Source organism: Mus musculus, chromosome 5 (assembly GCF_000001635.26).
Source record: "Mus musculus strain C57BL/6J chromosome 5, GRCm38.p6 C57BL/6J".
NCBI lineage: Eukaryota > Metazoa > Chordata > Mammalia > Rodentia > Muridae > Mus > Mus musculus.
Window position 1 is genome coordinate 52,627,167 of NC_000071.6, and position 72,089 is coordinate 52,699,255.

Genomic DNA, 72,089 nt, shown 5'->3' on the forward strand with positions numbered 1-72,089 from the left:
CTTCAATATTATGCTAAGCATGAAGTGATTACCAAACTGAATTTTGATGAAATATTTCACCATTAGGGAGAAGATTTGAAGGAAAACAAAGAAGCAAATACAAACCTGCACTCCATTTGTTGTTAGCATTCGAATCTGTGAGTCCAACCAAGCCAGGACACTTCTCATTCAGAGGAGACTCGAAAGAGAATCCTGGAGTGTGTGTGTGTGTGTGTGTGTGTGTGTGTGTGTGTGTGTGTGTGTGTTTGTGTGTGTTGGGGGAAACAGGCTGGGGCTGCTGAGATGGCTCCAAATACCTTCTCCATCTGAAAATAATCCAACCTTCTTGCAACTTCTAAAGAGAAATCAGCCCACCGTGTGTGACCCCATTTCTCCTTCCTGTCTACTGTGAGGGTCTCGGACAAACTCCCACAAGGTCAAGGCTCACCAAGCCATGAGCATTTCCCAAATCCATATTGTACCAAGTCAAAAAAGGGATGTGGCAGATCAGGTGTGGCTTGGCTTGCTCCCAGAGAGTGACCCATGTATTTCCAGGGTGACTCTTCCCTTCTACACATGGGACTTCGTGGTTTAACAATTTGATAAGACGTTGTTATCGCACCAGGCTGCAGTTTCCACAATTCTCCCCCTTTTTATCCTCCAAAAAGAATCAGGAAAAAAAAAAAATCTCAGCACCCTTGGCTCTTTGCTACCACGCCAGCATCTCAGGCTTTCTTGAGAACGTAGGCTGTGGTTCTTGCTGAATCAGCAAGATTTTCAACCTCCTGGAGATGAACCTTGGGAATGGCATTAGTTTAAACTAGTCTGAAGGGTCAGTGAGCTTGATCCCTGAAGAAACCAGAAGCTTGGCTAGTGTGGTCCGGGGGTTATTCCAGGCTCCCACGCCTGCGCACACTCTACTCAATGACAGACACATTCTCTGAAACACACACTTAAGCCAGGGCTCAGTGAACCAGCTTTGGAGACAAACTCTCCTGTGCAAAGGAGTGCCCAGAAGCACAGGAGGGACAGGTAACTCCCCCAAAGCCACGCAGCTAATAAAGGCAGAGATTATTTGCACCCATATCCTAGACCATGACACCCACACAGAACTGTCCATTCTATGTCTGTTTTTCTGGGCTCAGGCTCTGTGATGGGGGGGGGGGTGGGATGAAGGGGAATGGCCGTCTCTTCTCAGTTGGCTGTGTCTGATGATTTAGTTGTCTTTAAAGCCTTCACAGATGCTGCTGACATGCAAGTCTCCATCTCTTAGCCTCAGCCTTACAACCCACCCTCGAACACACCCCTGATCCCTACAGAGACCATAGGCCCTGCCCAGAACAAGAGGATCGCTGTGGGGGTTGATGCCTCTTCAGGCCTCTGCAATGGACACACAGCCCTAAGCCTTACTTAGTACCTCAGAACGTGACCTTCCTCTAACAGACTGCAGGGGTAGTTAGCTAAGTTAAGGCTACACAAGGATGGCGGGCTCCATCCAACCTGACTAGTCTCCTTATAAAAAGGAACCTTTAGACCCAGAATCGCAGAAAACTGAAGGCAGATGTGGGGAGACCCAGCGGCAGGCCCAGGAGCCCTGAAGATGGCCAGTAACCTTGAAAATCAGAGCGGCCTGGAGGGGCCAGGCTGTAGGATCTTGTACTTATACTCCCAGAACTTCATGATAACATCCCTAGGCTCCACCCAGTCTGAGGCCTTACAGGACTACATGGTCAAGTAATAAAGGAAAGAGAGAAGGCTCAGCAAGGGACATTTGTCAACTGCTCCCTCTCTTTCTGGCACACCGCCCTGGCTCCTGACCAATATTCTTCTGTGCAAAGGGTCTGGTGGAGAGTGGAAGAGGGGCAAGGAGACACCCCATGTGCTTGTCGGTTCCAAACCTCTCCTGCCCAGCAGTTTCAACTCACAGTCATGGTCCCCAGAAGGGAATACTGAGAAGTCAGTCTCTGGCCAGATCGGTGAATCTCAGTCAGAAAGACAAGTGGTCCAGCAACCCCCACCTCCCAGTCTGCCCCAGGGTCCCATAGCACAGCAGATCACAGTTGACTGTGACAGGTCCTGACTTGGTTTTAGCAGAAAAAGAGCAATGTGCTTGAGAGTTCAAACGCTGCCCAAGGAAAGGAAGGAAAAGGGCCATGCAGGAAAAGCCACTCTCCATCCCAAAGCCAGTGCCAAAGGGAGCAGTCCGAGACCCACAGGGATGAATGGCAGATGAGGGTGTTGTCCAGTGAGGGGGACAGCTGGCACAGAGCTGTCATGATTGCCGGCTTTCCCATGTTTGCTTTTTGATGGCTTGTCACCATCTTACCCGCCCCCTCAACACACACACACCGCACCCCCATGAGATGCAGACTGTCACTTTGCAGCTATGGACAGTGAAGATGTCAGCAATCCTCGGGGAAGATGCAGGATCCTGCTGACCAGAAGAACTTCAGGCTGGGTGAGTGCTCACGAGGCTGCTTGGGTCCCATGAGGCTTGATCTAGCCTCCAGGTTCACAGACCCTGAAGTCTGAGGATGAAGAATCTCCTGAGACACCTGGGAACTGGAGGACACCAGAAGCAGGCGCCATATCACAGCTTCTACCTCTAAAGTGTGAACAAGAACAGGAGGCCAGCTAGGTCCCCATTTGCTGAGTGGATGGACCTGGGAATCTCCTGGGTCCCTGCACTGGCAGCCCCTTCTGCATACAGTCTGGGCCTGCAATCACGGTCTCTGAACTTGACCCTGGCCTGGGACTGAACTCTGTGGGAGCTGGGAGCAGAGATTTCTACAGTTCCCATCCTCTTCAGTCTTCAGGAATGGGAAGTGCGTGTGCGTGTGCGTGCACGTGTGCGTGTGCGTGTGTGTGTGTGCTCGCGTGCGTGCGTGTGTGAGCATTCATGTGCATGTATATGTGTGTGTGTGTGTATCCAAGTCAACTCCCACACCATCAGTTTGTCCAGAAGCTGAGATGTGGGCTAAGGAGGCACTGGGAGCATCACACCCGCTGTGGAAGCAGGCCACTGCACCCGATGCCCCTCAGCACTTCACTGTAGAAAACGTCAGCACGCCACATTACAGAGGAGGAAGTCGAAGTATAAAATTACTTTCTCATGAAGATGATACCTGCAGAGGAGAGGAAACACCTCAGGTTGGCCTGGCAAGAACAGTGCAGACGTGAACTCCATATGTCAGTAAGTTCCTTGGTACATGAGGCATCAGGGCTGGGTCATTCTTGGAGAGAACTCATGCCTAGATCTTGCTTCCATAGATGGGAAGAGTGAGATCAGAGTGTAGGCGTTCCTTCCATGTCAGCAGGTACAATGTGTCACTGGGGCCTCTCTTGTCCCTCGAGGTATCTTTAAAAGCTCATCTTTGGTAAGAAAAGGCAGTAATTTCTGAGCTGAGGGCATGCTGGGATGTCCCCCTTGCCTTTCCATAAGCACCAGAAGTGTGAAAGGCTGAGGTATCTAGAGGAGCCAGGAGGTCCCATCTGTGGATTTGGGGAGGACAAACAATTCAGATGAACTAAGTGTTGTCTAATCAGTTCCACCCATATCCTGGGGCTACATCTGAGTCACTGCTTTTGGTTTTCCTGTCCCAGAGGTCTGAAGCAATCTGGGCTGTGCTCAGTCTTGAAGCCAAGGACCTCAAGGCTAAATCATGGGACCTGCTTAAGATGACATGTTGGACAGATGACCGAACCAGCTTAGCCCACTGGCAAGATTCAGCAAGATACCTACTTTTAGATGGCCCATGAGCTGAGAATGGGCTTGATGCTTTTAAGTGACTGGAAAAAAAAATTGAGAAGTGTTGTGTGACTTCTGAGAACCATGAGAGAGCATGTTGTGGGACTAGCTTCTCTTGGGGAGATGCTACACTCTGATCTACTCAGCCTAGATAGAGAGTCATGACAGACAAAAGCATGGCTACCACCACAGTCCAGTTTAGTGAACCAGTGAGTTTTACTGAGGTTACAGGAATATAGGTGATGGGGTATTTACAGAAGCAGAGATGACTCAAAGACAGCTACCTCAACAAAGCCACCCTAGCATGGGTGACCACTCACAATAGCTAAATACCTGGACTACACTGTACAGACTATAGGCAGTTCAATAGATGTCGCTTCCTATTCCAACCAGCAGAAAAGAGCGATGACACTACGTTCTTCTCAAAGCAGTTCATTCAGGAACATTTCAACATGCAAGCAGGAATCTCTCTATCATGCAAACAGGAATCTCTCTTCAAGCAGGAATCTCTCTATCCTCCAATCGCAATCCCTTATACAACCCCTCAACCACACCCCATCAGCCCAGTCTGAGTAAATCTCAGTTCATTGGCTTCCGTCAAATGGCCTGATCTTGCATCATGGTGCGCCTGCGCAGCTCTCACGATGGACGTGGCTTATTTTCGGGTATATGAGGAAGTCAGGTGCAAGTCATAAGACTTGGCTGCAGTCTCGGGCGCCATCTTGGGACTACCGCCACACCTGCTCCCCACAAATAGACTGGAGAAAGTCCTTTCAGGCAGCTCAGTTGGTCAGTGCCCCTTCTGGTTCAGCTCAACTAGACCCTATCTCTTCCAGGTTGCTTGGCTAGTCTTTGCGATTGCGATCATTGCAGTCCACCCATGAGGGGCTAAGCATTCAAACATATGAGCAGGTGAAGGCCATTCTCATTTAAACCACCACAGGAAGTGACTTGAAGCAGTCTTTACTAATCTACTTTGAGGGAAACTAGTGAATCTGGTCAGTTTCAGGGACTTCCTGAAGCTATTTTTGGTGTTGTTTGCTTCCTATTTTACCAGAGCTTTCCTGCAGGATGGAGTGCTTCACTTTCCCCTCCTAGAATGTCGTGTTGTTTCACTTCCTTATAAATACCCTGTCCTAAAATAGCCTGTCATTTAACTTTCCCTTTATATCCTGTCTTAAGAAGTTTCCCTCCACAATGGAAGGTTTTTTAACGTTAGAGGAAACTGCTATAACGAGACTTCTTTCAGCATCAATGTCTAAAGTTTCACTGGGATGTCCTGGGTTCCTTCATCTCTAGATTGTGACTCTCTCAGATGGTTACAGCAGGGTGGCCTCAAATCTGCCACCACCACATCTTCAGACAATACTGCCCCAAAGCACCAGATCTTAACCCTGAATTCCAATATTTCTAAGAGAAACTCCAAGGCCAGAGTCAGCCTGAGACCAGGGCTCACTACTCACGGTATGAAAGGGGTTTGTGCCCATTGGGAATCACAGTAAAAACTCGTTAGCCTCTAGTAATGCTGGGATACAAGGTAGAAGTGGGTACCTTCAAGAGGAGCTGTTGCCTGGGAGTGTACTCTTTAGAGGTCTCTAGACCTGGGTGAGTGAACACAAATGCAAGCTACATGCTGCGTCTCTTGTACATGCTTTTCATCCTGGATAGAAGTGCCAAGTGATGCTGGTGCTATGCTTATTCTTAAGATATCCCCATCTTTAGTACTGGACCAAACTATTTCTAATGAATTACCCAGTCTTGGCTATTTCTTTATAGCAAGAGAAAACAGGATAGCACAGCCTCTACCCAACATCTCTGCAAAATTAAGGTGGTACTTGAAGCCCAGCCCACCACAGGTCACAAGATGTCAGGAGATGCCAGTGTGGGAGGCACCTTTATAATTGGAAAAGAAAGAAGCCAGTCGGAAGAGGTGAGGTGAGCGAGTGCTGCCCTGCTCTGTATGATATGTCAGTAAAACAGACTGTGGCAGAGGAGACTGTCAACGAGACAGGACAGAGAACCACCTAGGAGACAACCTTCTAAACATGACTATGAGGAAGTTTCGAGGTTAGGTTGAGATGGGAAGACCCTTCCTAATACATTCCATGGGCTGTGGGCCCCAAACGGAAGGAAAAGAAACAGCTAGCTAGCTGCATTAGTTACTTCCCTGTAGCTGTTACAAAACACCATGACCAGGGCGATTTATAGAAGGAAGAGTTTATTTGGGCTTCTAGTGCCACAGGGATAGAGTCCATGATGGCAGAGCAAAGGCCTGAAGCGGGGGAGGGGGTTGGGGTGGGGGTGGGAGCTCACTTCTGGCACCACAAGCAAAGGACAAACTAGAAATAGTACAAGTCTTTATGCTCTCAAAACCCATACCCAAGGACACACTTTTCCCTAGCAAGGTCACAGTCCTAAACCTATCTGAACTGTGCCACCAACTGGGGACCAACTGAACAGTGCCACCAATGGGGGACCAAGTATCCAAGCACTCTAGACAAAGGGAAACATCCCATTTAAACAACAGAGGGTGAGCGCCGGCACTCACCTCCATTCTCCCTCCACTAAGCACTGCTTCATCAACGCTGACTCTTGGGATCAATGTCCCAACCCAGAAGTGACCTGGAGTGTGTTCTCAACCTTGGCTCTCTTTCAGGGGATGGGCTTCCTCCCTCAGGTGATTTTTTAAATTTCTTAAAGCAGAGCTGGATTTATTAAGATATTTTAATACAGATTCAAGTATCAGGTTAACAGAGAGAGGGGTGCTGAGCAGGGAGTGAGGGGAGTATAAAACACCCCCCCCCAAGTATGGGTGTGGGTTTCTCAATGGAGACTTACTCCTGGGGTGACCTTAAGGGACTAGGAAGGGTCTCTGACTCGTCACCCTGCTCTTTCTGCTCAGATTCACAACATGTCATTCTGTTGTTTCAAACCTGGTGAAGGTGACTTCCAGAGTTAGCTTTGATGTCATAGCTTCTAGCGACAGTGGGGAGAATAGAACTGCTGAGATCCCACAAAATGGAGTGAAGGAGCGAACCACAAGAAGGCAGCAATCTGAGGAACAGGTGGGAGTGGGAGGTGGCAGCTGGTGTAGAGGGCGCTGCCATGCTTGAAGATGTTCGAGATGTGAAGCACACCCCACGTCCCCAGGTGTGTTTGGGGTGGGATCAGTTTGCAAGGAGTTAGGGGGAGGTATCTCCAAAACTTACAAGTCACATGTCATGGGGACAGGTTTGGATCCTGTGAGGGGGAAGTCACAGATGCTGCTGTGAACTCCCCTCCTCACAGGGGAGGCTGCGGTGGCACCTTCCCTCCTTGATATGTATGTAGTCTGAAGGACAGCGACAGAGGTGCTCTGCTCCCCTCCCCCACGCGCCCCCTGCTGGCATCACGGATGTCTGACACTCTGCTGATCTTTTAAAAGTGAAACAGACAAAGCTGTGTGCCCAATTGGATGTTTCTCCCCACCATCTGCGTGGCAATACAAGTTCAGGTTGTAATGGCATCCACTCTCCGTCAGTATTAGGGAACCATTTAAACATCCAGAGCCATTCACTGATTATAAACACAGTGGGAAAAAAAAAAAAAAAACAAAAAGAAAGCAGCAAGTGGCATGTGTCCCCACACCTGCTGCCTCCCTGCGTCAGTCAATTTCATGCCTAGGAAGCTCCGGACTCTGTGGGGATGCTCTATGCGCAGTGTGGTTGGTTATGAGTTCTACTTTATTTCCCTTTTTCTCCCCCGTAGGGACTGGCGCGGAAACCAACTTGGCCCCAAAACCCAGTGGCTGCAAATAGATGGAAATAAACAGAAAATAGACAATGATCATAAATGCACACCAAAAATGCTGATTTCCCAGTGTTAAAAGGTCCATTTGCTTTGCATTAGTAAATAAAAGCGGGCACATTTTCCACTGGGCTTCAACAACAGCAGAAGTCATTGTTCAAAAGGCTTCTGTCCTGTCCCCTTCCCCCCTCCCAGGGTATCCGGTCCCCTAGGAAGAGGTGAGTCTCCAGGCAAGTGGACGGTGATGGCATCGAGTGGGGACAGCAGAAGCTGAAGAACACATAGAAGGATGCAGTTCACAGGAAAGGAAAGGCCAAGGCCAGAAAGGTGTTCTGGGTTTCTGCGCCCTCTCAGGCCCCAGACATGACCCATGAGTAGCCCCAGCCTTCAGGACCAGCCTCTGTTCGAACCTCTCACATAGGCAGCTTTGAAGAGTTCTCTACATCTGGTTTCTTACCTGGGGAATTCCAGGAGGCTCACAGATACCCAAGGATCCTGAATTTTGTCCAGGCAAACTCTTCCAAAGGGAGGTTCTGATTGTGTTTGCTTCTGCTCTTATTCTTCCTCGCTCTGTGCATGTGTAGCTGGTGCATGTAGAAGTCAGAAGACAACTGTTGGGATCATTCCGACCTACCAGTCCACTTCCTTTGACATGGGGGTATCCCACTGCACCGGGGACTCAGCAAGTGGACTATAGTGGCTAGCCAGCAAGCCTCAGGGAGCCTCCTGTCTCTGGCTTCCCAGTGCTGGGTTACAAGCACGTGCTTCCACACTCAGCGTTTCCTGTGGATCCTAGAGACTGAACTCCAGTACTCTGGCTTCCGTCCCATAGGTCAGGTTATGAGCAAGTTGTTTGAAGAGAGTGGAGAATATCATCAGCTTTGGTCTGATCAGAAGCTACAAGCTCCTCTCTCTCTCTCTCTCTCTCTCTCTCTCTCTCTCTCTCTCTCTCTCTCTCGCTCTCTCTCTCTCTCTCCTATCTCTCTATTTGACCAGGAGACATCAGGAAGGGTTCTTTCCGCAGGCCAGCCCACTCCCTCCTCTCATGTTTCCCAGGCATAGCTTTTTGCCTCTCTTCCCCTCTGAACAACTAACTGTTAAGATATAGAGGTTCCACTGCCCGTGAAGCCTGACATAGCGCCATTCACCTTCCACACATTTCAGAACAAAGGTTATCTCTGTAGCTAGGACAACTGCTACCACACAACCCTACAGAGATCCTATTAGAACTGACATTGGAAGTCTACGATTATCCAAGAGCTTGGGGTCCAAGTTCATGGACCTGAACAGAATGGGGTGCAGAATGAATTCAAGTTTAGCCTGGGCAACTTAGCAGACCCTGTCTCAAAATCACAAGAGGGCTGGGGGGGGGGGGATATCTCAGTAATCGAGCATGTATTAAGTGCACACAAGACCTTAGGTTCAGCCTCTGGGGGTGGGGGCCCAGTATTCCCTCACCTGGGGGCCATGTCTGATTGGGTCTGAGCCCCACCCACAAATATCTCCAATGTACTCTGCAACCAGAGGTGTGGTTAGTGAGACCAGTGAAACAAGGTGGAACTTGGTAGGCGTCAATTACACAGGCAGGAAGTGCGGCTGGGCACTTGGAGCAGCAGGCACTAGATGGCTTTCTGGGAGATTTTGAAAGTTTCTATGCTAAAGTTTGGCTTTTTTTTTTTTAAGCCTATTCTTCAGGAACATCTGATAAACTCTCCCCAACTAAGACGTCCTTAACTGATAAGAATAAGCAGTTATCTGTTTCCGGAGGCATCTGTGTTTTTAACAGCACCAAAAGGAAAAAAAAAAAAAAAAGCCTTAAGACAAAGAAGAAAATCCATCGGTAGGAGGCAAGAAGCAGGAGGAAGGGCAGCTCCGAGACCGAGGCTCATCTCCCATAGCTGCAGTCTCGGTTTTTATTGCGATAGATAGGATGTGATAAATACCAAGCCAACACAGCTGCACTGCATAAAGCCCATTTCCGATGCTATTTCATTAAAGATCTTTTCCATTTTTGGTGTGTTGTGTTACCAACCATTCAGTGATAGCTCCTATCAGACCAGGGGCTACATATCCATCCTCCCTCCCCCAGCCACTTCCCACACATAAAATTTCACTGGATGTTTATCTCAGTCCCGGGAGGTCTTGTTATCCTTTCAGATGAGTCAAAAGTTAGCTTTCGGAAGGTCAGGTCGCTTAGTGATCTAGTTTGCTTTCCTGCTGTGGTGATAAAACCCTCTGACCTAAAGCAATCTACGGGAAGAGTTTATTTCATCTTAGGCTTCTAACCACAGTCTGTCATGGAGGACAGAAGGGGCAGGAATTCAAGCAGAAACCACAGAGGAATGGTGGTTGCTAGCTCACTCTCTGCTCACTTTCTAATATAGCCCAGGCCCACCCACCTACAAATGGTGCTACCCACAGTGGCCTGAGCCCCTCACCATCAAGACAGTCCCTCACAGACATGGCCACATGCCAATCTGATGGAGACAACTCTACAGTTAAAGTTCCCTCTTCCCGGGTGACTCGAGGTTGTATCAAGTTGACACTAAAACCCTAAGCGAGCCACTCTGGCACTCCGTGGCAGGTTAAGGGTGAAGGTGTCCTCTCACGTTGTAGTTATTATTTGACCATGACAGAAAGCCTTTGTAGAGATTCTCCGTTTGGATGATCTTGCTCTCATTCGGGGTCTATGGGTCACTTATTAAAAAAATGTGTTAAACCTCAAGTCTTGACACATGTTTGAAAATAGCAATTGGGATTTTAAAATCATAACTCACAAACTGATGCCAGACTAAGGGTTGGGAAATGGCTCATTGAGTAATGTGTTTGCTGTTCAGATCCTCAGAATCCACATAAAAGCTGCGCATGGTAGCACCAAGAGAGGAGACCAGGCGAGGATACCAAGAGCTAGCCGGCCAACCAGTCTAGTCAAAATAGCAAGCTACAGGTTCAGGGACAGGCCCTGTCTCAAACATAACGTGGAGTGTGATAGAGAAAGATAGCCAAAGACGACCTCTGACTTCCACACTTGCACACAAGTGAGTGCACCTGGTAGGAGGTATACACAGCGGGGGGGGATAGTCTTATAGCACAGCCATGTTCAGACACTACCCAATGACTTTGGCTTGACAGGCTATAGCTGCCCTTGAAGGTAAGAAAGAACAAGGGGCGGCCAGATGAGGCTGCTCCTTGCAGCTGGCAGGGAGGGGGCGTGTGAGGTTCCCTTTGCACAAGGAGAGCTGAGCAGGACCTCTGCATCTGCACCTCAAGGAAAGATTCGGGAATGTATTAGAGATGGAACTATTGGAGTTTCAATCAGACATGATGGGATTCACAGCTGCATAAATATTTAATCCCTCTTCAATCTTTCATACAATAAATAGCTGAGTGTCCTGTGGCAGCTGCTGCTTAGGTGCTTGGAATATGAGAGAGCAGTCACGTTTTGGTGGTACTGATGCCTACCCAGGGGCCTAGGGGAAAACACATTTTCACCAACCTGTACACTGCGTGCTGTGTTAGACCTCCACGCCTCAGCATGAGGCATGGCCAATAGGCTAGGACCACCTAGGACGGCTATCACGGAGCACATGCGACACACAGCACAAGCCCTGCCATACTGAATCGTAATCTGCCATTACACAAAGCTCCAGGTGGCTCTCAGGACACCAACAGAGTCCCTTGAAGACAAGGGAGAGAAGACAGCTCTAGCTCTTAAAAGGTCCTGGGAGTACCCTTCCCTTACAAGGAGATTTAAGAAAACCAGGAGGAAAGTGAGTTAAAGGGCCCAGGCTGACATTCCCAGACAGAGAAAAGCCAGAAGCAATGTGTGCTGGGGGAGTGAGCGGCAGCAATCGGACCAGTTTGGTTGGACAGGAATAAGGCCAAAGGGGAAGAGCCGGAAGGATGGAGGGAAAGGGGGCAAGTTTAGATGTGGTCAGGCCTCTTTTCAGAGGAAGTAGGTCCTATAATAACATAAGCAAAATCACAGGCAGTTCAAACCTGTTACAGAGAAGGGCACAGGCTTGATTCTGGGGAAGTTTTTAAAAGTAGGTACAAGGTGACTATTATTTGTTTTGATTGGCAGAGTCACATCACTTTGTAGCCCAGAGCGGTCCTGAACTCACAATCCTCCTGCCTCAGTCTCCTGATTGTGAGGATGGCAGAAATGCATACCCATGCCTGGCTTTACATGACTTCTTGCTATAATTAATACAGAATGTAAGACAGTCGAGGCTCCCAGACTTTTGGCCTCACGGTGGGGAGGAGTGTGAATAATTGAGGAGGGGAGGGTGAGGGTGAACACATTCTGAGGAGGAAGATCTAAGACTTGCCTTACAGGACTATACATCCAACAGATGTGTACTAGAGCTGGTTCAGGAAGGCCTCGGACATGTGGAAATGCAGGGCCGTGACCAGCTGCCCTCCACAGTAAAGGTACATAGAAACAGGATGTATGCACTCTGCAAGTCATGCTTGTCATCCTGCTGCCCATACCAAAACCAACGGTAGGCTAACACAGCCCCCTGCCCAAGTCACTGTGACACGAACTGGCTCTGAACATCTCTCTTAGGTTATAGTCTGTAACTTCAGATGCAAAAACATAGTACACGTTAATACGTCGTTTAAATTCTCAAATGTAATTGTAAAACCAAAGGAAACTCATTAAGAGCCCAAATAGAAAGACCCTGAAAATTAAAAAGAAAAAAGAAAGGTCATCTAAAATCAAATTAGTTTTTGGAATTTCCACTAGACAATGTGTAAAATTCACCAATAACCTGCCTCATAACACATTTTCATTTAAATGTAGCACAATTTAATAAATATGGCTCATCAAGACTGTCACCACTTACAGGTTCATGCTGTTTCAGACCTTGAAGCATTTATTAATAATCTTTGCACTTATTATCCACGTGATCCTCATTGCTTAGGGTGGTCTCCATTCCACGTCTGATGAGTCCGAGATTTGGAGATGTTATACCATGAGTTCAGAGGGAAGACTTGAACTCCAACTTAATGGCAAATGCCGAATTTTAAAAGGCACAGTCAGGTCAACAATAAAATATTAAGTTGGCAGGTAGGTCTTATTTGCAAATAAATGACAGGTTTGTTTTTTTTTTAATTCACTACTTTTTATTTTCTGTGTGTACATGCACAATGGGGTGTGTGTGTGTGTGTGTGTGTGTGTGTCAGGAACCAGTTCTCTCTTTCCATCATGTGAGTTAACAGGTATGTCAGACTGGGTAGCAAGTGCCTTTTCCCACTTGCCATCTTGTCTGTCCCAGAGTGTTTCTTTTAGAAAGGACTAAAGCATCGGCCTTTACAGTCAATCGCCATGGCACGCGATTTCCTTTCTGACTTCTAGGCAAGCAGTGATGGTGAAAATAAAGAGTGCAAGAAGACTTCAGTGTAGATTATTTGCACTTCCAGATTTCATCTGTAGTCAATGATTTATTAAAAATTTATTTCATGTAATAAATTATACAATTTGTTTTTATTTTAAACAGTCTATACCAAAAATATTTCTGGAATTGTTTCTCCCTTTGGTAATATACAGGTCAGGAGATTGATGTCCACATCACAGTCTCATAGCTTAACCCCCACACCCACTTACACGGTTAGACTTAGCCTTCCTTCACCTCTTCCCCAAAGGCTCCTGTTGGCATATTTGATTTAAAACAAAACAAAACAAAACTATGGTATAAACAGAATCTGACTTTGTCTGTGGCCTTAGCTTGAACTGCAGAATATTAGCTGGTTAGTTACAAAGTAATATTCATTAGCTGTAAAATCATCATTTTATGTCACACAGACCATGAAGCCAAAATAAAAGTAAAATGTAAGGCATAAAGAAGGCATCAAATCAGACCTGCAGACTAAGGTTGGCCAAAGAGCAGAACCAACAAAAACAGACAAGGAGGCACCTAGCACCTGTCCGACGAGTCCTCGACGCAGACACGCATGCCCATGCATACATACATGCACTTCTGCTACTTGCATGGCCAATTGGTTACCAAATTATTCAAAGATTATAAAAATATCTGAAATTAACCAACTTCTGCGCATGTAAAACTGGGTTTCTTCCAACTCAATATATAAAGTCGATCTCATCAACGTAAAACAAAACCATTTTCCAGCTTGGCAAAAACTAGTGCGCCCTAGATTGGGAGGCAACGTAAATCCAATTTTTATCTGCACCAAATGTGTGTGTATTTCAAATTTTTCTCTGAGAACAATATGAATGAGTCTCAGCACTGGTTTTCATTACTGTTATTTTCGATTGTTGATTGCCTACTTTAGTGAAAAGACTCAAAGCTGAGCTTGTCAGGATGAGGGCACTTACTCAGTATCACCACCTGTTTAAAACATGAGAATTTGTCAAAGTTTTACTATGGAAGCCAGAGCATAGACATTGTCTGTCTCTACGGCCTCAGTGACAGTTCTTCTTGTCTTGTGGGTAAAGAAATAGAATCAGTGAATAATTAAGTGCTGGGCCAAGTTATTAGAAAAATATTTATTTAAATGATATTTAAATTTACCAATTGCACATCAAAGCCTATTGGTGGAAGAGAACTGTATTACATAACTCATCTTGTATAACTGAGACCAACTATTACCAGGAGCCAGTAGGAAGATTCCGAGTTAGCACTGGCTTACAAGGCCCTGTCATATCTTTCCCTGACAGTGAGAACACATCGGCAGGGACCTAGGGCAAACTAAGACTCAACTGAAAACACCTCTCCCTGCAATGTGAGTAAGATGTGTTAGTGACCAAACCTCTTCTCTAGGCAGACTACTCCAGCCCAGTGACTTTAAAAGCCAATCTCCAACAGTCTACTTCATGGCCCTACTGTAAGAGGAGTTGGGCCACAGAGACAGTAGTAGGGCCTTAGGCAATGCCTGCCCGGTACCCTCCACTGCCACAGCCTGAGGGCAACACGGGAACATCAGGAAGCATCCCAAGGACTGTCCGTGCTTCCCGCAGAGATAGGAACAGTCCTTCTAACATGCAGATGTGAACAGGAGAGAGACTTAGGTAAGTCATACAGGGTTGGGGGAGAAAAACCTGACCTTAGGCTCAAGCCGGAGCTAGGAAGAACAGAGCTGGAATTTAAAAGTGCTTAAAAAGGAAAGGGTTAATAACCAAAACTGCAGCGGATTTTATGCACCAGCAATAAAATGTTGTACCATATCTATCATTCACATGTGGGTTCATGTAATTTATCTTCAATTAGAATTATTATCTATTCAGCAGCTGAAGCCAAGAACTGCTGATACTCGGCAGATGAGGAAGCATCTCCAGTCTCTGGACTCTGGCCTTTCTTAAGCAAAATGATGATCACACAATATAGATCACTTGTTCTAGAAAATCATTTTGGCCTGATGCGTAGGAAGCTGCACTGCCAGCAATTCCATCGGCAGCAGCATCTGACCCTCACAGGCCCCACAGAGACGGGGCCTTTGTGGCTACATCTCATTTATGGTGCAGTCCCCAATCCACACAGAAAACAGCACAGAGCCTTTCAATCCAGGTTTACTCCCATGTAACGAGTTACTACAGCTACCTAAGAGCCATTTTAGTGTCTGGTCCCCAAAGGTAGAATACATTTACCAGTGAGTTCTTTATCCAGCCTCGACTTGCAGGTGCATCAGTGGCTCACATGGCCCAACTTACGCACTCAAAACAGCTTCTGGCTAAGCTCATGTGTACAAACCTTCTAAGATCGTAGGCAAGGAAGACTCCCTTTTCATATACAGCTCAGTGTCATACCAATACAAGAGTAGAATCCAGAAGTTAACACATTTGACCCATTGTGTTGGGAGAGTATGTACAAAGAGTGTTTCATTTCAGAGAACCGGCTCCTCTTTGGAAAAGCAGGCCAATTTTACTAAAGAAATCCTCTTGTAGCATTTAATACACCATGAGCAAATTTACAAAGGCATTTCCCCGAATGATTCCTCCATGGGCCCTTTCCCCATGGCTATGTTTTGGGTAGAGTGACGCTCCACAGAGCAGGCCTAAGAAACATAGCTTTGGCATGGCTGTTCCCAAGAGGCTTCACTAAGCCCCCAGTCTAGTTGTTTTTTTGTTTTGTTCTTCTGTTTGTTTGTTTTTTTGTTTGTTTTGTTGTGTATAACTAACAAAAAACACAGAGGTATGGGGCCTAGAATTTCAGTCATTCATATATATGTAGTCACAAAGGCTGCTTAAAGCCCAGACAGTATGTGGAATAAAGTTTGCAGTTGCCCAAATGGAAAAATGAGCAGGTATTATAGAAAACAACTTGTAGAAACTTGTTTGCAACTAGTGACTCTTATTGTCACTAACAGTCTCGACCAAGTAGCCCTAGTAACATTCACAGACCTAACTTTTTAAAATTTTTGCAGGCACATATCACTGAGATATGGTCTAAAACATGTAATTAGCTGATTTTATAGGTATATGAACAGCATGGCACACACCTGAACAAACTGTGACATCCACCACATCGATAGGCACTGCTCTCATGGGACCCCTGATTTCCATGCAGCCCACCACAAACAGCAGTGTCATCCATCAGGCAGCACATGTGGTAACTCCTCTTTCACTGGGGAGCTCGCTTCCCTAAAACACATCACTACTGATGTCCTGGACTGGAGAATTCTTCTGAGGACTATGTGTTGGGCAGTAGGTGAGGTGCTGAGCAGAACTGCTGGGTTCTACCAGGTAACGCCACTAGCACCCACTGTGAGTCTTTCCATGCTGTTTATATATAACGAAGCCAGCTCTTAAGCCTATGACATGGCCCTGTTTCCTTGGGAAACATCCTTTCAATAGGCACAGAGACTGCTACATAAACATCTGGTGTTAAGCAGCATTAGAAACAGATCTTTCTCAATTCTGTGTGATTGGAAACAAACCAACAAACAACCTCTGAATGCTGACGAATGGCTCAGAAGCTCTCTGTATCTGAGTGAGAATCACCTGCAGCTTTACATTTTCTATTAGTAAGCATCATCTGAGGCAATCTAAGGATAAAAAGCAATCACCCTCAGACCAGTCTCTTCCTTGGCAGAATACTCTCTATAAAATTCTTGATTCAAAAACTTTACATACATTGTATGAACTGTCAAAAAGAGCCCTGTGTCATAGAGCAGGGCCCTGGCCCACATCCCCAAGCACGTCATCCAGTTTCAAAGCCATTTCCTCAATGTCCGCATCTTCAGCTTTGTTGCGGTCAGCTCCAGACACAACACTTGCTCTAGTCTGTTCTTTCCTTACTATGTTTAAGCACTTGTCAAGTCTCTTTATGAACAGGTCCACATCCTGCATCTTCATCCCGATGGCTGCTGCCGCATTGAGGTAAGCACAGGGGTAATTATCTGCATGGGACATGAAGCCTCGAAAAGTATGGCCACTCACAGTTTGCACGTTCCCAAGAGGCACAGCCCTGAAAGGGAAGAAGATTTATCAACTTGACATGTCTGGTGATGTTAATAGATACCACCCACCCAGAAACAAGGCAACTGTCTCGCTAAGCTATACAACCGCCAGTTAGGAAGCTGAGAAACAGGCATAAATTGTGGCCAGTGCAAACAAACTGTCAGCTTAAAATGAACCTGTAAAATACAACTGCAAACTCCTGCCTGGTGATGACCCTTTACTCAGCTTCTATAGCACAGAGCAGGAACTTCTTCAAAGACGAGTAAGGAGAAATTGACATCTGTGCCAAACCTACAATCTGACTTCAACTATATAAGCCAAAACAACAGCAACAAAAGAAATTTCAATCATTCACCCAGCAAGGGCAATGAAAGGGCTCACAGCAGGATCTAGGGACTAGGTAACTGCTTCAGTGGGAGGTGGCCAGCAGACAGCAACAGCCACCAACAACTTATGCATTATTTAAGGCTGACTTCCAAGGCTTCCTTAAACACAAACAGATTTCTAATCTTTCACTTTTAAAGAAACCAATTAAAGGCTGGGTGTGGAGACACAAACCTTTAATTGTAGCACTAGAAAGGAAGAGCTTTGGGAGTTTGAGGTCAACCCGGTCTACAAAACAAGTTCCAGAATAGCCCGGGCTACTACACAGAGAAACCCTGTTTGGGAGAACTGTGGGGGAAGGGGAAGGGGTTCAACAACCAAACCAACCAAAAGCCTCAGAACTATGTGGCATACAGCCAGTTTCTCAAGTTAAAAGCTGAATTGACCTAAGTTTTGTTTTGTTTTCTTTGATTAGCCAGGTGTGGTCGGCACTAGAGGAGAGTGAGGAGGATCCCAAGACCAGCCAGGCTACATAGCAAGTCACTGCTAAACACCAAACCAAACAATGGGGCCAGATGCATGGCACAGAGGTTAAGAGCTCATACTGTTATTTCAGAGTACCCAGAGATTCCAAATTCCATTACCAGCTTCCCATCAGCTAGCTCACAACCTACCAGATCCAGGAAGATCCAAGCAAAGCACAAATAAAATCCAAGTCCTTTGATACAGGCATTGTATCCTCTGCAAGTGTGGTGGATGAAAAAGAACAGCCCCATAGACTGATACATCTGAATGCTTAGGCATCAGGTGGCACTATTTAGAAGGATTAGGAGGTGTGGCCTTGGTGGAATAGGAAGTGTGTCACTGGGGGTGGGCTTTTGAGGTTTCAGAAGCACAAGCCAGGGCAGTGGCTCTTTCTCCCTTTCTGGAGGGAGATCCAGATGTAGAACTCTCTGCTACTTTCTCCAGTATCATGTCTGCCTGCCTGTTGCCATGTTTTCCTCTACTTGCTGTATTCTCCACTATGATGAAAATGGACCAAACATCTGAAACTGTAAGAAAGCTCAAATGCTCTCCTTTGTAAGTGTTAACGATGTCTCTTAGCAATATAACACTGATGAAGACAGTGTATGTCTTTCATATGATGAAAAGCATTTAGAGTTAAGATACCACATTTTTCTCTAAAACACTTGATTTTAGTGCCATGCAAATGTGAGTGGAACGCATGCTTCTCAGTAATAGTTGCCACGAATGGCATAGCCCTCAGTTTTGTGTTCTGGTTAGTTGTTTGTTTGTTTGGTCAATACAACGTAAAGTCAACTAGAAGATGGAACCTCAGAATGGATTGGCCTCTGGGCTTAGCTTTGGTGGCCTCTGGGCTTAGCTTTGGGATATTACTGTGATTGCTAACTGATACAGGTAGGCCCAGCCCACTGTGGGCAATCCTACTATCTCTAGGCAGGTGGTCCTGGACAGTTTAGAAAAGCGAGCTGAACATAAGTGAATGAACTGCCAGTAAGTATTTTCATCAGTGGTTTCTACTTCAGTTCCTGCTTAAGTTGGTACCCGGACTTCCCTTGAGGATGGACTATGACCTGGAATGTAAGTTAAAGAAATGTTCTTCCCTTCCCAATTTGTCTTTTGTCAGAGTATTTTAATTACAGCAACATAAATCTAAGTAGAGCAATCAGAAAATAGTATTTCATTAGCAACATTTCCATTTGAAATTGGTAGGAAAGATGCCATATTTTTAGCATCATAATATGACAGTACTGAAGATCATCTAAGAAAGACTTAGACAGAATCTACACAGAACCTGGGTCTATGTGGGAAGCTGAGACAGGAGACTTGCAAGACTTAGACTAGGCCTAAGTGGGCCATACAGTAAGTTCAAGTCCAGTCTGGATACTTTAGTGACACCCTGTCTGAGAGAGAGTTGTATCAAGGGCCTAGATCTGTGGCCATGTGCTTACCACCTTGCCTCGGTTCAATCTTAGAAGCACTGCAGCAGCAGCAGCAGCAACAATCTATCCAGAGAGGCACCAAGACAAGACTTCAGTCTTCCTATACTTTGATCACAAAGTCCAAAGATAGGGCATCAACAGCCTCAAAGGGTTGTTGGCTTCTTGTTCTTTGACCACAGTGAATCCTCAAGCACAGGTCAGTATATAGCAAAGGTCTACTGATGAGAATTCTTGATTACACTTTTTTTTTTAAAGCCAACACATGCACTTTTATTGTAATAGAACTTGAACCTCATTATGTGGGGTAGGATGGGGTGGTGGAAAGGAGTCAAACAAGAAGAATCATTTATCTCACCAAATCTCTAGACAGCACAGCAAAGGGCAAGAAAGGTGGGTGAAGGAAAAGCCAAAAAGCTGGAATCAGCAGAAAGCCAAGCACTAACACCCAGAAGGTACTGAAGCCAAAACCGACAACCTTGCTGTCTTACAACAGCTGCACAACTGGGCTTTCACCGAAGCAGCACTCTCCACTGGAACTTGTGAGTTTAGGAAGTGGAGTTTGGCAGTTATAGGCTTTTACAAGTCCTGTAAATCCATTAGAAAAACCACAGGATGAAAACAAACAGGGTTCAAAAGCTACAGATGTCCATCCTGGAAGAGGGACAGACACATGGTGTCCTCCAGGTGACATCGAAAGCAGATAGATTCATCTCTTAAACGGACTTACCTGGCTCCAGACACTTGTCTGGTAAAAAGCATTGAGCCAAGCTGAGTGACAGCTTTGTCATGGTGTCCATCTATCGTCTTAAGTGTCATAGCTAGGAGAGAAAACACATTCAGCAGGCTTCTGGACTGCAAAACCACTCAAAGCAAATGAAGATAAGGAAACTGCTTACATGCACTGTCCCATGGCATAAGCTAGCACTTTAAATTATAGAAGGGATAGTTTCCATATCAGATAAATTTAGAGAAAACACGTACATAATCATGGACACACACACATCACACATGATCTGATTCCCTCAGTTGATAGGTTTTACCTTAGAGAAGCATTAAAGCATTTTAAAGGCTAAGTAAGCTAAGTTACCAATTAATACTAGAATGAATTTAAGATTGTTAGCATAATCAAAACAAGTTACTACTTCTATAAATGATAACGTCCTTTCTAAGAATATCGCAACTATTATTCTATTAAAAGAAGAAAATTACCTAAGGATATAGGGTTGTGAGGTGTCTGTAGTAGTCTTTCATTGTGGGCCTCTGCCAACTTCTTTAGTTGGGTGGATAAATAGACAAACATTTCCTGAAATAACAAAATATCACATTTAAAAGTTAAATAAATCCAACTCAAACCATAATACAAAATCCAACTGGTAAGAAGTATATGCTATTTACCATCTCATCCACGACTCTCCTTTACCACAACACAGTGAGCTTCAGAGCCACTGCGAACAGTAGAACCATGGGAAAGGGCAGCCCCAGCCTACTTCTGGTCTTGGGCTAGAATATTTTTCATCTCTGCAGAATGTTTAGAGTTAACACTTCAGAATTACTTTGGTTAGAAGGGCAGCATACTGTTAAATTGCCCAGTCTCAGCTTCCCAAATAGCTGGGATTGTAAGTATGTACAGACACACATGAGCAAGCTCTGTACCAGTCACTTCAGTACTGGTACAGATGACTTCTTTTCCACCTCTTCAGTACTCTGCACTGTTCTACACAGGAGCCAGAGTGGTTCTTTCACACTGTAATCAGTTCCTGTCCTTCTCAGGTGACTTCCTTTTGTCACCTGACAACTACTAAACAACTTCTTCAAAGCTAAGATTTATCCATTTAGCATTCAAGTTACACAGTAAGTTGTAGTTTAAAAAGTGCACTACTGTGTACGTGTGTGTGTGTGTGCGCGTGTGTGCACCTAAGGTCAAATGAGGGCCTTGTGTGTACCAGGGAAGTACTCTATCTCTCAGCTATCTCTCCAGCCCCAAATCTATTCTGTTTAAGGTGCAACAGCTAAAATTAGTAATTCTTTTAATTCAAAGTCTACAATATCTAAAACTTGTACTACTTTTACAGCTATTAAACTGAAGCTATTTTCTTCTGTGCCTGCTTTTGAAATGATGTAGACCGAAACCTACCAAGTCTACCTGTAGTAGGATGTCTACTTTCACTGACCTCCATCCATTGCCAAACATAAGTTCTAAAGAGACACCAGGGCTAATAGAGAAAATGATACTTTTCAAGTTCAAAGGCCACAAAAGCTGCTTCTGCTTCCTCCCTAGGTAGCTCTCTCACAGCAGCTTTTGAGGTCTGAAGTCCATAGATGAACAACTATATCTGGTAACAGATCAGGACTGAGAGAGGAGGGAGAATACTGTCCAGTTTTATGCATTACCAGGTTCCTTAGAACTGCAAAGGCCTCACTCGTGCTAACAACTGTATTTTATATAAAATGTTATACTCATAACCATTCTTAAATTGGGAGTATTTTATTAGAACAATTCTTTGCATGTCAAAATCATGAAATATTAGATCACTAAAGTAGTTCTTTTTATAATCAAAAAGTAAAAAAACAAAAGTCACAACTGGTATCCATTAGATGGGGTAAGACCTCCTCTTGTCATTCATTCATCACAATTATTAGCTATGGGAATATAAATTATTTTCAATTTAAAAAAATGTGGGTGTTTTGCCTGCATATATGTGTATACATGTGTGTGTGTGTGTGTGTGTGTGTGTGTGTGTGTGCACATTCGTGTGTAGAGGTCTGAAGAAGGTGTTGTTTTCCCTGAAACTGAAGTTACAGATGACTGTGAGCCACTGTGTGAGTGCTGAGAACCAAACCTGTCCCTGGAAGAGCATCCTTCCAAGCCTATGTCCAAGCCTTTCTACTCTGTAGGTTTGCTTTCCACAGTGTCTATATTTTCAGAGCTATGTAGAGCAGTAACTCATCTAGTAACTAACATTTTTAAAGAACTATTTTTTCCAAGCACATTTATTAGCATTCAATACTTACCTGTACCTCAGATACATCCCTATGTGTAAGCTATGTTTGATAATAGCAGCCACAACTGTCATATACAACCAAAAACATTCTGCCTTGTATTGAAGAATTAGTATTCTACTTAAGTTTCTACTTACATATTTTACATCTTTTTTTCCTGTATAATTCATAACTTCATTAAACCATAAACACAATTTGAATAAATTTTTTGAGAAATATTTAAGACAATTGTGGTCATTTTCAGAAATGGAGGTGGAAAAATTATATGAAAAGCTATCTTTTCTTGTACATTTTATACAAAGATTTTCCTAGATCATCTCCAAACCACTATTCTAATACTCCTTCAAAAAGTAGAACATGTAAGAATCATATAGAAGTAAAAATATCAAGAATTTTATGGCAATTAGAACAATTCAAAATCTTACTACTGTATCAGTTCCTAAAAGTAGAATTCATGAATTTCATGTATATATTTTTATCTCCTTCAAAGTACACAGGTTGCTAATTTTAAATGCTCTGTACTTTTTTTTAAAAGCCCCTTATTTCCATATAGATATGAGATGCTAATGTTTCATTATTTGTACTATTTACTAAAATCCTAACTTTCATCTGTAGGTCTAACACTTCCAAACTCTTGTTAGGAAGAATAAACCTGGTAGCCAAGAAATGTCTTTTATGGATCCCTATGTCCTCCTAGCAACAAGGCTTGCTCACTGTTCACTTATTATTAAGCGTATATTAAAGAAACAAAGTTCTTTAGTTTATGTACTTCAGTGCTGAAAGGCAACTTAAAATAACCTTCTATCTAGTGTACTATCACGCCTGTATAGTGGAACCTAATGAGGACTTAACTTATACCTGAGCTACTTTTTTTCTGAAAAAAAGGGGGAATATTTCCTCAGTAGCATCCCTAGAGAGTGCCTGCAAACATGATCATGATTATTAGAAAACTGAATTTGCACATGTTCAATCCTAATCCATTAATAAATTACTCTAAACCAGTTCTATCAATCACTGGCTAATGACAGCAAAATTGAGAGGTTCAGATTTGTTGAGACCTGGTCTCACCATATAGCCTAGATGGTCTTACCCTTCCTAATGCTGGGATTACAGGTACCTATCTCCATCCCTAGCCAGAATTCAGTATTAACAGTTACTAACATCAGTATGGAAATCTTTATATTATAAAGTAACTAAATCTCATCTGTCATTAGTATTAAAGTAACACAATTTTTAAAAGTTATTTTCAAATGAAGTTCACACTCAACAGCAAATATTTTTCAGTATCTTTACTGAGTGTAGAGGTTGTAATAGGTAAACTAATAGCTCAAAGTGCAATATATTAAACTGTATAATAGTCCATGTATTAGAGTACTAAATGTCCTATTAATATCACCACACTTTAAAAATATCTTTCAGGATACTGTATGGCTACCTTACGCTAACACTGAGCTAAGCAGTTTTTACCTGATGCATGAAGGTACTACAGAACTTGTACTATTTTCTGCTACAGTTAAATCTATAACTGACATTTATTATAAAATACTTCTGTAACGGAAGAAATTTATAAGCAGCCCAAGCAAATGTGTATAGAAAGATCTTACTTCAAGAAATGAAATAATATTGATTTTCTATGCCCTTTGTGCTGTATTTAACTTCATTTTAGAAGACTTTCACTACAGATAAACTGAACTGTATACCTGAATGCTAATGTCAGCTATATTTCTAGAACAAAAACACAAAACCTTACACCATAGTTCATGATGTTAATGAAAAAGGAGCTGAATTATATTACGCATTATATTTTGTATGTCGTCTGGATTGCAGAATGATTGCAGTCATGAAACCCAACAGCCATCCCACCCCTCACCACAGTCCTGCGGCACAGTTCACTAACCTTCCAAGAGGTCTTGGGCTATGTGAAACATGCTGCTTCATGTGATGGGGTGAGCAGAAATGGTGATCCATACTGAGAAGTGGTGTCTCAGATGTATGTAAGGAACCAAAGCACAGACAGACGGGCAATGGCATGGATACATACCCACACACAAGATGCCTACAGCTACTAACTATGTGGTCCCCACCGTGGCTGGCACCAAGGATCTACACACACTCAGTAAGGCTTGCCCAAGTGGAAAAACACTGCCTTCAAGGTACTGAACCCCCACATCCAGGCCCCAAATCAGACATCTGCAAGATTCAAGAATTCCACTTTTAGGGTACACATGAACCACTGCTTCTGGAACTTAGCTCTGCTACGAGACACTGGAGTTACGAATCTGGTGTTCTCCTAGAACACGGCTTGTCCTCTGAGCTTCAGCTCACAACAGCCGCTCTACTACATCCCTCTTCTGTACTTGTCCAACTCAGCAGATACTTGCAGCAATAAACGATCACCTGCCACCTGCTCAGCAAAGCATTCTTCTCTGAGGGCGGAGCAGAATAATGGGCTTCGATAGAAGCAAAGCACAAGTGAGGACAAACTTCTAAGGCTGATCTTTCTTTTTGCATAAAGAAACTCAAAAGAAACAGCTCTTGTATTTTAACCTCTTTTCTTAAAGGTGTCTTCCGTTTAACTCCTGGTCATTCCTCCCCACTATGAAGCAGATGCACTGATCAGGAAGGGGCTAAGGGCAAAGAGGCTCAATTCACACACAAAGTTCCACTCTCTGATCCTTGCACCCTTCAAAAAGGAAAGCTGAGAAAGGGAATGGCTTCAAGCTGAGTTCTTGTCTGCCTCTGCTATGACAAAGGTAAAGCCTTTTCTGAAGAGATATAGCTGGAAGAAATAACCTCTAAAAATACCATTGTGGGGAATAAGGGCACAGAATAAAAAGAAATCCTAAGTTTCCCTTTAACACTCCTTTTTTTAGTACACATAACAGCAATAACAAAAAAAGGCTTTCTCTCAGTGATGGTTTATAAATAGCTCTGGCTGGCACAAAATAGCTTTGCCTCAGCTTCTCCACAGCTGAACCAATAAACTACCATGATGAAATGTTCACAGCAGAGAGAAGTCCATTTAGACAAAGCCCACTACATTTCTGCATCAAATCCAATAAGAAAACAATGTCTATGCTACATATACGCAATTGTGGTTATGGAGGAGATCCACATTTTCCTCAGGAAGGCCTACTGGGTAAAAACATTAAAGAACAATTTTATTTTCATGCAATGTCAGAGTTCTCAGAACAGCATTTTACTATTCTGAAAATTACTCCATTAGACAGCTTTTGTTCTATGTAAATTCTATACAAAGAATTTTAAATAAAATCAATTAGTGCATATGGGAGCTTCTGGAGTTTTAAATGCCTCCACTAGCTAGCACGGGAGGCTCCCAGGGCCAATCATCATCTTTATGGCTCAAATGCCTAGCATGACAGGGTCGATCACTCCACTCCCCCAGTGCTGTGTGAACAACTGAAAGTAAGAGAAGACAGTGCTAAGACAGAATACAGAGGGACCTGGGCAGCACCCCAACTCGGTCTTCACCAGCATTCTGGAACTTGCAATGACCAGCGAGTCCTCGGGCTAGTACATCTTCCCAGATCACAATTTCATATGTACAATGGAGTCAACTCCTACCACGTGATAAAAACGACACTGAAGAATGGATATAAGGAACCTAGCAGAGGACCAGTGACATGGCTTAGTAGACCACACAGACCTGACCACCAGAGCCCAATCCTGGAACTCACAGTGGAAGGCGAGAACCAACTCCTGAGAGTTGTCCTCTAACACCCATAAATATGAACCCATCACCTGAGGACCTGGTTGTCTAGAACAGTGATGCTTTCATGGCAGGATAAAACTATAGGTTTATTCCTACGTGTAAACGCTTGTTGTCTGGTTTAGCCAAGTACAATTTATACATGTAAAACTTCAAGTATATGCTTTCCAAATGTTCATGTGGTGGTGCACACCTTTAATCCCAGCACTCGGGAGGCAGAGGCAGGCGGATTTCTGAGTTTGAGGCCAGCCTGGTCTACAAAGTGAGTTCCAGGACAGCCAGGACTACACAGAGAAACCCTGTCTCAAAAAACAAAAACAAAACAAAAAAACAAAAATGAAAGAAAAACACACAGAGCCACAAAACCACTTCCACTAAGGACATAGTTGTAAGGCATCTCACCAGCCCCCAAAGGTGCCTCCCTGATCCTAACTTCCAGCACTCATCTGTGTTTCCTGTCCCTGTCTCTTTTAGCTTTTCCAAGGATGCATATAGATGAGACCACATGAGAGTCTTCCGAGTCAGCTGCACGTCATTTATTATAATGCACGGGAGTCACCATTTGTTGTATACTTGGAGTCTACATAGCTTTCCATAGTTAAGGAAAGATGTACCAGTGTGTTCCTCTGTTCACTAGATACTTACTTCCATGTTTGGACAATTATAAACTGAGTCATTATAAGCCCCCAACTATATGTTTTCATACAAACTCAAGCTTTCATTCTCCTGAGTAAACAGCTAGAAGCACAAGAGCTGCTCTGGGTGATTATGTCTAACTTCTAGGGCACTGCCACAGTAGGGTCCAAAACTGAAGAACGAACCCCAAAGTGTGGACACTTTGCCCCTTCTTAGAATTGAGAACAAAACACCCATGGAAGGAGTTACAGAGACAAAGTTTGGAGCTGAGACGAAAGGATGGACCATCTAGAGACTGCCATATCCAGAGATCCATCCCATAATTAGCCTCCAAACGATGACACCATTGCATACACTAGCAAGCGTTTGCTGAAAGGACCCTGATATAGCTGTCTCTTGTGAGGCTATGCCGGGGCCTAGCAAACACAGAAGTGGATGCTCACAATCAGCTATTGGATGGATCACAGGGCCCCCAATGGAGGAGCTAGAGAAAGTACCCAAGGAGCTAAAGAGATCTGCAATCCTATAGGTGGAACAACATTATGAACTAATCAGTAGCCCGGAGCTCGTGTCTCTAGCTGCATGTGTATCAAAAGATGGCCTAGTCGGCCATCACTGGAAAGAGAGGCCCATTGGTCTTGCAAACTTTATATGCCCCAGTACAGGGGAACGCCAGGGCCAAGAAGTGGGAGGGGGTGTGTGGGGGTGTGTGTGGGGGTATGGGGGACTTTTGGGATAGCATTGGAAATGTAAATGAAGAAAATACCTAATTAAATTAAAAAAATAAAATTAAAAAAAAACATATTTAACATTCCTATCAACAATGTCAGCTTGTTTCAGCTCTGTGACAGGATTCAGTATTGTCAGGTTTTTGTTGTTGTTTTAGTTGTGTTTTTGATTTTACCTAATCTCTGTGTGTGTGTGTGTGTGTGTGTGTGTGTGTGTAATGTGAGGTTGCTCACTGTGTTTTTAATTTCCATATCTCTAATGAATGACAATGTAAATCTTAAGAAATATCCTCACAATTTAAACAGTAAATAACTACTTGCCCATGGATTAAATTATTAGGAAAAGGAAGACTGGAGTAAAATGCCACAAAAACTTTAAACATCAGTTCTGTGTGAGGAATAACACCCTGTTGGAGGGTCTATGTGATAACAGCTATGCCCATATGCTTTAAAACATGTCAAGTACATCTGAAGGATTCCATTGCTAGTTGACGCCATAAGGCTGCTTAGATATAAACACCATGCCGCTGGTCTCCAGCACTGCTGGATAGATGAATACTCACTTTCATCTGACCTAACCCGTCAACAGTTACGGAACTGTCTCAAATGAAGCTTTTCTGTGTTAGCTTGTTTTTAAAAACATTGGGTCTCACTATGCTGCTCAAGTGATCCTCCTGCCTCAGCCTCCCGAGTAGCTGGGACTATTTCAGGCCAACACCACCAAGTTTATCACTTTTTTCCCCCACAGCCAATATAAGGAATGAGTCCAGTGTTTCAGCAACACTGAAGGAGGGAGTTTTTATTTTAACATAAGGAGGTGGCTAACCCCTACTGGTTCTTCCTTCTGCAACTAGACCAGCACACCAAAACACACCCTCAGGCTTCCAAAATCAGCTCGGCTTTGGTTATTTTGAACAGGGTCTTGCTGTGTTGCCATGGCTGGCCTGGCAACTCACTCAAAAGAAAACTTTTCATTTGTTTTTCAAGGGCCTCTATGCCAGAAGTGGTGGTAGATGCTTGTAGTCCCAGCACTTAGGAAGCAGAGGCAGGAGGACTACCCCAAGTTTGAGGCCTGCCTTCTTTACATAAGCAATCTCCAGGCCAACCACAGCAACACTGCAAGACCCTGTTCAAACAAAACAAAACAAAACAAAGCCGAACCAGTGCCACTGCTAAGCAGGTCAAAGGCCCTTCGTCTTAAGCCGTGACCTACACTCAGTCCCTGCTCCCACAGATTGTCCTCTGACGTCCACTCACACATGCCATGGCACATGCACACTCAAATACATGTAAGAGCAAAGTGTTTAATATGGTTTATGTTAAAACATAAAAAGGGGAGCTTCTTTACCTTTAGGTAACAAGTGACCACATAATTCCCAATACAGAGGTTTCTAAACAAATACTAACAGTAAAGTAATGCATGTGACTATTCCTCAGCACGTGGACAGACAGAGGACAAAACACGGATGGTGGCTCCCATCTGAGTGATATGCAGGCTACAAGAGCAGCACTGAGTACAGGCAGACCTCACCTTTCTCTCCTTCAACAGCTTCCTGTAGCCACTGCAGCCCAGTGACAGCAAGGTGATGAGGACGTCTAAGGACGGCGAGGCTGAGGCTCTTCCTGCAAACAGACGGACAGGGTGTGTGAAGGAGGCTGACGGGAGGACTCGCCACAGAAGGCTATGTGCATGTGCAGTTTTGCCCATTAGTTACTTTCCCATAAACCAAGTTATCTACTGACCTGGATACATCTTGCTGATGTCCTGAATGAAGGGCTCATTAAAGCCAGCAATTATAGCACCACCTACTGGAACCATAAAATTTTTGTCCAAGCTCTGAACGAAAGCATCAATTCTACCAACCCGAGCCCCCTAGAATCAAATAACATGTGGGTCACATGTTAGTCACGGTGAGGACAGACAACTGCTATTAACAAGTAAAGGCCACAAGAACAACAACAAAATCATGTTCTACAAAATATACATACAAATTTAATTTCATTTCCACATTTGCAAAGGCTGCTACTAATTTTACCTTAATTTTGAAGTAAAAATGAGTACCCCTAAAACAGTGCATAGACCTTTTTTCAAAAGCAGGTGAAGGACTGTAATTGTCTTTGCAGTAGGGCAAGTACAGGATTTACAGGACTAAACCACAGCTCTGAGAGGTGCTCATTATAAGCAGAACACCGGCACTCTGCAGTGACAACTGTTCTCACAGATTAATCACCAACTCATAACCCCTGGGAAGCAGGTGGGATTTCATTACCAGCAGGAGTAGGAATTCCTGTGTAACAGCTTTTTACCTTAAAACTGAGAAAGAGACAAAGCATTTCCCCATGCCCTGCACCTGTGTCCTTTATTTGACAATAAGGTCTGCAGTGATTAAGTAGTTTAAATACTAGCATCACAATCTAATAAACTACAGCTGCCCAAAGTGCCAAGCAGCTAGAAAATTAAGTGCCTCTCTCTGATCTATGCCTAGCATAATGTTTTCTTTTTAGGTTTGTTTGTTTGTTTCTCTGTGCTGAAGACTGACCCAGGGCCAGACAAGCCATCGAATCCAAGCCTAGACTTCAAACAACAAGCTCTACTTCCATAATGACTTTGACCACAAAAGAGAAGCCACATTTTATGTTTATCATCGACAAAGGGCCATTTCATTTGTATATTCCTGGCAGCTCCAGGCGATGCTTCTCCATACCTTGTGGTCCTTAATTCTGTGACCTTAGACAGTCTCGTTCCATGGCGAATGAACTTGAAATGGAGTCTAATATCCCGGCACAGAGCGGAACATGCACCTACTAGAAACGTGGAACCAAGTTCTGCTTCCCATTCGACACAGCTGTGACCTTCTGTCTAATGTGGTGCAATTTTCTCCTCTTAAAAATGGAGATACTATCTAAATTTCAACTCACATAGTTTTTTCTTTATCTGCAGCCACAGATTTTCAATCTGTATTCACAATCTACATTCCTATTAATATTATAACCACATTTGACCTTCCTTCTCACGCTTCCTGCCCACCTCTGTATCTCAGGGAGAATGGAAATCGTAGATAGCTGGTCTAATCTGACAGACCAGATGTGGGCAACAGGTAGAGACGGCAGTAGCTGGGGAGGGGCGGACCACTCAGAGACCATCACCTGACTGTTTCAGCCTTATTCTTGCCGTGACTCTTACTTCTCAACAAACTGTGAACAGAGGAAAAGCCACCTTAGCTCAGGAAGAGGAAGCAGCACAAACACCAACAGAGTAAATGATGGGAAAGCACAGCAAGTTGTCCCAGGTAAAAAGTGGCTGCCAATAACTGTCTAGGCTTTCTGAGAAGACCCTGCACCTAACCTGGGCGTGGGAAGGCCAAGAGAAGGAGCAATCAGCACTCCAGACTGCTGCAGCACCCTATCACCATGACGACTGCACTCTCCACTGCAAGAAAACAAGCGGGCCACACCAGAGCTCAGAAATGTTCAAGGGCCACACTCCCCACACTAACAAAATGCTGTCACTAAGGAAGAAAAAGAAAGAAGCAGCAGAGCAAAGGCTGATGGGGAACAGGACGTGGCTGTGTGTTTTGTGTGATGTTATCAGGGAGCTCACACACGAGTGGGAACCCAGAAGATCTACTGAATGAAGTAACCAGTAGACATGTGCTGAAGCAGCAGTAGCACTCTCTGCTCCAGCTCTTAACAAGTCACGTTGCTGCTTCCCACACTCTGCAAACAGTCAATCCCACACATATGTTTAAAGCTCTACTTTGTGCCTCTCCATTAATCTGTCCTAACAACTCAAATTAGGCATTTCAGAAAACACAATGAACGAAAAGTGTACTTCTTGAGACTTCTTATACAGAATATCCTATCTGCACAGATCTAAGTCATTCTGGGGCATCTTTTGAAAATGCTACATTTCAGATATGATCGTCTTCTTCACTGACCACATGGGTATATGATACTGTTTTCTAAACACTGTGGTTTTCCTGTGTTGTGTTTAAGGGGTAAATCTGAGCCCTGGTGTCAACTCTGCCATACAAGCTGTTCTGTACTTAAACTTCTGAGCTTGTTTCCTTGTATATGAACAGGAACAATAAATAGTACACCTTATAGGATAAGGTTAAAGACATTCAGAGCCTATCTGATGCCTAATACACATGGTGGGTCCCTGCATTATCACAGCTATGAGTGAAAGTTAACTTTATAATGTCATGGCATAGCAGTCAGTAGTCAACAAGAGTACTTATTTATGTATTTATGTGGCTTAACCAACAATGCCATGACCTCTCCTCATATAGGCCAAACTGCAGAGATGTGTATTTACTACTTAAAGACAAATCAACATCTCACACACAGATGATGATGAAGTGAGGCAACAGGAAGAGAAGCCCCAAGGACACCTTTCCCATCAGCTCCACAGTTCCATTTTCTTGTATTCAAAAGAATGTTGTGAGCCCCAGAACACTGAGCACTTTTCAATTAGGGAATAATAACGTCTGAGTAAATGACTCGTGTGGGGCTGCAGAGAGACCTCAGCAATTAGAACAATTACTGCTCTAGCATGAAGACCAGAATTCTGATCACAGCACCCTATGGCAGCTCACAAAACACCCTGAACTGCAGCTCCAAGGGATGTAATGCCTCTTCTTGCTCCTCAAGCCATCTGCCTCCGACTAGCTCACACAGTAAATAAATAAATAAATAAATAAATAAAAACTTAAAAAATGATGTGTGTGAAAACAAAACAGCCATATAGAAAGTATAAACATATAGCTAATAATGCCTAGAGTATTTTGTAAAATGTACACAATGTGGAAATAGTATGTCCACAGAACAGAAACTGTTCATTCTAGATGACTAACGGGCCTATAGGATAGCTATGATCACCTGCTCCTTCCTTTCATAAACCTTTAGAGATGTTAATGCATTGGAATTTCGAAAGCATTAAAGATGTGAGGAGAGGCAGTGAGAGGCTCGTGGTTAAAAGCATTTGCCACCTGCCCTGACAGCTTGAGTTCAAGCTCCAGAACCCATAGGGTAGAAGCAAAAAATTGGCTCCTGCAAGTTGCCCTCTGATCTCCATATACATGTTCTGGCACATATGTGTGTGCATGAACACATACACGGATGTAGTAATTTTTAAGTATTAAAAATTAAAGGGATGCCTAGGAGGAAGGCAGGGCAGGCACAGAATGGAGTCGTTGGTGTAAAGCGTTTTCACAAGCTCCATCACAGACCCCTATGCTCCTTTCTTTTGCTCTAGATGACGCAGACCTGATCCGATGTATGGATCTGTGAGGCAGCCTTGAAAAGCTAAGAAATGATGAAAAGACACCAAAGGTAAGAGTGGATGAAGAGGGAGCAGAGGGCAGCAGCTACTATAGGATTTTTAAGATCCTGGAAAATGTTTAAAAATTTTTTTTAAGATTTGAAAATGTATTTTTATGTATTCACATGGTTCCTTCTGGCTCTTTCTGTGTTCTTTTTCCTCTATATAAAATATAATCATCAATATAGTTTTTGAAATACTGTAATTCAATACTTAGAAATACGAACATCTTGGGTTAAAAAAATTCTCAGAAGGACGGCATTGAAATATTTCTGTTGATTCAAGACCAGCAAAGCTATTTCACAGGGGCTAAGAAAATGGCTCATCCACTAAGAACACTTGCAGTGCAACCATGAGGAATAGAGTTTGGATCCCAGAACCCACATGCTTCACATATATGTAAAACCCTAGCTCCAAGGAGGATGAAGACAGAGGATCACTGAGGCTTGCTGGCTTCCAGCCTAGCTGAGAAAAATTCAACCCACAGGTTCAGGAGAGACCCTGCCTCAGGGGATAAACAAAAGGGCACTCAACCCCCTCTTCTGACCCACAACTGCACAAACTAGCATGCTCACACAGACACATAGGTATGCACACACTTACATACAGAGATACATGCATACACATAAAATATATGCATAAACAAAGAAGTCTTTAAAAGCTACTATCCAATTACCATCATACTACCTAGGAATAATAACTTTTATTAATAGAATACTGTATACAAGTTTCTAATGTTCCCTGGAGAACTAAATAATGTTTACAGTATTTGGTTATAGAAAAGTCATAATCCTACAGTATATAATATTAATATAATAAGTCACCTGCTGAATGAGATGCATGCACTTTGAAGACTGTAATCCATAAGCGTTGTTGACTACATGTGGAATGTCATAATTAGCACAAATCACAGCCAGTTCTTCTAATCTATAAACATAAACATTTACAGAAAGACATGCTCATACTGTGCTTTATAAATAATTATGGAAAGTTTTTATTAATAGTCAGTCTTAAGGTATACCAGGGGAAGGGAGAGGGGATGACAAACTGAATTCCCTCTGTAGCATCTTTACATGTAATTCACCAGCCTGGAAATACAGAGCAAACACTTTAGGAAACCTAGAATAGCTTTTAATGTTACCAATAAATGAGAAAAATGTATTTATAAAAGCTTGTGACTTGGGAGGCAGAGGCAGAAGGATCTCTGTGGGTTTGAGGTCAGATGGGTCTAGGCAGTGAGTTCTAAGCCAGGTCTACACAGCAAATTCCAGGCCAGCCAGGCTACATAGTGAAACCCTGTCTAAAAGGAAAAGGCAACAACAACAACAAAAAGCTTATGACGTAACTTTTAGCTAATTTCCAAACGTTTTACAAACAAGACAGAGAAGCTATGACTCAGAGAGTGCTGTGACTTTCTCTTACTGTTCTGACTGCTCCCCATGTTAGAGCTGGTGCTGGCAAACAATGAGCAAGTCTGGAACCGTAAGAAAGCTCAGAGAAGGGAAATTACAATACTCCTGTACCAGAAGTCACTGAGCACTGGCTTTGACAAGGACCTGGCTACATCCTTTAAAACTGCTGGCTTAAAAATCCACATCTCTTCCCTGTTCACTTGACACTCCTCATATAAAGATGATTTGAGTCTAACATATGTTAAATATGGTGATGAATCACAACACAGTAGAGGCCCTTGTGACTGAAACCACCTGTAAAAATGTTAGCACACTGCAAAACTATAACTAAATCCTACGATGCAAGTAAGATGATTTTTTTAATGTTTTGTTTCACAGAATAGAAAAACAATTTGGAAATAAAGCATTTTAAATTTTCTTTCCAAAAGGAGGCATTTAAATAATGGCATCAGGAGGCAAGGGGATCTCTTTGAGTTCACGGCCAGCCTGTTCTCACAGTAAATTTCAGCCCAGTCAGGAGATACACAAGACCTTGTCTCAAGTAAGCAATGAGTAGTATGATCTTTCTACTAAGCTATGCATGATGTATCCTTTTTTTCTAGATGTGAGCAAGTATGCTTTAAAACTATAAATGGGAATAAGATCATGTTCATGTATCAGAAACTTAATTTGCTTCCTTCAAGTATTATAAATTGTGGTGGTGGTTCAGGTAATAATGGTCTACATATACTCAAATATTTCAAAGCTTAGTCATCAGGGAGTGTTACTACTTAAGAAGGAACAGGACGTTTGGCCTTGTTGGAGATGTGTCATAGAGATAGGCTTTTAGGCTACAAAAGCCCAAGCCAGGCCCAGTGTCTGTTCCTGCTGTGTGCAGATCTTGACTTAGAACTCTCAACTTACTGTTCCAGTGCCATGTCTAGCTATGCCATACTATGCTTCCTGCACTGAAGAAAACGGACAAAAAAACCCTCTGAAATCATAAGCCAGCCCCAATTAAAAGCTTTCCTTTGTAAGAGTTGCCATGATCATGCTGTCTATTCACAGCAATAGACACTAAGACGTGAATAAAACCTCCTTTGTAGGGCTGGAGAGATGGCTTACTCAGTCAGTACAGTGCCTGCCTTGCAAGCATGAGGACCTGAGGTTAATCCCTCAGAATCCCAGCAGAAGCCAGCTGTGGCAGCTGTGCCTGAGATCCCAGCACTAGGCAGGCAAAGGCACGACAAACTCTGCGGCTCAAGAGCCAGCCAGGCTGACTGAAACAGGGTGCTCCAGTGAGAGGCCCTGCCTCAAAACAACAAAGTGCAAAGTGATAGAAAAAGACATCCAAAATCAGTCATGCACATAAGCACCCACACAAGCACACACAATACACCTGACTCACAATCAATACCAAAATGTCTTCTGCTACAAACAAAATAGGCTTGGAACACATACTTATATTCTTTAGATTACAAAAGGCACTTTTTTTCATATGTATGTGCTCCAAAGAAAGAATTCTCTAATAGCCTCCTTGAAAATAAGGTATCATAATATTAAACTTATTTAAACAAACAAATAAGACTTGTAAGTAACTTTAAATGATCTAAATTAATCAGATGTTTTAATAGGACATAAAAATATACTAAATGAAAGGCAAAAAAAGCAGAAAGCAGATTTTCCATGTGAACCCCACTGTATTCTAAGTCAGAATTTTAATAGCCGTCAGAAATTATATTTATATTTTTACATAGATTTCCTATTCAAAACTCTATAATTGACCAATAAAAACAAGATAAATGATAAACCACTAAAAGACTATAAAATCAGAAATTCAAATATACTAGCTTTACATCTCCATTTTCCTAAGCCTCACTAATCAAAAACATTCATTACATCATACAAATAAGAAGTAACAAATGACAATTTGCTGACTGCTAAGTCCTCCTGACTCTTTGTAGCAGGTTTACATGTAACCAATGCACACCACACACTGAGACTGAAGTCAAGCTCCCCAGAGAGAGATGACTCCTCTAATACAAACACTCACGAGCTGTCTGGGACAGCTTTACTAGAAGTTTACTTCTAGTCCATTCAAATGTTCTAGATATTAAAATTATTAAAGAATACCATTTCTTTCATATTGTGATAGGAATTTTAAATGATTGGTCATCAATAAACTACTACAGCATAGGCAACATAATTTTAAAACAGAATTCATGAGTGACACAAGGTAATTTTTTAAGGGCACAGCTTCAATATGATCTTTTAAAATTTGCCTGTGAGATAATAGAGGCTAACATGTGGCCATCCGTGCCAGACAATGTGAGTGCACAAACAGCAGAGCTTAGCAACCAGCGTCCAAAGTCAACATGACTCCTATTCATTAGGTCTTCTGTTAAAAATATTGAGATGAAACCAAACTCGAGCTTCTGACAAAAACAGAATATTCTGTTAATAAACCTAAGCCCCGTGACATTTCCAAAACAAAATATTTATGGCTATCTTTTAGAAAAGTGAACATCTGCCACCCCATGGCTTTAATTTTCTAATTTATATTATTTTCAAAACGTGGACAGGCACTTAATCTCCCCATCACAGAAATGTAAATAATCCTAAACTACTTTATTTACAGTCTGCTAATGACTATACTTCCTACTTAGCAAATGAACTGCAAGGCCAAAGTAGAGATAGGAAAATGCTCTGCCCAGCATTTCACTTGGATAAGCTTAAGCAATGAGTAGGAAAACAGACAAATAAGACGAACTGAGGTTTGGATAGACAGATGTCCACCTCTGCATCAGCTGATTTTCCTTCAACATCAAACTTCTCCACCTGGCTTCAATAACTGTCCCTAGGACAGACTGGGACCTGGCCAGTAGACGCACTACTTGAGACTCAGTGGACAGCCTGTCAGGCAAAAGGCTGCTGAGTGAGCATCTGAAGACCCATATTCCACGTCAGTTACCTATCGGGCACCCTTGGAGCAAAGCAGGCTGTGGTAGAATGAAGGCACAGGATGTGCTCCGGCCCGAGCTCCTGGATTTTAGCCTCCACGGCTTTCAGGTCTGTGCGCAGCTCATCACCTTCCAATACGTTTTCTATTACCACGGGTTCAAAACCTAATCAAGTCAACCAGAGAGCTAAGCATTAGAGTCAACTAAATGTGAGATGATTCTAGAACTCTAAGAACCAATGCAATGGCACACAGAACTCTAAATACTTATTAAACTAATGAGCTTTTCCTCTAGTAATAAAGATGGTGGCTAAGAGCTGGCATTAGTCAAAAAGTCGAAAGGACGTGAAGAACAAGTAGACAACTAGGACTGGATCTTAATGCTTTGAAATGATACAGAAAGGATTTTATATTGCAAAGACAACACATTAACCAGAGGTCTACAGAAGCTAACTGCTCAGTTGCTGATAGTCAAAAAGAAACCTGGCCAGGGCTGGAGAGATGGCTCAGCAGTTAAGAGCTGTTCCTCCTGAGGTCCTGAGTTCAATTATATAAATAAAATATATAAATAAATCTTTTAAAAAAAAAGAACCCTGATCATTCTCTAGAAACATTTCAATTTCATTTGAGTTTATTACAGAGATAGATATAAATAATAATAAAATTCAAGCACTAAAATATATCATATCCATAAATTTTGCTTTACCATATAAACACACATACCAAAACAAACAAACAAACAAAAACCCTCTAATCAATTTCAGTAGCATAGAGATCCATAACCCACCTCCTGGCCCAAGAGTCCATATTTTTAACTGAAATACTGTAGTTAACTAGCACATAGAGGTCACCTCACAAGCAATTATACAAATGCGAATGGTAAAGGTAAGTAACCTTTACGTAAACTGAAAAGTTGCATAAAACAAAACATGTACTAAATTTTATGAATACTTTACTATAATTTCTTTAAAGCATGAATATGGAGTTCATTTAATTTTTCATTTACCTATTTCTACATAAAAATCTGAATTTTTCCATTGGGTGTTTAAAATATCACATATGCTGCATGTCTTCTTTTACCTGCAGTGACCATGGACTTAAAGCAGGACTTCTGGTCTATCCGTGGCCATATGATATACTTGGCCTTTGGTCTTTTGTGTCGTAGTGTCAGGAAACACAAGGTTAGACTCATCCCAGTTGCCATAGGAACTACAAAGCAACTGGCCACTGAATGAACACCTACAAATAAAAAATAAAACAATTCATTATCCCATTAAAACGTTCTGGAAGAAATGATACATTTCCTTTATCAAATAAATGTAACCCTGATGTTTCTTCTCATTTGCTCTCATGAAACTCATTGTTAAAGCCAGGGGGGTAGCACTGCAGACCTTTAATCCCAGCAGTTAGGAGGCAGAGAGGCAGATGGATCTCTGTGAATTTGAGGCTAGCCCTGTCTACAATGAGTCCCAGGTGAGCCAGAGCTACATAGTGAGACCCTGTCTCAGAAAAAAAAAGAAAAAGGCAGAAACACTGCAGTTTTCCCGGTGATGGGCCTCAGGAAGCAGACACAGGCGGATCTCTCAATTCAAGGCCAGCCTGGTCTACAGAGAAGGTTCTAGGACAGTCAGGGAGTCACAGAGCCCCTCAAAAACAAGACAAAAAAAATAGTCATTCCTGGGGTTATAGCTCTCGTTTTTTGTTTTATTCTGAAACAGGTTTACATGTGTGTCCTTTTAAAAGCCATTCATATTATTTTTGAAGACACAAAAATGTAGGAAACTTGTGTCCTATCTACTCATCAATCACATTATGATTGATAGGATACATACCAGCAAGCTTTATGACATTAAGCACCAAAGAATTAGTAATTTTGTTCAAGAGGCTAGAGCCTGCAGCTTTTGGTTGCACAGCAGAAATATCACCGGATCGTCCAATTCCGTGGATGAACCTAAGCAAAAAATAGGCCAAAACCCATACAGATACATTCAATGTTGAAGTAGTCAATACGCAGGTTTACAAATAAATAACCAAAAACTAGCAGAGGTAGTTTTCTGTTGTTGTCAGTATACTTCATAAACAACTAAAGTAGAAAAACCTTAAGTTGAAAGAGTTTCAATATGTTGTAGTAGCTAATCTACAAAGACCATCATTATCAAATTCTTTTCCCATGATGGTCCACACCAAAAGATATAGTTTAATTCTCCTCCATATCTACATCTGGATTGTGTGGCAGGGGGTGGGGGTGGGGGTTGGGGGTGGGGGTGGGGGAGTGTTGTCCTTACTGACTTACTTTTGACTAGGAAGAAGAGAAAAAGCCTCTGAGTTCTAAAATGTCATAAGAAGCACTAAGTCTACTTGGTTTCTAAAGAGTCTGCTAGTGTGCACTGCCTTCCAAAATCCAGCTGCCACACTGGGAAGAGCTAACATAACAGAAGATGAGATCTGAGCCCTTAGCCATGTAAACAAATCATCTTTTATAGACTGCCCACTCTCACCTTCAATAAGACTACAGTCTTAGCTGGCATTTGATAACTACACCAGAAACACATTGCTGAGCTCAGTTAACACACAGAACCAGGAAGAAATAATGATTTTAAGCCATTAGCTTCTGGAGTGATCTGTTTAAAACCACAGTAGAGGTAACAACCTATTCCCTCTTTTCTGCCTACTAGAGCAGTGGGACAGATTTCAATCTGAATGAGTCGATGCTTTAGAGACTGTCCTAATTAGTTGTTGGCGGTGACAGTGGCCTTTTGAGACAGGATCTCACTAAGAAGCCCTGGCTGACCCTATACTTTGGACCTTTGCCCCTATTTCTGCTAAGTGCTGGGATTACAGGCAGTGCCACCACCCAAGCAAAAACTTTCCTAATTTCTAAAGTATGTTTCTTAAAAATGAGTGTACAAATCCACGTGTCTTAAATTAGATGGTCCTATACACTTAAAAACACTAAAAATTGGAATACTCCAATTTTAAAAAGAAACAACTCCTTCTGATGCTCCTTACATTCAATTAGATCTGAAACTGTGTATAATGAGAGTATCAGAAGCACTAACTGGTACTGTACTTCTTTACAGGCACGCCTTATATACAAGATATCCATATGCATTATCTATGGACCTTGTTACCAGGGCATTGTTAGACTGGAAATCTGCATCCCTACTCATTAGCATCACTTCTGACTGCAAATATTTTCATTAAAATTTTAGTAAGCCTCAAATATTTCACCATGATTTAAAAACAAAAAAACAAGAAGTTTTTTAAGAGATCATATTTCTCACAGAAAGGGTGGAAGACAGAAATAAGCAGTCATATCCAAAAGCACTACCAATTAATGATTAAATCATTCTTGCCAGGCAGTGGTGGCACAGGCCTTCAGTCCTAGCAGAGGCAGGTGAGACTCTTAAAAAAATCACTTTTCAGAATGGAGTAAAATCTCAAAACTAATACAAATAATGTAATCATCTAATACAACTGCTCCCCCATCTGCTGGAATTCAGACAGTGATAAACACGCTCTACTCTCCAGTAAAACCTGTACATTACAAAGAAAACATGGCTGCAAGTGGGGTTGAACACCTTTAATCCTATGAGTCAGGAGACAGAGGCAAGTGAACCTCTTTGTCTGAGGCCAGCAGGAGCTACAAAGTGAGTTCTAGGCCATCCACAGTTACAAAGTGAGAATGTCTTAAAAAAGAAAAAAAACAACAACAACACAACAACACACAACCATGATGTATATCAAGTGAAGTTTGAAAAAAGAAAAAGAAAGAAGGCCACGCCCATGGTAAACACTCTGCAAGGCTGGCTGAACGTCTATGATTGTGGCAAGTTAGCAACTGGCAGGCCAAGAACCAAAACATCTTCCCTCTGTGTGACCTAGCAACCCTGTGACTATTAGGTCAATCCTTCTGGAAGGGACAGAAACCCCCTAGCTTCACCTACCCATAAGCTAAGAATGTCATCAGACAACAGCCAGGGCCTGCAACGGAATTTCCCTGCTTTTCCTAAACATGCCTACCTCTATATTTCTACTAGTGTAGTCAAAAAGTGTCTTGGCCTATGATTTTGTTCTGCGACTATTTTACATAAAAATTTCATGGAACTGTTACCATCCAGAAGAACATAATATTTGGGGTCACCTGTCACTTATATGTATCTCTAGAATAACTCTTATTCCTTTTGAAATGAACTGTTTTTTTTTTTTAAAGACTTGTTTATTTTATGTATATGAGTACACTGTAGTTGTCCTCAGACACACCAGAAGAAGGCATCAGATCCCCTTACAGATGGTTGTGAGCCATCATGTGGTTGCTGGGAATTGAACTCAGGACCTCTGGAAGAACAGTCAGTGCTCTTAACCACCGAGCCAGCTCCTCAGCCGTAACTATGCTTTTTTAAATTTTGCTTTGTTTTGCTTCATTAAGTTTTTATAACAGATGTACTAGTTTAAATATTGTCAGAACACAGCACCAGTGATGTTGACCAGTCTGCTGGATGAAAGAGGAAACCACCATATATCAGAACTACTGTCTTGAAAGCTCCAAGTCTCTCAGTTCCATCTCTCAGTTCCGTTTGATTTCTGTACCCATTACCCATTTCATGAGGGAAGGGATTATTTCTGAGTGGAAACTTTATAATTTAGTAGGAATACCACCACCATTATTTTAAGTTCCTTCCACTCCCATTCCCAGAATGAATGAATAAGTAAATAATTTCATAAGTAGTTTAAGAACCATACCTGTAATGTCGTCGAGCAACCAAAGCAGAGGCCACTCTCCCTTCCCTTTCTCCCACACCACAATTACCCAAGAAATTGTTGCTATCCATGACTGCAAGCTCATGCAGAAAGAGTTCGAGGGTACTTTCATCCCAGCCATCCTCTGGACACTTGCCCTTAAAAAAAAAAAGTAATGGCATTTATATTCAGGTAAATTATCGGCCCCTAAAACTCCACATCAATGTACTTGAATTCCTTTTAATGTGTTTTAATGACCCTTGATTCCTCACATCAGAAATAAACTCAGCAGCTATGAAGGAACGTTTGCCAATTGGCCAAACGTTCGTTTTCTATTTGACTACAAACTATAGAGGTTGCGGACTTATGTAATATGGCCACTGAAGTTTGCGAGGGCTCAGTGGAGTTAGGGAAACTGAAAAGGTGACGTCCTCGGGTGAGTTTTCAAACTAGGGGCTGGCAGACCCTGGGGGCACTACGGTTCAGGACTCCCGTCAAGAGGTGAGGCCAGAGAGGTGCGGCGGGCAGCTGCCCGCGGGCGCAGGTCTACCGGCCGCATGCGATCTATCCCCGAATGGCCCCGGCGGACCAAGCCCTTGGACTTTGACAGCTCCGCACACACCAAGGCGCCGCGCTGCCCCGCCCCTCTCGGCACACGCCGAGCCCGAGCGCCGAGTACCTGCTCTAGAAGCAGCCGGATGAGGTGCTCGTGGGCGCGCCGAGCCTCGCAGCCCTGCCTCACGTAAGCCGGAGACACCCGCCGCTCGCCCGCCGCGAAGCTCTCCGGGTTCATGACGGCGCCCACTGAACACACACCGAGGCCCAGGATGCAACGCGCTGCCCGGACGGTACGGGGCGGCCGTGGACCCAAAACACCCTAAGACGCCGCCTTCGACTTCCGCGCATGCGCAGAGCCGTCTTGGTGGCCCTCCACTCCCATTCCCCAACACCACAAGCACTTGGGAAGAAGTTGGAAACCTTGAGTATATATGAGAGAGTTGGCAAGATTAACGGGTTTCCGGCCAGAAGAAAGGGGAGTTGGATTGGGCTAGGTAAGCCCTCTTGTAATCAAGAACACTAGTACTTCAAGAGAGGGCAGAGAAGGCAGAAGAGTCATTGTGTGGGCTTCTCAGGAAATGACAATTTATGATCTGTTCCAGTCATATTGTTTGAGTCTTCCCCAGACTGTGTCAGATTCCAGAACCTTACATCATACATACCTTGATATATTTCAGCAATTCCTACTGCCTGACAACCTTAGGAAAGGATAGAGCCCTGCTCTCGCGGCAAATTTATCTCATGATAGTTACTCTTTTCATTTTAAATTATGCAATAATCTGCAATAACTCAACCCACCATCATATTATGGGAAGAGGAACCTTATGCATATCTTACCTGAGATCTAGAGTTTTCTCTACTAAGTTTAGATCTACAGAATTCCTTTAAGAACTTTGTACTAACATTTGTCCATGAATAGTGTATCTTTAGAACATAGTAGTAGTCTACCAAATGTAGGAATTCCCCACTGGTAGAACATATATGTACTTACATGTCAGCAAGCAAGCACACATGGCCTGCAAATTCTATATGACTTTGAAATGTTTGAGGGAAGAAGAGTTCCTCACCTTTTTTGGGCACCACAACAAAAATGGACAAGAAGCTACGGGACTCTGTAATGCACTATTTCATAGAATCGTAGCCATATAAAAATAAAGGCTCATGGGGAAAGAGGGGAGATGTGGGAAACAATGAAAATGTTCTGAGAGATCACTGCCAAGCCAGCTTTCTTACCCATTAAAATCCCTGAGCATACAAAGGTCACAATCCTGCAGCTATTCAAAGGCACCATTGTACACTACCGGTGCCTAGCCCCTGCCTTTGAAAAGAAAGGATGTGGTAAATGGTTGGACCTTTTGCTCGGCTAATCTCTGAGCCTCCCGGGACATTTGCTTAGGGGCTACCAGATATCTTCAAAAGGATATCACATGTCTCTATGGAGCCACTCATTGCAACATAGACAAGCTGGTTAGTCTCCCAAGTCAACATTAGCTGTGAAGCTTGACAAAGATCACTGAGGTTAACTGAGGATCATTGTAACCTGCCTACAACATAGTCTAGGAAAAGTCTACAAAAGTGGGCTGAACCATGACCTCAATGGCCATTTCACCATTTTTAGATTGATTTTTAAAATGTATTTTAGATAGTGTATGTCCATTTTCAGGGTGGTCTGTGGTATTTCCTTGCCAAAAGATACAGCCTGTATAGTCTCTCTAAGTTCTGATTTTATTTTAACCTGGGTCAAAAAAAAAATTCTAACAATAACCAAGCCACTTACTTCTATCAAGAAGATCAAATTCTAGTCAAACCTAAAATGACTTCAGCAAGAATGAGAGATGGAAGGACCTCTGCACTGTCTTGCCCTGTGGCAGGGGTGGGAAAGGGGGTAACAAAGAGCATGCTCACCTGCAACGCAAACTGGGAAGGGAAGGGAGCACTGAGAGGGAGGAAGGGGGTGGAAGGAGGGAGGGAGGGATGGAGGGAGGGAACAGAGGGAGGGAGGGAGGGAATGGAGGGAGGGAGGAAAAGGATGGAGGGAGGGAGGAAGGGGATGGAGAGAGGGAGGAAGACAATGAAGGAAAGGAGGAAAGGGATGAAGGAAAGGAGGAAGGGGATGGAGAAAAGGAGATGGGGAGGGAAAAGGGATGGAGGGATGCAGGAAGGGAGGAAGGGGAGGAAGGAAGGGGAAGGGGATGGAGTGAGGGAGGGAGAGGATGGTGGGAGGGAGGAAGGGGAGGGAGGAAGAGAGGAAGGAGATGGAGGAGGGAGAAGAAAGGAGGACTAAAACCAAAGTATGCGTGGAACCCACTATTTTGTGTACTAATGGTGTTTTTTAATTGAAAAGAAAACAGACCAGAATTCTGTCAGCATGAAAAGTTAACCCAAGAAGATACTTCAAACTGAGGGTTTTAAAGAGATCTTTCAGAAACAGCCCATCTTCTAAAGCTATAGGCTAACTGGGACCTTCATTACAAGCCAATGACCTTAAAGTAGACAGCTTCCTTTTCGGGCAAGGCTCCCATCTACTTGCATTCACTAGAAAATCTGCTCCCATCCTTCTCACTTTAGGTGGAGCCCGGCTTTTGACCTCTTTTCATTCTTGTGTAGGTGTAGGCCAGGACATATTTACTCTAATGCCGTTCACTTCCCTCAGCACAGTGGCTGCTACGTGGACGTCTATCACTGTCCCCATCACTTAAACACCCAAGCAATTTCAACCTCATTAAACAAGACTAGAGGGAAGCTCAACCACTGGTGCTCCCACTTGCAATTATATGAGCAAAAGATCATAAGCGTTTCAGCATAATCACTTCACTGGTGTCCATCCCTCCCCGGGGGGGGGGGGGGGAAGTTTATTACAATATTGATCAGACCAACGGTGTTTTTGAATTTGAATTCAATCACCTTCGTAGGGTAATGGGCCAAATCCTTGCCACCTGGAAATGACTAGTTGAGATCCAAATGATACCAGCTAATGTAAAGCCTCGGTTTCTACCTTGGGTCATGAGTCATACATAGTCCCCACCATCTATCTCCCTGTGTCCCCCCACTGAATCCATTTTCCACTTGGAGTGGACACCTAATCCCATTTGCTTCAAGCTGATTCTTCTTGTACTTTAGGACTGTGATTCCAAGTTAGGTCTGTACAATTTTTGCCCCTACTCCAACTCAGGGTCTCCTGTTCCCAAAACCAGTCACATAAGATGTCCCATTTCTAATTAGCTGCCTTCAGCGTCCCAAGGCCATCACCACTCCCCAATCCTGGCACACCTAAAACATTTTTAAATTACATTTTCCCACTCCCCTGCATACATTTCTACAGAAAATGGGCATCAGCACAAACAGACAAATAATTGGCTGGTATTCTGATCGGCCCGAGCAGTGGTTTTTATAGTCATATCTGCTCTTTCTCATTGGCTGGGTGCTTGTGCAGCATATAGTGTAGCCCCACCCCAGATTCCCCATCTTCCTGGGGCTTGGGATTCTCTTCCCCCTCTCTCTGACAAGTGGGCTTAGTCATAGAGCAAGCTGTAATTTTCCTTTCTTCTTTAAAGATTTTTTATTTCTGTGAATGTGACTTTGTCTGCGGGAATGTATGTCATGCATGTATGGGTGCCCCAAGGGGTCAGAAGAGTCTAATCCGTGGAGTTACAGGAGGTCAGAGCTGACCATGTTGGAGAGTGGGAACTACAATAGGTTCCTCTGAAAGAGCAATTAGCACCTTTTACCTCTGTGCCATGTCTCCACCTGAGCTAACCTAACCGTGCAGAGGGCAGGCGGACCTCCAGCTTCTTTGTGATTAGTAAACTTAAGTCTATTAAGGTATCTTTGGTTTGGGAAATGGACCATTTCTGTTTTCTTTTTTTACCTTACTCACTAGCCCTCTGTTTTCTTTTTGAGCCCTTTGAAATGCTAGTTGTAGAGACTCAATTCAAGTGAGCCTGCCGATTTCTAAAGGACCCCAGGAAAACTTGTGTGTCTGTTCCTTGACAACTGCAGAAGCACGGCAATCCTTGGGTGAAGTAGCCTAAGGTTAGGGCCGCCTGCCAGAGAGCAACTCCCCATACAAAGCCCCAGGGAAACTCATAGAAAGATTAAGAAAGCGGCTAATGAAGGGGGAGGGGTGCTCGCAGGGACAGCCGGTGAGCCTGGGAAGACCGGAGAATGAGCCACCTCGAGTCTTTGGCCATTGAGGCATTTATTAAAACTAAAACTGTACAATGGGCAATGGCAAAAATTGTGCCCAGCTTTCTCCAGCCAACCGAAGAAGTAGCATTTAGCCATATTCTATTACTGCTAGAGTCAGCTAAAGGCTCTCCTGTGGCTCCAAACTAGGTGCTGGACATGAGAGCACACTTAGGGCTAGTTGTTTTACCTTTTAGTTTTGTTGGGTTTGGCCCAGGGAGGAAGAGATAATTGTATTTGTTGTCGTCGATGTTGGGGTCCAGACCTGGGGGATAAACTGCTGCCTGAAGTGCGTATTTTACATACCAAAGCGGACACGGACTCCAGGTTCTCCCAGCATCCCTCAGTCCCTACCAGTTACTACAGGGCATGGCTGGCATACTCTGCCTTCTGACCTGAACTTTTCCAACAAAACCAAAATAAATAAATAAATAAATAAAGCTCATACTTATATAATCCATTTTGATCCTGCATCATACCTCTACCCCACCCCAAAACCTATCTCTGAATTTCTCTCTTCCTGAAAGAAAGAGAAGTGCACACTTTCTTTTCCCCCTTCCCTGTGGTGACTTCCCTGCCCTTCCTTGGGACCAGTAAACCCACCCTAGAGTGGCTTCCCAATAAACCTGCCTTTATATACTTAAATTTGGCTTGAATTGGATCGTTTCATCCATGGGGAATAACTTCAATCAGCTTCTCTTAGCTCCAAGGCCAGCTTAAAGTCTTAAGCTGTGCCCCCTTTTTATTTTGTGGTTTGTTTTGGTGGTGGTGGTGGTGGAGTGTGTCTGTATCTCTTTCAGACAGGGTCTCACTTTGTACTCTTAGCTGGCCTAGAATTCACTATATATACGAGGGTCCTGGAACTCACAGAGCCTGGAATACACCAGCCTCTGCTTCTTGCATGCTGAGATTAAAGATGTGCCCCATCATATCCAGCCCAAACTGGTTGCTGGCATATTAGCATTTGAAAAGCTTTCAGCTGCTTTTTGAGACTTTTGTCTCCCAATCTCCTAACTCCTTACATTACCCTAATTAAACTATAAATCTAAGTGCAAAATCTGAGGTTGAGGTGGGATCACTGCCCACTGATTGTCTTCTACTCCCACAAAGCCTGACTTACAGTCAAAACATGCACAAAAGCACTCTTAATTCTCTATATGTGGCTTATTTGAAAGCAATTGTTTTCATTCATCTAGCTGTCTAACTGAAACTGCCAGGCTCAAGGTCAAAGGTGAAAAGTTCAAAGGATGCCTAGTGATCTTGGAGGAGTGACTTCACTTTTCTGTGTTTCGGTTCCCTGTCCTTTAAAGGAATCAGTAGGAATCGCTTCTTTATATACGAAGTTTTTTTTTCTTTTTTTTTTTAATTTTTATTAGGTATTTAGCTCATTTACATTTCCAATGCTATACCAAAAGTCCCCCATATCCACCCACACGAAGTTTTAAATGCATAAAATAACCGGCCTATATAAATAGTGGGAATTGGTTCTTGACTACTCAAGCAGTATCAGGTATGGGTCCCATCTCATGGAGTAGGTTTTAAATCCAAGGAAAAAGAGGTTGATTACTGTTATGGAATTTGTGAGCCCTGGAAAAAGACCACAGACTCAGTCCAATTATAACTAAAAGATTCATTGATCAGCTGCTAGCCGAAGGAACAATCTCTGAGCCAAATCTGTGATTGCTATGAGAAGCAGGGTGAGAAAAAGATTCATCACAAGAAGACCATCAACATCTACACTGAAGCAAGCAAAACCTGGCCTGTTTTGCCAAGTTAACTGATGCAAAACAACCCTTGGTATCCGTGTAAACAAATTAGAGAAGCCAAAAAAGCAGTCAGTCACATCATAACAAGTTGATAGTCACAGCTGTAATTTTTGGGTGGGAGGGTCACTAAGTCAGGGTAACTGAGAACTTATCTTCCAGGGACTGGAGTCAGCGACAAAAGACTAGTGGGTACCAAGATGGATGCCTAGTACAAAATAGAATTTCTTCAGCCATCACTGTTACTTCCATGATGTTTGTGCCATTACTGTGCCAGTATATTTTGCAAGCAAGTCACTGTTGAAGGCCACGGGTTTTGCAGTGGGGTGATATTGATGGTTACACACCTCCTCTGGTAGCAAGCAAAGTACCTTCCAGCACTAGCGGGGGTGAACATTCTAGTTAGGCACTAGTTCAACTTGACCATATGAAGGACATACGTGTGTAATGTCTTTAGCAATGGGGCCTTACCATCAGGCCAAGAACCTAAGACTAGACAAGTCATAGGCCCGAAAGGGAAAACCTAAGACTATCTATCATTCTGCTAAGGAACATAGCAACAAATGACTCCTAATGACATGTTGCTAGACCATAGATCAGCGTCTCAGCCTTCATCAGAGACGCTTCTTCTTGCACCATATGGGAATTAACACAGAGGCCCATAACTGGACAGTGTGCAGCATGAGAGACCTTAGAACACTCAGTCCTAATGGGAGGTCTTCATCAGTCTCCTCCCCTTGAGGCTCAGGGATCTATGTGGAGGAGGAGGCACAACAATCTCAAGAGCCAGAGGAGATGGATGACTCCAAGAGAGAAAGTCTTTCTGACGCAGCAGGACAGGTATACACAGGAACTCAGAGACCACGGCAGCATGCCTGAGCCCTGCTGAGGTCCAAGCCAGAGAGAAGGAAATGGACATGGAGTCCCACCCCTAGCCCACATGCTATTTGCAATTGATATCTGCTGGCAAAGAAGAAATCCATTTTCTTCTATGGAGCCTCACCAGGTGTATCACCACACTTCAGGGGAGACCCCATGCTCAGATACAGGACCAACATAAAGTGAACTCCATGGAGGTTTGAGGGGTGGTCATTTTTTGTTTTTTGTTTTGTTGTTTTGTAGACTTTCTGCTTTGTTTGCCGTTTTGTTTGTTTGTTTGTTTGTTTTTTGAGACAGGTTTCTCTGTGTAGCCCTGGCTGTCCTGGAACTCACTTTGTACACCAGGTTGGCCTCGAACTCAGAAATCTGCCTGCCTCTGTCTCCCGAGTGCTGGGATTAAAGGCGTGCGCCACCATGCCCGGCCTGTTTTGCCATTTCTTGTCTTATGATTGTTTTGTTCTGTTTGCTCTCATTTTCATTCTTGGGGTTTGGGGGTTTTGGTTTGGTTTGGTTTGGTTTGGTTTTTTCTTAGATGTAGTTTCTTTGTAGCCTTAGTCCTGAAACTCACTAGGTAATCAGGCTGGTCTCAGCCTCAAATATCGGAACTGATTTTGCCTCCCAAGTGCTGGGATTAAATGCATGCACTACCACACCTATGTGTGGTTTTTTTGTTTGTTTGTTTTTCTTTTAAAGAGATAGAGGAGACAAAAGTTAGGTATGTAGGGAAGTGAGGTCTGGTGGGGAATTGGAGAAACAGAAAAACCTGATCAAAATATATTGTGTGAAAAAAATAAAAATAAAACAGTAGTAAATGTATTTGCTTGGCCTTACAGGTCTACAAAATGAGCAAAGCCCTCGAGAAATAGTTGGTCACCTGTGGGAAAATAAATGCAGGTAGCTCACAAGGCCTGAGTAAAGTGTTGTGGCACAAGACTGAAAAACTTTCATCCAATATAAAGGAAACATTTCAGAACACACGAGGGGTCTGGCCAAACACTGGAAAAGTGGGAAGTTCCAGCAAGAGGGAAGTGAAAGAGTCACAGTGTGTGGTGCAAATAAGTCCGGCAGACCTTCTGGGCCAGCTTCAAAGGCCAACTTGAATTGTGCCCTCAGATTTCAAAGCCAGTAAGTAGCAAAGGCTTCCTGCTTGCAGCATCCATGTCCTTAGGCAAGTCTGTCCCCTGTTCCCACCCTGTCACTGGCATTGGCCATGCCAGTGTGTCTGACCAACAGGATGAAAGTAGAATCAAGCCGGGCAATGGTGGCGCACGCCTTTAATCCCAGCACTCAGGAGGCAGAGGCAGGCGGATTTCTGAGTTCGAGGCCAGCCTGGCCTACAGAGTGAGTTCCAGGACAGCCAGGGCTACACAGAGATACCCTGTCTCGAAAAACCAAAAGAAAGAAAGAAAAGAAAGTAGAATCAAACAAAGAGCTTGCCCGTAAGGGCACTTGGAATCTTTCTGCCACCATGGGAACAAACCTGCTCTAGACAGTTGAATGATGGGAAACATGCGACCCCCAACACTTTTGTAATGTCTCAACACCCAGCACTCACAGTTACGGCAACCTAGTTTTCTAGAGCTGGCCTCAGGTGCCGCAAAAAAACAGTCAATGGAGCCCAGGCCAGATCTGTGACCAAAATGAATGGTGGTCATTTTTAAGCCACTATACTTTAGGGCAGTGTTAGGTCTCAAACCTGGGACAAATAGCTGAGGTGCCTACATAGCATATCAAAGTGGACCTGGCCACCAGGATCTCCCTGCAACAACCTCTGCCTGGAACAGGGCCTTCCTAACTGGCCTGCCCTGCCCCCTACCCTGAACTCTCCAGTCCAGGGCTCAGATGCTCTTCCCAACCATTTTGGTTATTGGCTCTTTATCGGTACCTTTGGGTCTCCTGGCTGCTACACTAGACTCCTTCTCCCTTCTCCTTTCCCCTCTCCCCCTCCCTACATGGCACAGCTCAGTCTGGCCATGACTTTACCTGGACTCTCCCAAATGTCCCCGCCTCTAACTATGCTCTCCCACATATCTGCAATAAGCTTTCTCCTCCACCATACCTAAGAGCAGAAATGTTTCCCTTCCCTCTTTTCTTTTTCTTTTCTTTTCTTTTCTTTTCTTTTCTTTTCTTTTCTTTTCTTTTCTTTCCTTCCTTTCCTTTTCCTTTTTTCTTTTCCTTTTCCTTCCCTTCCCTTCTCTTCTTTTCAATTCTCTTCTCTTCTCTCTCTCTCTTCCTTCCTTTCTTTCTTTTTTCAAATTCAAGTACCTTTTGAAAACGATGAAAGATTGCTGGGGGGCATGCGTGATGTCTCAGTGAGTAAAGTGCTTGTTTGCCATGCCAACATGAGAACCTAAGTTCTCCAGCACTGTAAAAGGCTGGGTGTGGTGGCTAGCCTCTGTAATCTCAGAGCTGTGGAGGCAGAGACAGGAATCCCTGGGGCTGGCTGGCCAGAGTCAGTCTAGATGAGTTAATTGCTAACTCACAAGTTCTTAAAACAAATATAAGGTAGAAATGATTACGGAAAACACCCAGATTTGGCCTCTGTCCTTTACACACCTGCGTACACAATACACCCTCCATGGGCATGTACATACACATACATCAGACACACTCATACATAGTCACATACAAAGCTTGGTGCTAACAGGGAACTGTTAAAAGGAGTGGGCAGATGTCTGTGCACTTGGGACACTTGAGACACATATTGGATATCAAAATAATTACAATGTAAACGTGTCCTTAAGTAAGCTGACAAGTGATTGCTGAGAATAAATGACACTGATTCATGATATTTCAGCCTTCTACCTAAGGTATCTGCATCACTGAGAACTTGGGCCCCATCCCAGATCTGAGGATCCTCACTGATAATTTTTATTATTTATTTAATATTCACACATGCTTGTATGTTTGGATCCATTCCACCCTTCGCGCCCTACCATCCCATTGCTCCCAGGTTGTGTTCTCTTTGTCTTTTAATTTTAATACCCAGAGTTCATATAATGCTGCCTGTATGTGCATGGGTAAGCAGCATCTCAGGGCCTTTATCCTGAAGGAACTGACCCTCCCTCTCCTAGTAGTCGACGACTGCCAATGGCTGAGCCACTCACCATCCATGCTGGGATTTGATTGGCTTGATCTTGTGCATGTATTATGCATGCAGTCTGTGAGTTCATGTGTGCAACCATGTTGTCATGTCCAGCAAACACTGTTTCACTACAGACATTCATTCTCTGGCTCTTCCAGTCTCCCCACACCACAGGGGAGACCTCAGGAATTTCTTGGCCATTATTACATCTTGACAAGCAACATCTAGTCTCTAAAATACCATCAGTACCATACTCAGTATTTGCCTCATCCTTTTTCTCATGAGACTTCTTTACTTCGATATTTAGGTACTCCCTCCTCCCTTGTTCCCTGCCATAATTTTATTTGAATGGGTTTTTGAGACAGGGTTTCTTTATGTGTAGCCCTGCTCATGTTTCTTTAGCTCTGTAAACCAGGCTGGCCTTAAACTACAGAGAATGGCCTGCCTCTGCCTCCTGAGGGCTGGATGGGTACTTCATCACCAGCTCATAATTTTAATTCTTTAAAAAAATAAAAAAGCAAACAAAAAGACTGGGCATGGCAGTGTACACCTTTGATTCCAGCACTTCTGGAATTCAAGGCCACATTGGTCTTCATGGTAGGACAGCCAGAGCCACACAGAGACACTTGTCTCAAAAACAAAACAAAACCACAAACAAAACAGTTACTTTTTCCTTAAAAGGATGGGTGTGTTTCTTAGGAATTCTTAATAGAAACCAACAAATACAATTGCCTTCCCTGAGCAGGTTTTTAAGCAATTTTATTATCTGTGAGGGTGAGAGTGGGAGGTAATTTGTGCAGAGTACATGGTCGGAGGACAACTTTGTGCAGGCAATCCCCCTCCTACCTTTACGTTGGCTCTGGGGACCAAACCGAGGCTACCGGACTATCCTCAGACAGCACCTTTACCCAACAAGCCATCTCACCAGCTCTAAGCCATTTTTAAGTTGGTTCCTCCACCCCACCCCCCACCTGAATCCCAGCACTCTGGGAGGCTGAGAATCCTACAGATTCAAGGCCAGCTTGTGCTTCACACTCTGAGAGGACATGAGGTAAGGTAAGGAAGCTGTAGGTCACAACGTTACCTTTATTGGGCAAAGTTTGTTAGAGGCATGGCCAAAGGCTTGCTTCCTCTGCAAGATTCAGAATTAGACAGACTTGCCTGTGATCTGTGCTGCCCCAGGCAGTCTCTCCCCTTCCCACTGGCAGAGCAGAGCAGCTGCCAGAGAGAGAGAGAGAGAGAGAGAGAGAGAGAGAGAGAGAGAGAGAGAGAGAGAGAGAGAGAGAGAAAGGCGTGGGGAAGGACAGGAATGAGTGAGGGGCTGGAACAAGGTGGGGAAGCTGTGTGTGCTTACTAGGAAGTACTCCCTGTGCAGCTCAGCAGTACCCAGTGCTCAGCACACATGAGCCTGCAGTTTGATCTCCAACATCAGCACCACCGAGATCAACAACTAAGTAAAGTACAGGATTGTAAGGTGCGTGGGTAGCAGCAACGGGAAGGATGAATGCTGGAAAATTCGGTCATCGCGGTTGCTTAGAAGTTTCTTTAGAGCGACATTGTTTAGAAACACTCTTTTGGAAGACAAGAGTCTTGATGGGAACTTCTGCTGAAGTGAAAACTGCAGATTGTCCTCATCTGTAAGGTTTTAAAAGTAATATTAGAGTTTGTGATGAAAGCTAGTGATAACTGCTATGGTCTAAATGGCCCCACCGTCATTCATATTTAAAATGTAATCCCTATTGTTAGGTATTAAGAGGTGGACTCATTAAGAGAGGATTAGGTTGGGAGGGCTCTGCTTCTCATCAATGGATTAATCCGTTTGAAGATTAATGGATTAATGGGTTAATGGGTTATCTATGTTTTAAACCAACTTGGCTCTATCTCTTATATGCATTCCACTGCCCATGTGATACTGTTTGTCATGTCTGGACTTCAGTGTGTCAACACCAGCCCCTGCTACACATGACCTCTCAACCTTTGACTTTCCAGCCTCTAGAGTCACTGGCTAAAACATACCTCATTCCATATGTGGTACTCAGTCTCTGGTATTCTGTCATTGTAACGAAAATGGGCTATAGCAACAATAAAGAACACGTCTGAAGTTCATGAACCCCATTCCATATACGATCCCCAGTCTCTGATATTCTGTCATTGTAACAGAAATGGACTATATCAAGTTCATGAACAAAAATAGCATTTTAAAAAACAAGCTTACCATGACTGGGCAGAGTGGTGCAGCTATAAATCCAGCAGAGGAAATGGAAACAGAAAAATGAGGAGTTGAAGGCCAGCCTCAGCTATGCAGCAAGCGTGCAGTGAGATCCTGACTTAAAAAAAAAAGTTACGTGGGTGGTGGTGGCACGTGCCTTTTTAAACCAGCACTTGGGAGGCAGAAGCAAGTCCATCTGTGAGTTCAAGGCCAGCCTGGTCTACAGATCTACTTTCAAGACAGCCAAGGCTACACAAAACAAACCCTGTCAAAACCAACCAAACAAAACAATGGAAGAGAAAATGCTTGCTAAACATTTCCCTTCAATTCTTCTGAGTAAAAACTAACCTTTTGTTCAGCTGCTGTGCCAATATTTCTCCCATGACACAGAATTTGATATGGTTGAAAACCACACACTCAGCAAAATTATACATTAGGAAGAACACTTTTAGGAATTATAGTTTAACCACTAAAATTTTATGCAACTTTGTAACTAGTGTTAACAAAAACAGTAATTGGTATCTTGAGAGAAGCTTGGATGGTCCGGGCAGGCAGTGCTGCTTGGTTGGAGTTTGACTCAAGGCTATTAAAATGCTATTAAAATAATTGTATGGAGTTACAGGGATGGAAAATAGATTAGACATTGCTAGGGCTAAGCATGGGGGTGGAAATGGAAAGGCATGGATATGAAGGAGAACTTTTGGTGGCTCTCCTCATCCACACCTTTGATAAAATTGTAAAGAACACACCGCACATACATGCACACAAAACTGATAAAAGCCTAATAGTCCTTGTGGATCATTCTGACACCTGATACCTGTTTCCTGACTTTGACATGGTACTACAGCCACACCAATTTCTATTGAGGAAGGTGAATATATGAGATCTCTCTAGACACTATGGAGATCTCTGCAAATCTATAATTACATAGAATCAGAGGATTTTAAAAAAAGCATCAGAGGACAGGAGAATGATAGCAGTTCAGTGCTTGCCTGGCAAGCATGAGGACTAGCTCAGTCCCTATGAACTTATATAAAAAGCCAGGCATGTCACACAGGCTCCAGCACTGGGCAAGCAGGGACATGTGAATATGTAGGACTTGCTAGGCAGCCAAGACACCCTGTCTAAAAAGAAAACAAAAAAACCCCAAACAAACAAACAAAATCACACACACACACACACACACACACACACACTGGTTGAACAGAATTGTGGCTGTGGTTAGGAGAAAAGTTCTGCTCTGAGCAGGAGGGATGGTATCTACGGAAGCAGAGGAAAGAGCAACATGCCCTGGCTGGACCTGGAGTCCACTTATCCCAGAAGGACGATCCCAGCGGGTCATTGTTTGTGTTTTCTTACTAGACACCAGAAAGGGTTCTATCTATTCCCCAAATTGAAGGTTTTTTCTCTTGCTGTTGAAGACCACACACAATTTAGCTCTCACTATTCAGCTTGTCTTCTTTCAGAATACATTTACATTTGGAATAAGGTTGTTTTCTTTGCTCAGGATCTACCTGGTCATTTAGGAAGACATTCGACTGTACAGGCTTTTATTTAAGGGGGAAGCGTTGGGAGGAAGGCTGGCATCAGATGAATGTGCCTTCCCCGTGGAGACGCTCTGGCAACTGGCATTTGAAAACTGATGGCCCACGTGTAAACAGAGACAGATGAGTGATCCAAGCAGGGGTGCTGAGTGTGGAACCCTCAACTCAGGCACCAGACCCATCAGGGTAGAGGGGTCACCATGGGACCGTGTTTCAAGTACAGTTCACCTGAGTCGGGTCCCAGAGTTTCAGAGTCTATTGGTCTGCAGATGAGGTATGGGAATCTACTCTGCACTGTGACCAACCCCCCCCCCCCCAGGGGAGGTTGACGATGTTTCTCTGAGAAACACTTTAGAAAGCACAGGCTTAAATCTTCAACAAGGAAAAGGACTGTCCCACTAGCTTTTAAAGTAGTTAGCCGACTTCCTGCCGAAATAGTGCAATTTGGCTGAACAGTGAGCCGTGGAAGAGACAGCCCAGCCATGCTTCAAAGACATGCTGAGCCAACTAAAAGCGTGATGACATTGCTTCCAAAGCTGAGGACTGACAGCATCTGACAGCCAAGCTGGTACTGGTGTCACCTTCGAATACAAAGAACATTGGGTGTTTTGGCTTATTCCAGCAGGCATTAAACATTAGAAGGGAAATATTCCCTTAACTAGCTCTCTCCTCTGAAGCGGCTCTATGGAATAACAATGTTGTGGGCTCACACATCAGCTTCCCAGCTTCCCAGTTATCACAGGGGAGAGCTTTAAATCATCTGCCCCTAGGCAAATGGTGGGGTTCGCGAAATTTTTTGAATGTCAGAAAATGTACTTTTGAAAAATACATTCCAAGTTCTTTAGAGCTTAGGAACAGTTCATGATGTTAGGGCGGCATGGAGTTGAAGTACAAGTGAACAGGCAAATGGCCCACTGGCAGGTGAGAAAAACATCAAGAGAATTCCAAGCTTATGTGAAACAATGTTGCATTTGGGTTCTTAAAAACTTACACACCAGAGCAGTGCATGTTTATAGGTACTGTGTACTCAGGAAAGCATTATAGTAACATCTGTATGGGGTAAACCTTTCTAGGGCTTCAAATCTATTGCCCTTGGACAGAAGATATAGAAGGTAAGGAGCAGGAAGGATGCTTGATCTTAGCGGAAAGGAAAAGAAACATTTGTGTTTGGGTTTAACAATCCCAAGACCTGGGATGAAAGAGATGGCGCAGCAGTTAAGACCACTTGCTGCTCTGCAAAGGACCAGAAAGTGCAACCCCAGCATCCACATGGAGGCTTACAACTACCCGAGACTCTAGTTTCAGAGGATGTGACACCTCTTTTTCTGATCTCCACAGGCAGGCAGGTGGTACACATACAAATAGACATACAGGAAAAAGACGCATACATACAAAATGAATAAGCTTTAAAAACAAAACAAAACAACAAAACCGTGAGACCTAAACAATGTTTCCCAATACCATTGGAAAGAGCAGCTTTGTCCCAAGAAAGTCTGAGGTCTGCTGACTGGGCCATTTTTAGAATTAGAGTTTGGAATTTTCCCTTCCTTCTTTTTGCTTTGAAAATGCAGAGATTCGATCATGGTTGAGATGTGAAGAGTTACCTAAATTAGATGAGGACAGGCAAAGTAACAGAATGGAAGACTCAGCTGTCCCACAGCTACCTCAAAGCTGGAGATCTTCAACAAGTAAGACCAAGTGCCAGTCATCTTGCTGTAATCATAGACATTTGGATCTAACAGGGTTTAAGGCTAGTAATAAAATCATAACTGCTATAGGAGACCCTATATTTGAATTAGTGCCTTCTACCCATATAACAATCCAACTAAAGGGAATTAATAACTGAAAGGGACCATGATCCTGCTGGCTCACCATTGTATTCTCAGCTGCTGTCACCTAGAGGAGGAACAAATAATAGTGTTTCAATAAATGAAGGTGTATGTGAGTCCCCACGTTGACAGGTAAGTAAACTGCCACTGAAGTCTGAAAGGGAGCCATATCTAAACAGCCATTTATGTTGTTGGATGTGCTGACAGATGCCACAAGCTCCTGTTTCTTATTTGTGCTGCTCTGTCGTCTTCTTCTTCATTCAGAGTCACCTCTAAGCACTTCCACGTGTGCTTCCCAACTTGTGGCCCTTTCCAAACTGAAGACCACCGCTCTTGTGTAAGCTAGGTAGCTCTTTGCAATTAAGATAATATAATAAGGCAAACTGGTATCGTCCTAGTGGCCTTGGCAGATTATATAATATTCAAAATGGATCGTTTGCCAGGTGTGGTGGCATATACCTGCGATTCCAGCCCCTGAGAGGTAGAGAGAGGAGAAGGGGAGCTTAAGTCATTCTCAGATACACAGGGAGTTCAAGATCAGCCTGGGCTATGAACCATGTCTCAAAACAAACAAACAAACAAACAAACAAACAAACAAACAATGACTACTGATAGAGGGGTGAATTGTGGCCCTCAAAATATGTTTCAATCAGTATAACCTCACTTGGAAAAAACCCAACTCTTTACAGGTATAATTAAGTGCCTCAAGATTAGGTCACTGTGGACTATTTAGATAATTACCTTAGTCCAATGCTAAGTATCCCTATAGGAGCAGAAGAGGAGAAAGTCCTGTAAAACATAAATGTTGGAGCCATGCGGTCATAGGTCAAAGGCTGTCTGAAGTCACCAAAGCTGGAAGAGGCTGTGGAACTCTCTCTTGGATCTTTCATGGGATGATACAGATGGCTGGTACCTTGATTTTGGGTCTCTGGCCTCCAGAATTGTGAAAGGACAGATTGCTTGCTTGTTTGTTTGAGTGTACATGTATGTGTGAGTATCTGCCACAGGTGGGTAGTTGCCCTTCAGAGGCCAGAATAGGGTATTGGTGTTGTGGATTGTAAGCTGTTCCACAGGGATGTTGGGAACCGAACTCAGGTCCTCAGGAAGATCAACAAAGCACTCCTGATGCTGAGCCATCTCTGCAGCTCCAGAGAATACGTCTGAAACTACCGTACTTGTAGCATTCTTTTTATAGTAGCCCATGGAAACTGATTTTTAATCTGTTAAGCAAAACTGAGTCAAAATAAGGCAAAGGGTTCAACAAAATCACAGGTTGTAAACTTTGTACTTATGTACTTATGTAAATATTCAATCTGCTAGCACATACACCTTCTATACATGTGCCACTTGAACACCAGTGTTCATATCATGGAGAGGCAGCATTATACCGAAGACTTGTGTTTTGATTTCCTCACAGATAATAAACCTTGTCTCCTTTCTGAGAGCATACCACTCCCATACATCAGTCAGGAACCATGAGGTGTTCAATTGCCCATGACAATTTTTCTAAGTGCAGTATTAGAAGCCAAGTAGGGATTACATAGAGATAGATGCACATTACAGCTGTCCCTGAATAAGCCACTCTTGTCTTATTTATTATGATCTTGCAGAAGCACTTGTTCAAGTCCAGTCAGCAAACACTGGGCATGTAGCAGGTGCCTGGGACCCCACCAGGTGCTGAGCGGGCAAAGAGGAATCCAAGTTCTTGCAGTCTGATTCACTGAGACACTTAGGACTCAGGCACAGTGTATGTGATAGAGGAGAAAGCACAGGTAGGAGATACCTTCACATAGGGTGCAGTAAGAGAAGATGGGGTGGTGTCTTGAAGTCTTAGCTAACAGAATGAGAGTTGAGGATATATTGTAGGGGGAACAGCTGCTTGGAACATAGAGGTCCGGTATGATCTTTAGTCTGTGTTGTCAACTAAATAAAATCTAGAATCCCCTGGGAGACAAGCCTCCAGACATGCCTTCAGGGATTATTTTGATTAGGTTGAGTGGAATGAGAAGATTTGCTCACTGCCACTGCAGGTGGTGCCATTCCCTAGGCTGCATATCTGAAAGCTAGCTGGGCACAAGCATTCATTGCTCTCTGCTTCTTGACATGAGTAGCTGTCTGGAGCTCCTGGTGACGTGACTTCCCCACTATGATGGACTGTGACATTGAACTGTGAGCCAGAAGAGACTCATTCTCCCTTAAATTGTTTTTGTCAGGATATTTTATTACAGCAACAGGAAAAGGAGCTAACACACCTAGAAATTAGCAAGAGAATGCCTGGATTAAAGAATTCTACTGTGGGCAGGCCTGGGGAGCCAGCAGGGTAATGAAAGTAAAGAGCCTTAGTAAGGAGCTTGAGTTTCTTCCTTAAAACCAGAGGGAAAGTCTTCCTACCAGTTAACATGATAGGATCACATTGCTTTTAGGAAAGAAAATCTGCAAGTGTCCACTTCTACCTAAGAAAGGGACAGGAAGACCTGTCGTTCAGTTCAGCTATAGTGTGTATACCCAGTGTCTGCAAGGTCCTGATTTGATCCCCAGTGCTAAAAGGCAGAAAATGGGGCAGGATTATCAGGAAAGAGGCATTAGTCTTGGGGTGGAAAGGAGGTTTGGAGGATACATTAAGGGTTGCTTTGCAGGACTGGCTGAGAACAAAGCAAGGAAAAGCAGAAATTGAGACTTCTCTCCAGTTTTGATCTCCTAAAGATCAACCCCAGGCTTCCTATTCATCCCTGTGCCAGCCTAGCCACTTGTATAAAATAAGTCCTCAATTTATTCCCAGGTTGCTATTGGAGACTGGAGTTCCGGGTACTCTCCACATACTCCTAGAATCCCCTTCGCTTTCAAGTACATAAAGGTGCTGGGAGGCATGACTGACAGCTCTCACAGGCCATTCCTGGTTTTGTTCGTCTGCCGTTTAGTGGCTTCTTACTGGATTAATGGCCTGGTACATGAATCACAGTGACTGTCAGAGCAGAATGGAGTGCTGACTAGAGATTTGTTTTTGCTCTCTCCTGACTGTTGCTATTCTGAGCTTCAAGCAAGGGTCAGATAGCAGTGTAATTGCAAATACCACCTCCCCTGCTTGCAGCTCTCTCACAGGCATTGGTAGCATACATACATACATACATACACGTACACCACATACATGACAAAGACACTGTTCATTTCTATCTCAATATAACCTCTAAAGGAATCTCAATACCTTTCTAAATCTTTTTTTTTTTTTTTTTTTTTTTGACTGGGTGGATCAGCAAATGTAGCACTGTGCTCTTGGAATGCAGGACAAAGTTCACCTGCAGACTTGCTTCCCGAGGCCAAGGTGCCTCCAGTGTTCCTTGACTGGCTTTTATACCAAGAAGAGAAGGAAGGCAGGAAAACAGGAGTGCCTTCTGCAGAGGGGTGACTTGAGGCTGGGGCACCCTGAATCCTGCCAACTTGGGGTATCCAAGTACCATTGTGCACTGGGCTGGACTCAGGTGGGTGAGAGTCTGTGTGAGTGCAGAAGAAACAGCCTCCTCCAAAGATGGTTTTCAGCGAACCGGTTCTCTTTATTGGTGGTGAACAAGGGCTATACCAACCTCGGGGCGTGGGAAGTGGGCTTTGGGCTGAGTGTACATTACAGGCTGGGGCTGGGGGGGCTAGAGAAGCTTCATTTGCATGAAGAGGAATTCCAAGTTCTTATTGGACATGTCCCTATAGGGAAAGAGGAAGGTTAGCCTGTAATTTGGTCACCCGGTTATGTGACTACCTCAAGGGTGGCAGGAATGGGGGGTCATCAGGCTTCTGTACACTGGGTCATGCAGGCCCAGAGCAAGGAGGAAGCAGTCATACTCCCGCAGATGAGATTTTTCTGGGATTGGACAAGTCTATACCTCATTCTTGCTCCAGACTGACTCCTCCAGTCTAACTACTTTCCGACCCCACAAAGTCTGGAGGAGGAGGCAGGTTGAAATGGATCTAGAGATAATCCGGATTCAGTCAACATTTTGGAGGGAGAGCTAGAAGATATTCTAAGGGTCTTAAGGGTCTTGCTTTTTTTTTTTTTTTTTTTGCTTCATTGAGTCTTGCCCACCCAGTACCAGTTGGTATAAACTGTACCTCTCTACGCATGCATTTTCAAACCCTCCTGCAGGTTTGTACTTCACTAGGTAAGAACCACTAATGGAGAGAATAAAGGAAAGTGATGAATGATGTGACTGAGGAACTCAGGGTATCAGAGGCAGCACCTGAGGCTCAGCACACCACCACTGACAGAGCATCACTGTCCACGTAGAGAGAGGCACAGATCACAGCACACTCAAAGGACTACAGAAGGCCAGGTTAAACATCAAGTCCAACTATGGAGTTAGAAAAGGTCGTGAGCATCAAACTCCCGTCTAACATCCCAAATCTCAGCACTTGCTGGCCACCCCCTTGGGCACATTGGTCCTATACTCTCATCAAGCTCTGTCTTAACAATACAGACTGTACTTCCCCCAAGAGCTGGTGCAGTGGGCATCGAGTACCATCATGGTACTCTGAGGGCAGCGTGAGGATCTGTATTAATAATAACTGGTGGTCTTGCCTAATACTTGGAACATGAGAAAAATGGACAGGAGGACGATTTTGGATCATTTTCCAAGGATGCACTAAAATAAAAAGTAATGTTGATTGAACTGCTTATTCAAAACCTACTATGTGACAAATTCTATTGACTTATTTAACTCAATGTTTCCTCTCAGAAGCAGAGTTCCTTTGCAGATCCATACATGAGACGCAGACAGTAAATAAGGTGCTTGGACTGGGTTAGAATTAACTACTCCAACCCCTACTTCACATTAGCCACCAACAGTAATTGGATATTAAACATATACCTGTCGCTGTCTCCACTTGCCGCAGTCTCCGACTCACAGAGACAAGAATGACACACACACCAAAGTGGGTTCACACAGCTTCCACTTTACTTGCAGCTTACTCCACAGCTTTTTACTTTACAGCTCTTTTACTTGGGGCACAGCTCTTTACATACAGCCCTTTTACTTGGGGCACAACTATATTTATACAGTAGCGGCAACTGACCTCATCTCGCTCCACACCACCTCATCCAATCAGAAACACACACGCTCCAGGCACGAGCTTAGGTCGGTCACAGATAGGCTGACAGATCCAGATCATGAGGAATAGTCTAGCTTGGCAGGCAGCTTACACATGCAGTTTCACTGCGCAAGTTCGGGCAAGGCAGTAAACATGTGGGTTTCACGGGGCCTGGCAATGGGCCAGGGTGCCATCTTGGCCCATGTGGCCGCACCCTCTTCCCGCATCTCCCCCTCTTTGTTTTATTAGTAGCTCTGGGATCAGCATCTGTCTTAGGTTGCCCCCATCCGTGCCACATCCTTACCTGTCATGGGAGTGATGAACTCACTTTCGCCATCATGCCTTAGGTTGGTATGCGCACGTGAGGGTCTTACCCATCATTGATTACTAATCCAGCATGTTGAGCCAACATTGGGGGGATGTTCCTGCTTCCAAGGCTGCCATAGCCTGCACTAAGGCTCGTTTATCAGCCCTGTGCTGCCTTCCCATATGTGCCATCCACCAAAGCATTCCTCCACACACAACAGTCAGCAGGAGCACCCAAAAGGCCATCGCTCCCCAATTTTTTAAGAATCCCACAGTTCCCTGGATGATCTCCAGCCATTGCTTTGCAGTTGCAATCCCCACACGGGTGTTGTTCATGGCAACAATCAATGCTCGCAATTCCTTCATCTTCCTAGCAGCATCGCACCAATTGCATGAGACAGATTTGCAGCTCTGGAAATATTCTGATACTGAACAGAGGTTACACACATTCCTGACATATGAGTAATGCAGGAAGCAAATACTAACTCCTCCAACAACAGCTTGTACAGATTGATAGGGAAATACATGAGCTTGGGGTTGATTTCCTTCAACATAAACTACTCCCATGGCCGCCTTTGGATCCATCAGCAAATACATTAACAGCACCTGGAATTGGCTCAGTCCAGGTAATTCTGGGGTATATCATAGGATTTCTCATGACCAACTGAAGCCAATTAGTGGAGGCAAGTACCTCAATCTGTTTTACATCAGGTTGTTTACCAAAAGCTCCTAGCCCCACCTTTATATCCTTAAGAATTAGCTGGGCTACACGGGACTCAACCTGAGTCACAGTAAAGGCAGCCTGGACCCCATAAGTCGAAACTGACTCCTTCAATCTTTGTACAACCTTCCACTCCAGGGGTTCATGATACTGTTGCCCCTGTTGATCCTGAAATACTGGGAAGGCCCCCGGAATGGCGGGCACATTTTTCCAGACTTTTGCATGAAGACTACACTTTCCCTTTTTGTCTCCCTCCTCTTTATAGGGGGGAGGAGAAGGCCATGGAGGGGCTGATGGTTCGGGCGGCCTACCGCGCCTCAAACTCCAGCTGAACATCCGACTACAGACGTCACTGTCACTATCAGTCCCATCACTGTCACTAGTAGACCCTTCAGAACTAAATCCCTTCTTTTATCTTTTATCTTTTATCTTATCTTTGGTTTGTTGTCTAAGCTGTTTAGGTTTTCGGCTGCTAGCCTGAGAAGCAATCTCCTTAGCTTCCTCAAGCACCACTGCTCCTTCCTCTGTTTCAGCATTGTACTTTCCACTGGTGTCCCCCAAGCACGCCCTGACTAAGATCCAGATGGCTAACATTTTTATTTTTATTTTTATTTTTATTTTTATTTTAGTCACAGTTGAACCCATATCCTTTAAATTCCCTCCATCTCTATTCCTGAGAACCTTAGTGCTTCGTTCCTTTTTTTTCCATCCCTTCGTCTCTATACCTGAGAACCTTAATGCTTTGTCTCTATTCCTAAGAACCTTAATGCTTCGTCTCTATTCTTGAGAACCTTACAGGCCTGTGCTTTCTTTTAATACCGTTGCTTACCAAAATTTCCTTACCACTGCTTACCAACACGACGAGTTCCCCGTATGGGCCACCATTTGCCATTGGTTCTCCAAGCCGGCCAAGACAAGAACGACACAGACACCAAGGCGGGTTCACGCAGCTTCCACTTTACTTGCAGCTTCCTCCACAGTTCTTTACTTACAGCCCTTTTACTTGGGCACAGCAATATTTATACAGTAGCAGCAACTGACCTCATCTCACTCCACACCACCTCATCCAATCATAATCACACACGCTCCAGGCACGGGCTCAGGTCGGTCACAGATAGGATGACAGATCCAACTTGGTAGGCAGCTTACACATGCAGTTTCACTGCACATGTTCGGGCAAAGCAGTAAACATGTGGGTTTCACGGGGCCTGGCAATGGGCCAGGGTGTCATCTTGGCCCATGCGGCCACACCCGCTTCCCACATATACCCAAACAGAATTATAATACTTTTAGAAAATAAGATAGGATAATGGCTTTCTAGCTTGGGGTAGGCAAAATTTCTTACCAAATACACAAAGTACTAACTTTAAAAGAAAAAATTATACCCCAGACTCCATCAAAATTCATACTCTTGATCACCAAGAGTTTTTAAGAAAGTGCCTTACTTTGGGGATCTGAGAATGGCTCAAGAGTGCTTCCTACTTGTGGAGAGCCATGCCGTGAGCAATCGCCATTATAAGATGGCGCTGGCTTCCACTGCGCCTAACTAGTAAACAAGCCTTATGCGCAAGTGCAAGAGTGAATTCACACCCAGTCACTGCCCATCTCAGAGCGTAGTAATGGGGTGATGGGCAAGCAACTAATCAGGTGCTGTCATGCCACATCAGGTGCTGAAATGTCACGCTGCGGGCTATATAAGCAGCACCATTTTCCAGGTTCAGGGTCTTCCTTATGTTGAAGCAATAAAAGCTTTGCCATAGAAGGATCCGGTTGTCCGAGTGAATTCTTGCCGGCGAGATACCAGCTCGGGCGAGACCTACTCTTTTCAGAAGACCCAAATTCAGTTCCTAACACCCATGTCAGGCAGCTTATAACTACCTGCAGCTCTAGGAGATCTCATGGCACACAGCTGTGCACATACACACACAAACACACATAAAGAATAAATATTTCTTTGAAAGAAAATAACTCATTTTCAACAGAATACTAAAAGTGTTAAGGATAAAAATAACCTGATATATTTGCCTGTTCTACCCTCCTACTCTTAGAAAACACAGTTAAGGAAATGAAGAGGAAGCTATCATCTGGAGAAAATTTAATAGCACATATCTCTAACAAAGACTTATATGCAGAAATGTAAAGACCTCCAGTATGAGATTCAGAATGGGTAGCTACAGTGGGAGAACTTGTCTGTCATTCAGTGATAGATGGTTTTGTTCTTGTGGGTATGTAGAAAAAGTGATAGCATATATGGGAAGAAGAAAAACATAGAGGGCATGATGGCACATGCCAGTGGTTGGGGGCAGGAGCAGGAGGATCATGAGTTCAAAACCAACCTCACCTTCCTGTCTGAAAACATTAAGTACGACAAAATCCCTCTAGGTCAGTGGTGTCAGATGTATGTCACTGTCTTTTGCCCCTGATAGAAAACCAGCTCATCTTGATTACTGCTTATGTTTTTCCCATCTAGTCTATAAAATCAAAGATTTTTTTAAAATTTTGTCTTCTTGAAGGTTAAATAAATGGAGTCAAGATGGAAGAAAATGAGGGATTTTTGTGGTTCCAATACAAATACAAATTTTGAAAAAATTTGGTGTTTTTACTAAAAAGATAGATCTGTAATTAAATGGGGGTACATACCTAACTCATAATTACATTCTGTGAAAAATCATAATTTTAGCTACCCAAAACAAACTGTACTTGCCAAAATTTGTAAATATCTTTATACATATGCAGAATAAGTGAATCAAAAATTATTGTGACAGTGATGATGCTGCATACAAAAATATACTTCAGGACCAGTAAGATGTCTCAAACAGGTAAAGTCACTTGTCACCAAGACTGATCACCTGAGTTTAATCTCCAAAACTCATGTAGTAGAAGAAGAGAATCTAGTCTTCTGACCTACACACACACACACACACACACACACACACACATGCACGCATGCACATGCTCGCGCGCGCGCGCACGGGCACCACACACACACACACACACACACACACACACACACACACACTTTATATATATGGGTCTAGTCCCATGTGTCCATGTATTAAATGCTTGGTCCCTAGCTATTGGATGAGGAGAGAGAGAGAGAGAGAACCCTGCCTGAGGGGAATGGAGTCCTTTTTACAGCAGCTAAAAGAAGTTACCTGTCATCAACTCCCAGGCTTTCTACTTGAAGTAGTCAGCTTCTCTTGTCAGGTAGTAAAATTGCTGGCATCATTTGTCTTTCCTGAGACTGGCCATTTGGGGTGAGGCACTAGCAACAGCTGGAAGTTAGGATTTAATTGATCATATAGGGTATCATGAGTCACTGGGTCAGGCCCAGTCAGGGTCAGATTCCTAGAGAGTGGAGGGGTTTGTTTCTTATTATTGGCCTTTTATTTCCTTCAGAATCCTTTTTTAAAAAAAATGAAACCTTATAAAATGTTTTAGGTCGTTGGGGAAATTCTCAAGGGGAATTGTGGGATATCATCCCTTCATCTTTGTTCTCTTGCTCTCAGCCATGTGCAATGGCTGATCATAGACTGGACCCTCCAATACTGTGAGCCTTGTGTGCTTGCTCTTGATAACTTATTTCCATTACCTGTTACAGTGACAAAAAACTGACTAGAGGATATTTAGTCCCCTGACTTTGGCTGTGGGTAACCACTGACCTGCTTTTTGCTATTATAGGTTTTTATTTATTTGTTTTTGTTTGAGGGCTTAATTTAATTTTGAGACAGGGTCTTACATAGGCCCAGCAGCTCTCAAAGTCTTGATGAAGCTGAAGATAACCTTGAATTCCTAATTCTCCTGCTTCTACCTCCAATGTATCACCGTATCCAACTATTGTAGTTTTACATATTGATAGACTTATACTGTGTAGAGTTTTTCTTTTCTGATCAAATTTTTTCTGAAAGTCATACCTTTGAGATGTATTGGTTTTATCCATGTCAATTCAGCATTTATCTATGTATGTATGTATGTATGTATGTATGTATCTATCTATCTATCTATCTATCTATCTCTGGGATGGCTTCTTGCTGTCAGTTTGTTTGCAGTTCTGTGCTTGGAGCCTGGCTTTGAATTTGCTAGGCACTTGCTCATCCACGGAGCTGCTCTCTGCCTCTGATGGGTGGTTTTCCATGGTGTGGCTCTATTACACTTGGTTTACCCATTCAACAGTGATGAACATTTAGTTGTTTCCACTTTCAGCTGTTATGATAAAGTTGCTAGGCATGTATTCCTGGTGGGCTTGTTTGCATCTCCTATGTGCAGATACCTGAGAAGTAGAATTTCAGGACTGCATAACAACAAATCTAACTTTTGAAGATAATGTCACGGCTGGGGTTGTAGCATGGTGCTAGCTTACCACATATGAGGTTCTGGGTTCAATCCCCAGGCCAAAACCAACAAACAAAACCGATGTCATCCAGTGTGCTAGTCACTGCCATTTCTGTATTCTCGCCAGCAATGCGTGACAGATTTCAGGTGTACTATATCCTTGTCAGCATTTAGAAGTGTGAGTCTTCGCCGGGCGTGGTGGCGCACGCCTTTAATCCCAGCACTCGGGAGGCAGAGGCAGGCGGATTTCTGAGTTCGAGGCCAGCCTGGTCTACAAAGTGAGCTCCAGGACAGCCAAGGCTGTACAGAGAAACCCTGTCTCGAAAAACCAAAAAAAAAAAAAAAAGAAGTGTGAGTCTTCATGACTCGATCATTACTGTGTGGTGAATCTGTGAGTCTGAATGGTCATTTATCTAAGAAGTAACAGAATTGACACCTTTTCCTATCAATTACTTAGCAAGCAAGATGCCAAAATAGCCAATCAAACACGATTTGTAAAGAAGAAAACAAGCTGCATTCTCGTGGTATAGCTCAGGGCTATAGTGATTACCTAAAATCTCAAGGCATCACCCAAAAATAAAAACAAAAGAAGTAAGCCCAGGCTTGTCCAATATTGGTACAGGAAATATGGAACAAATTAAATGGTGACTCTTCAACAGGTACATATAGTGGTGGCATCATGTTACTCCCCATCTCAACTTCAAGGCTGAATCATTGAATCATTGACTTAAGCACCTATTTTCTACTGAACAAATTTATGCTTTAGAATGGAATGGAGGAAGCATATAATTACATGACATCATAAACAGATAGTTTTGCCTATAAGATACTCATTTTTATAACAACTTATTTAATTTTATGTACATATATTATACATTATATATGTAATATATAACATATGTTATACTAATACAATATTATATGTAATATATAACATATGTTATACTAATACAATATGATATGATATGATATGATATGATATGATATGAGGTTGTTAGATCCCCTGGAACTGGAGTTAAAGACAGCTGTGAGCTGCCATGTGGGTGCCAGGAATTGAACCCAGGTTCTTTGGAACAGCAGCCAGTGCTCTTAAATCACTCAACCATCTTTCCAGCCCTAAAGATACTTGTTGAAGAAAGAAAGGTATTTGGAATGAAGAAGAGACACTATTTGTGACAATGACTTGGCTGAAATATTTCCACATTTCAACACACAAAAGTTGAAGATAGTGAATATCTTTGTACTTGTGTCCTATGTCCTACAACAACCGTAACAAAATATTCTAGCCCAGGTGGCTTTAACAAGGGAAATATATTCCCTACAGTTCTCCAGGCTTGAGGGCCAAGGTCAAGGTATCAGTCAAGACATCAGTTTGATGTCTTCTCTCTTGGCTAGTAGTTGGCTGTCTTATCCTCATGGTCTCCAGTGGCTTTTCTTTTGTATGGGGATACTTTGGGTCTTTTTGTCTATCTTTATGAAAGAACTCGTCAGATTGGATGAGAGATTGTTCTAATGAATTAACACCTCTGTAAAGTCTGTCTCAATGGATGTGAACCAACAGAGTAGGTTCCAGGAGGGCCAGAGTAAAACAGAGAAACCCTGTCTACAATAAATAAACAAACAAACAAACAAATAAATAAAGGCTGTCTCCTGAGCAGGAGAAATGACTCACAGCTAACCGTAAGCACAGGACAGGGTGGGACAGGCAGAGACAGGTGATCGCTGAGTTTAAGGCTAGTCTAGTCTACACAAAGAAATCCTATTTCAAAAACAAACAAAAACACATTTAGAAGAATCATTAGGGATTTTAAAACTGCCTTAACTCAAGCCTTAGGGGAAATCAGACTCCCCTCTGATCTCCTCAGACTCCTGTATTCATGACTCTGGTACACAAGTACACACAAGTATACACACACACACACACACACACACACACACACACAGAGGAATAAAAATAAATATCTATCTCCACATTGAATTGTATTCTAGGAGGGAAGGGTGGAGTCCATAACAATCCATGAGACCAGTCAGGCTTAGGCATCCCTATAACTTGTATGTAATACAGCAGACCTCAGCACCAGGCTCTAACTAGCTAGGTCAACCAGGGCAGGAAGGAAGCATGGTCAGCCCTGCTATCTGAGGAAACCTTTGTGCTGTATGACTTGCCTGTGTTATATATAACCTACTACCAGGCTCCAAAGTCCATCTCTTGAGACTGAAGATATGTCTGCATATTTTCAAATCATCATTTAAAAAAAATCTCTTTCTTCTGTTCGTAAAACTATTGCATGCCCATTGCAGGGAAAAATCAAATATTAAATAATGTGTATAAAAGAAAACAATTATCTTGGAAAGCACTATACAGTAATACCCTCTGTTATTACCCTTTATATAGAGCCATCAAAATGTTTTTGTTTGTTTGTTTTTTTTGTTTTTTGTTTGTTTTTGTTTTTTTGAGACAGGGTTTCTCTGTATAATCCCGGCTGTCCTGGAACTCACTCTGTAGACCAGGCTGGCCTTAAACTCAGAAATCCATCTGTCTCTGCCTCCCAAGTTCTGGGATTAAAGGCGTGCACCACCACTGCCCGGTCAAAATGGTTTTTTTTCTATGCAAATACTTTTACCTTGTTACGAGAGTCCAGATACCATTTGATCTCAAGGGTTATTCACTACAATGACAAGCATCCGTCCATAACACACACATGTGGTACCTGACTCAGAAGCAAGCGGCAGAGAGGCTTGCAGGCAAGGCTCACAACCTGTCCATCACAAGGAATGTCTTGGGCCTAGGCTAGGAAGGGCCACCGCTCCTTCCTCTAGATCTTCTATCTTGATGCAGTCAGGGCAGCATGGTCAGAGAGCATACATCACTTTTGCAACATCAAGACATCTGCCTGCCTGCTGTGGGCCTCTGCTTTTATTATCTACAAGGGGTAGTTACACTCTAGCATTGCATTACGTCATTACATAGTACTTCTTTCTTTCTTTCTTTCTTTCTTTCTTTCTTTCTTTCTTTTTTTCTTTCTTTCTTTCTCTCTCTCTCTCTCTCTCTTTCTTCCTTCCTTCCTTCCTTGTTCCTTCCTTCCTTTCTTTCTTTCTTTCTTTCTTCCTCTCTTTTTTTCTGTTTCTGTTTTTTAAAGGTAAGGTTTTTCTTTTTAAAATTTTTAATTGGTTATTTTATTTATGTACATTTCAAATGTTATCTCCCTTTCCAGTTTACCCTCCATAAACCCTATCCCCTCCCTCTCCCCCTGCTTCTATGAGGGTGCTCTCCCACCCACCCACCCACTACCATCTCATCGCCCTAATACTCCCTTATGTTAGGTCATTGAGCCTCCACAGGGCCAAAGGGCTCCCCTCCCATTGATGCCAGGTAAGGCCATCCTCTGCTACATATGTAGCTGGAGCCATGGATCCCTCCTTGTGTTTTCATGAGACTCATTTATCCAGAGATTTTCTGACTGTTCTGGTGCTTAAGGTTACATTCCCGAAGGTCTTTTCTGCTTTTCTTTTTTCTTTAGATTTATTTATTTAAAAAAATTGAACTAATTTTTTATTATATTCAACACAATATATATTTTATACCAATCATAAAAATGATGGATATGTCATTAAATGAACATCAATAAGTGAAGTCTTTTTGTTTTAGTACTTTTTCCTTATCTGCCACACACAGCTGACATGAGCTGGCTGCTCATCCAACTGCTACCTGCTACACATAGTGGACATGAGCTAATTGCTCATCACGTAAAATTCAACTCACCCCAGTTCTTATTTCTAATTTATATGCTCTCTACATTCCATCCTCTGAATCCTCAAGCCACTCAGGGTCTCAGGGATTCACAAGGGCACACACATAGGTCAGGGGTACCAAAG

At 43.3% G+C, this 72,089-nt stretch overlaps 1 protein-coding gene across 3 annotated transcripts; it reads right to left on the reverse strand.

Annotated features, from left to right (window-relative positions):
- Nucleotides 1-12,922: 12,922 nt before the first annotated feature.
- Sepsecs (Sep (O-phosphoserine) tRNA:Sec (selenocysteine) tRNA synthase) lies at nucleotides 12,923-42,598 on the reverse strand. 3 transcript variants are annotated; one of them, NM_001363463.1, is made up of 11 exons: nucleotides 42,409-42,535; nucleotides 41,800-41,887; nucleotides 38,822-38,940; nucleotides 38,070-38,228; nucleotides 37,002-37,155; nucleotides 33,464-33,566; nucleotides 29,060-29,189; nucleotides 28,848-28,939; nucleotides 20,432-20,525; nucleotides 19,950-20,040; nucleotides 12,923-16,941 (listed from the first exon to the last, which is right to left on the reverse strand). In NM_001363463.1, exons 4-11 carry the CDS (start codon nucleotides 38,191-38,193, stop codon nucleotides 16,638-16,640), a joined length of 1,092 nt encoding a protein of 363 aa, NP_001350392.1. In that variant the 5' UTR covers nucleotides 38,194-38,228; nucleotides 38,822-38,940; nucleotides 41,800-41,887; nucleotides 42,409-42,535; the 3' UTR covers nucleotides 12,923-16,637. The 3 variants fall into 3 exon arrangements, with proteins under 3 accessions (NP_001350392.1, NP_766078.1, XP_006503890.1); NM_172490.4 differs by having other exon boundaries at nucleotides 41,733-41,887; XM_006503827.4 differs by lacking the exons at nucleotides 12,923-16,941; nucleotides 19,950-20,040; nucleotides 20,432-20,525; nucleotides 28,848-28,939; nucleotides 29,060-29,189 and adding an exon at nucleotides 29,827-30,511 and having other exon boundaries at nucleotides 41,733-41,887; nucleotides 42,409-42,598.
- Between the last annotated feature and the right edge of the window lie 29,491 nt (nucleotides 42,599-72,089).

Bases quoted from the DNA above. Each gene is read 5' to 3' on its own strand.
- Sepsecs (NM_172490.4), bottom strand. From the start codon at position 42,522: ATGAACCCGGAGAGCTTCGCGGCGGGCGAGCGGCGGGTGTCTCCGGCT. The intron at 38,229-38,821 runs GTATGTATCCTA...TTTTATTTGTAG, and splicing joins TAATGTCATAAAGCTTGCTG to GTGTTCATTCAGTGGCCAGT. The intron at 33,567-37,001 runs GTAACTGACGTG...TTATGTTTATAG, and splicing joins GCTCCAAGGGTGCCCGATAG to ATTAGAAGAACTGGCTGTGA.